The sequence below is a fragment of the Ornithorhynchus anatinus genome, chromosome 5, assembly GCF_004115215.2.
Source record: "Ornithorhynchus anatinus isolate Pmale09 chromosome 5, mOrnAna1.pri.v4, whole genome shotgun sequence".
NCBI classification, from domain to species: Eukaryota; Metazoa; Chordata; class Mammalia; order Monotremata; family Ornithorhynchidae; genus Ornithorhynchus; species Ornithorhynchus anatinus.
The window spans coordinates 102466650-102536188 of NC_041732.1; the positions used below are offsets into that span (position 1 = coordinate 102466650).

The following is a 69539-nucleotide window of genomic DNA, read 5'->3' on the forward strand; positions in this document are numbered from 1 at the left end:
CCCTGTGTGTGGCCGGGGAGAAGCCACAGAGTTGGGTGGAGGGTGAGTGGCTGCTCCTCTCCAAACTCCCAAGCCAAATCCAGAGTCTCCCGGCCGCTCGGAACCGGGGAACGAATAGAGTGGATAGAGCCCGGGCCTGGGAGTCAGAAGGACCTGGGTTCTAATCCTGACTCCGTCGCTTCATTCGTTCGTTCAAGTATATTTATCGAGCGCTTACCGTGTGCAGAGCACTGGACGAAGGGCTTGGGAAAGGACAATACAACAATAAACAGATACATTCCCTGCCCACAACGAGCTGACAGTCTAGGAGGGGACAGAGATATCAATAGGAAAAAATAAATGACAGAGGTGGACATAAGTGGTGTGGGGCTGCGAGGGGGGAAGAACAGAGGGAATAAATCGGGGCGCCGCAGAAGGGAGGGGGAGAAGAGGGAAAGGGGGGCTTAATCTGGGAAGGCCTCTTGGAGGAGATGGGCCTTCAGTAAGGCTTCGAAGGCGGGGAGAGTCGTAGTCTGTGGGATTTGAGGAGGGAGGGCGTTCCGGGCCAGAGGCCGGAATGCCACGGGTCGGCGGCGGGATGGCGAGCTGGAGGCCCGGGGAGAAAGTTAGCGGCGGCAGAGGAGCGGAGCGTGCGGGCTGGGCTGGAGAAGGAGGTAAGGGAGGGGAGGTAGGAGGGGACCAGGGGATGGACAGCTCTGAAGCCAAGAGTGAGGAGTTTTTGTTTGATGCGGAGGTAGATGGGCAACCCCTGGAGTTTCTTGAGGAGTGGGATAACGTGTCCCGAACGTTTTTGTAGACGGATGATCCAGACGGAAGAGTGAAGTGTGGACTGGAGTGAGGAGAGACCGGAGGCTGGGAGGTCAGCGAGGAGGTTGAGTCAGTAATGGAGGTGGGACAGGATGAGTATTAATGTGGTTGCGGTCGGGATGGAGGGAAAGGGCCGATTTTAGCGATGTTGCGAAGGGGGTCCGGCAGGATTTAGTGATGGTCACTTGTTTGCTGTGTGGCTTTGGGCAAGTCACTCAAGTCCTCTGGGTCTCGATTCCCTCATCTGTAAAACGGGGATTAAGACCGGGAGCCCTATGTGGGACGGGGACAGTGTCCAACCTGATTAGCCCGTATCTATCCCAGGGCTTAGGACAGTGCTTGGCACTTAGTAAGCACTTAACCGATACCATCCTCATCATCAGTCAAGCGCTCAGTACAGTGCTCTAGCACCCGGTGCAGCGCTCTGCCCACAAGAAGCAGCGCGGCGTAGCGGATAGAGCCCGGGCCCGGGAGTCGGAAGATCGTGGTTTCTGATCACGGCCTCACCACTTGTCTGCTGTGTGACCTTGGGCGAGTCACATCACTTCTCTGGGCCTCAGTTCCCTCATCTGTAAAAAGGGGATGAAGACTGTGAGTCCCAGGCGGGACAGGATCTGCGTCCAACCTGATTTTCTCCTCTCCACCCCCAGCGCTTAGTACAGGGCCTGGCATACACTAAGCGCCTAACAAATACCACAATTATCATCAATTCCCGCTAGGTGTTCAATAAATACGTCGGGATCGATCGACTGATTGCTCGGGCCTTCCCCACCTCCCGTGCCGCCCTCCCTGCCGCCCCGACCCCACCGTCCCCGGTTTCTGTGCGGTCCGAGGTGGGGATACGGGGGCTCCTCTCCCCCCGCGTGAGCTGGAGAGGTGGGGGCCCGGAGGCAGGGGAGCCCCCCACTGCCATTCTTGGTATCCTTCTGTCCCGGGACTCGTCGACGGTTCTTCCGCCCCGTCCCCGAGGCAGCTTATAAGGACTTGTGCGGGCCGTGTTTATCCAAGTAAAGCAGAAAAGGAAGAGTCCCGCCGGCGGCGGGGTGTTAAGTCATGATCCGCATCCATTTTTCCAGGGATAAATCGCTCCGCTCCCGGCCCCGGGATATCGGGACAGAAGGCCTTATATGGCCATACGGTCAGCAGGCCGGCGGTTAGCCTTTTTAGGGGCTGGCCTGGGGCGGAGGGCCGCCCTGAGCTTTTAAATTCTCTCTGGTATTTCTCCCCCAGAAGCAGCAGATCCCGGTCCCAGAGGGAAGGAAGTCTCGTCCGTCGATCGGTGAGTGGCCCCCTCCCCCCTCCGGCCTCTTCCCCGCCCCCGGTGGCCCCGGTGACTGGACCTTGCGGGGCGATGACCCGTCCCTCCCCTGAGGCCGCCGGGACCGAGGCAGGGCATTCCGGCCTCGACCCCCCCGCGACCTCCCCGACCGGCGGCGAAACTGGAAGGGCTGCCGGTGACCCCTCGGGACGGGGCGGGGGCCGGGGAAGAGGACGACTGTTCTGTGCCACCTGGGTGTCCTGGCGCTGCCCACCATCCCCAGGGAGGGTGGCTCCTTACTGGACTTTGGATCTTGGCTGGCAAGGGTTCGGGGGGCATGGTGGGAGGGCTCCGGGCACTCTGGGGGGGGGGGATGAGCCACCCTGCCTGTGATGCCGACGGGCCTGCCTCGATCCAGAACTTTCCGTTCCCGGGAAAGACCCCCCAGGAGAGGCTGTGGAGGACTCTTATCGTCTCCACGGACGGCCGGGCCCCTTGCCCGCTGCTCATCCACGCTGGGCAGGGTGGGTACGCGGGCCATCGGACAGCCCCGGGACACTCAGGGCTGGGGGATTAATGATAATTACGATCCTCGTTAAACGCTTACTAAACGTCAACCACTGTTCTGAACGCTGGAGTCGGTTCAAGGGAAGCAGCTTGGCATAGGGCCTGGGAGTCAGAAGGTCATTGGTTCCAATCCCGGCTCCGCCACTTGTCTGCTGTGTGACCTTGGGACACTTCACTTCACTTCTCTGTGCCTCAGTTACCTCATCTGGAAAATGGGGATTGGGACTGTGAGCCCTAGGTGGGACAGGGACTGAGTCCAACCCAACTTGCTTGTTTCTACCTCAGCACTTAGTATAGTGCCTGGCACATAGAAAGCGCTTAACAAATACCATAGTTATTTTATAATTATTATTATCGTTACAAGTTAATCAGGTTGGACACAGTCCCCCTCCCAAATGGGGCTCACAGTCGAAACAGGAGGGAGTAGGATTGAAAATCCCTTTTACCGATGAGGAAACAGGCACCGAGAAGTGACTGGTCCAGGGTCACACAGCGGACCAGTGGCGGAGCCGGGATGTCAACCCGGGTCCTCTGATCTGGGTTCTTTCCACTAGGCCATGCCTTTTCCCAGAGGAAGTGGATTCAAAAAACGAGTTGCTCCGAGAACAATGGGAGCAAGGTGGTCCCCTGCCTTTCTGCCTGGGCAGCAGAGACGGGACTGGGCCGGGGAACGGGGAGGGGCCGACGTCAAGAGAAATTCTTTGCCCGGACAGGCGGAGCTGGAGCTGACACTTGGGTGAGGAGTGTCCGCGCTGAAGATCTCCGTGCTTGGGCCTCCAAACTGGAGGCTCCGTGCTTGGACCTCCAAACTGGGGGCCGCCATGCTGGGAGCCTCCATCAGGGCATGGTGTAGTGGATCGAGCCCGGGTCTGGGAGTTCTCATCTTGGCTCCGCCACTTGTCTGCTCTATGACCTTGGGCAAGTCACTTCACTTCTCTGGGCCTCAGTGGTCTCATCTGTAAAATGGGGATTGAGACCGGGAGCCCCACTTGGGACGGGGACTGTGTCCAACCCGATTTGCTTGTATCCACCCCAGTGCTTAGTACAGTGCCTGGTACATAGTAAGCGCTTAACAAATACCATGATGATGATGATGATGATGATGATTGTTATTATTCTGGGAGCCTCCATGCTGGGGGCCTCTGTGCTGGAGCTCTCCCTGCTGGGCTTCCATTAGACTGTAAGCCTGTCGATGGGCAGGGATTGTCTCTATCTGTTGCCGAACTGTACATTCCAAGCGCTTAGTACAGTGCTCGGCACATAGTAAGCGCTCAATAAATACTATTGAATGAATGAATGCTGGGGGCCTCCATAGTGCGAGGGAGATTTGGCCACTGACCTCCAGGCAACCACCTACAGTGAAGTGAGTGGATGCAGCATAAACATCGAGGCAAGATGATACAGATCTCTGTGGGATCTGTTCATTCATTCATTCATTCATTCATTCATTCATTCAATCGTATTTAGGGAGCGCTTACTGTGTGCAGAGCACTGTACTAATTGCTTGTAAGTACAACTTGACAACAGATAGAGACAATCCCTACCCAACAACGGGCTCACAGTCTAGAAGCGGGGAGGTAGACAACAAAACAGGTACAAGTAGACAGGCATCAATACCATCAAAATAGATAAACAGAATTATAGATTTATACATATCATTAATAAAATAAATCGAGTAATAAATGTGTTCAAATATACACAAGTATATTCAGGGAGGGAAAGGGGGTAGAGCAGGGGGAGGGAGTCGGGGCGACGGGGAGGGGAGGAGCAGAGGAAAAGGGAGGGCTCAGGGAAGGCCTCCTGGAGGAGGTGAGCTCTCAGTAGAGCTTTGAAGAGGGGAAGAGAGCTAGTTTGGCTGATGTGAGGACGGAGGTTGAGTCGTTCCTCTGTGCCAAGCACTGTGCTGAGCTCTGGGGACAATACAATCGGAACAGACACAGTCCCCATCCCACCCGGGGCCCGTGGTCAAAGCAGGAGTGAGAATGGGGATTGAATCCCCATTTTACAGGTTTTTCAGATTTTCATTTGTCCACCCTTATAGTGCTCTAGACTGTAAGCCTCCTGTGGGCGGGGAGTGCGTCCACCAACCCCATTATATTGGACTCTCCCAGTGCTTGGCTCATAGTGAGTGCTCAATAAATGCCACTGTTGATTACGATTGATTGATTGATTCTCTGAGAGGTTAGATTTGAGTCACATGGAGGTGTTAAGTTACTAACATTTTTAATAGTCATTACGGCAATATGTGTTAAGCACTTACTATGTAGCCCAGCACTGCACTGGCTGCTGGGCAGATACAGGATCATCAGGTTGGGTCGCAGTCCCTGTCCCTCATGGGGCTCACGGTCTAAGGAGGAGCGCGTAGGATTGAATCCCCATTTTGAGATGAGGAAACCGAGGCCCGGAGATGGGAAGTGTCTTGCCCGAGGCCACACGGCAGGCGAGGGCAGCGGGTCGGGATTAGAACCCGTGACCTTCTGACTCCCAGGCCCGGGCTTTCCGCACTAAGCCGCGCTCCTTCTTGAGGTTGTCTCCCGGTGCAATCACTCAATCAATCCATCAGTCGAATTTATCGAGCGCTTACTCTGTGCAGAGCTCTGCATTAAGCGCTTGGGAGAGTACAATATAACAGTATAATAGAGTCGGTAGACAAATTCCCTGCCCGTAGTGAGCTTACGGTCTAGAGGGGGAGACAGACCTTGATAGGAATGAATAAGTCATGCTTAATGTCTAATTTCAGGATCTGTGCTTCGCCGCCGACCCCTGGCCCACATTCCGCCTCCCTCCTCAAATCCCAAAGAGAGTGAATCTCCCCCTTCTAAGCCTCCCTGAAGGCCCATCTCCTCCAAGAGGCCTTCCCTGACCGAGCCTCACTTTTCCTCCTCTCCCACTCCTTCTCCGCATCACCCTGACTCGCTCCCTCTGTTCCCTCCCCGCCCACCCGCCCCACTGCACTTACGTATATATCTGACATTTTCTTTATTTGTGTTGAAGTCTGTCTCCCCCGCTCTAGACCGTGAGCTTGTCGTGGGCAGGGAATGTCACTGTCTATTGTTGTATCGTACTTTCCCAAGCATTTAGTATAGTGTTCTGCACATAGTGAGTGCTCAATAAATAAGATTGATTGAACGAGTGAATGACCCGTGGATGGCAAACGCCTTCTCTGACGGCCACCCCTGGGCCGGGATCACACTGCCCCTCCCCCAAAGCCACAGGACTTTCATTCATTCATTCCTTAAATCAATCTAATTTATTAAGCACTCACTGTGTGCAGAACACTATACTAAGAGTTTGGGAAAGTACGATAAGTGCTGTGGCGTCGGGGGTGGGGCAGTGTGATCCCGGCCCAGGGGTGGCCGTTACAGAAGGCGTTTTGACATCCAGGGCTCATTCATTCATTCATTCATTCATTCATTCATTCATTCATTCATTCAATCCTATTTATTGAGCACTTAGCATGCGCAGAGCACTGTACTGAGCACTTGGGAGAGTACAATATAACAATAAACTGACACATTTCTTGCCCACAATTATCTTACAGTCAGTAAGTCAGCCAGTCATTCGTATTTATTGAGTACTTACCGCGCACAGTGTCCTAAGCGCTCGGGAGAGGTCAATAGAACAATAAACGGACACGTTCCCTGCCCACGACAAGCCGACGGTCTAGTCTAGGGAAGCGGCGTGGCTCACTGGAGAAGAGCCCCGGCTTGGGAGTCATAGGTCATGGGTTCAAATTCCGGCTCTGCCACTTGTCAGCTGTGTGACTGTGGGCAAGTCACTTCACTTCCCTGGGCCTCAGTTCCCTCATCTGTCAAATGGGGATGAAGATTGTGAGCCTCAGGTGGGACGACCTGATGACCTTGTATCTACCCCAGCGCTGAGAACAGTGCTCTGCACATAGTAAGCGCTTAACAAATACCAACTTTATTATTATTATTAGAAGATCATGTCCCCACATGAAGGGGAGAGAGCAGGGTCCGGTTTCTCAGTGCCGGTCTCTGGGTCTGACCTCTGGCCTCCCGAGGCCAGGGACGCAGGCCGGACACACCCCGGGGGCCGCCGTCCTGCCACAGCTTGGGCAAGGTGTGACCTCTAGCTTGTGAACTCTTGGTAGGCAGGGAATGCGTCTGTCATATTGTCCTCCCCCAAGTGCTTGGTGGTACAGTGCTCTGCACATAGTAAGCGCTCAATAATAATAATTGTAATGATAATAATAATGATGGTATTCGTTAGACGCTTACGATGTGCCGGGCACTGTTCTAAGTTCAGGGTAGATACAAGATAATCGGGTTAGAAGCAGTCCCTGTCTCACATAGTCTTAATCCCCATTTTATAGATGAGGGAACTGAGGCTCAGAGAAGTGAAGTGTCTCGCCTAAGGTAGCACAGCAGACAATAACTGTGGTATTTGTTACACGCTTACTATGTGCGGGCACTGTATTAAGTGCTGAGGGGAGGCAAGCAAATTGGGAGGGACACCATCCCTGTCCCACGTGGGGATGACCGGTTCAATCCCCATTTTACAGATGAGGTAAAAGAGGCAAAGAGAAGTGAAATCACTTGTCCAAGATCACACAGTAGACAAATGGCGGAGCCCAAGGTTAGAGCCCAGGACCTTCTGATGCCCAGGCCGGGCTCTAGCCACTAGGCCAGCAAGTGGCGGAGTCGGGATTAGAACCCACGACCTTCTGACTCCCAAACCTGGGGTCTATCCAGTAGGCCGTGCTGCTCGATAAGTCTGACTGACTGATTGTCAAGTGGCCGAGCTGGGATTAGCAGCCAGGTCCCCCGTGCCAGCCCTGGGCTCTTTCCAGTAGGCCCCGCTGCTCCAGGGGAAGTCATTTCTCTGTGCCTCAGTTCCCTCATCTGTAAAATGGGGATTAAGACTGTGACCCCCCACGTGGGACAGGGACTGTCTCCAACCTGATTACCTCATATCTATCCCAGTGCTTACAACAGTACTTGTGACATAGTAAAGCGCTTAACAAATATTGCAGTTATCGTTCCTTTGAGCGACCGGAGGCCCCGAAGAGCCTCGGCAATTACGGTGATAATCATGATAATAATAACAGTTGTGGGGTTATTGTGCTTCTGGGGGATTGTTCCTTTCTGGGATCGGTCTGGACAATGGAGAAAAGAGGGAAAAGTATAAATTTGACTCCCACTTGCAAAAGGTCATCTCCCGAGGCTGGGGGCGGTGGGCGGCGGAGAGGGCTTTTCCCTTCTTTCCTTGACCTTTGTGTCCTAGATTCTTCCTCTCAGTAGCTGCCACGAAAGGGAGAGACGGGTTGGCGGGATCCCACAGGATTGTAAAGTTGTCCCGTCAGTAATTCGATCCTATTTATTGAGCGCTTACAATCCCGGGTCCGCCACCTCTCAGCTATGTTACTTTGGGCAAGTCACTTAACTTCTCGGTACCTCAGTTACCTCATCTGTAAAATGGCGATTGAGACTGTGAGCCTCACCCGATCTGATTACCCTCTATCTACCCCAGCACTTAGAACAGTGCTAGGCACATGGTAAGCACTTAACAAATACCAACATTTTTATATTATGTGCATTCTCGGTCTCCTTCGTAGGCTCCTCCCCCTCCCATCCACTCACTGTAGTGGTTCCTCAAGGGTCAGTTCTTGGCCCTCTTCTGTTCTCCATCTATATTCACTCCCTTGGTGAACTCTTTCTCTCCCACGGCTTCAACTATCAACTGTCTATGTAGAAGACACACAAATCTACATCTCCTCCCCCGTTCTCTCCCCCTCCCTCCAGGCTCGTATCTCCTCCTGCCTTCGGGACGTCTCCACCTGCATGTCCGCCCGCCACCTAAAGCTCAACATGTCCAAGCCCGAGCACCTTATCCTCCCTCCCAAACCCTGTCCTCTCCACGGTCACTGTGGACGGCACGATCATCCTGCCCGACTCACAGGCCCGCAACCTGGGTGTCATCCTTGACTCAGCTCTCTCATTCACCCCACCCATCCAATCCATCACCAACACCTGCCGCTCTCACCTTCACAATATCATCAAGATCCCCCCTTTCCTCTCCGTCCAAACGGCTATCGTGCTGGTCCAGGCTCTCATAGTATCCCGGCTGGATTACCGTGTCAGCCTTCTCTCTCATCTCCCTTCCTCCCGTCTCTCCCCGCTCCAGTCTATTCTTCATTCCGCTGCCCAGATCATCTTCCTGCAGAAACGCTCTGGGCATGCACTCCCCTCCTTAAAAATCTCCAGTGGTTGCCTATCAACTTTGCAAGAAACAAAAACTTCTCTCTCTGGGCTTCAAGGGTCTCCATTCTATTTATTTGCCATTGTTTTTATGAGATGTTCTTCCCCTCGACTCTATTTATTGCCATCGTTCTCGTCCGCCCGTCTCCCCCGATTAGACCGTGAGCCCGTCAAAGGGCAGGGACTGTCTCCATCTGTTGCCGACTTGTACATTCCAAACGCTTAGTACAGTGCTCTGCACATAGTAAGCGCTCAATAAATACTATTGAATGAATGAATGAATCCCCTTGCCCCCTCCTACCTCTCCTCCCTTCTCTCTTTCTCCCGCCCACCCGGCACGCTCCGCTCCTCCGCCGCCCACCTCCTCACCGTCCCCCGTTCTCGCCTATCCCGCCGTCGACCCCCGGCCCACGTCCTCCCGCTGTCCCGGGACGCCCTCCCTCCTCACCTCCGTCAAACTCACCCTCTTCCCCTCTTCAAAGCCCTACTGAGCGCTCACCTCCTCCAGGAGGCCTTCCCAGACTGAGCCCCCCCTTTCCCTCTGCTCCTCCTCCCCTCCCCATCTCCCCTTCTCCCGCCCTCTGCTCTTCCTCCTTCCCCTCCCCACTGCACTGTGCCTATTTGTATGTATTATATATTACTCTATTTATTTTGTTAATGATGTGTATATATCTGTGATCCTATTTATCTTGATGATATTTATGCCAGACCAATTGTTTTGTTTTGTTCCGTTTTGTTTTGTTGTCTGTCTCCCTCGTTTAGACTGTGAGCCGTTGTTGGGTGGCGATTGTCTCTATCTGTTGCCGAACTGTACATTCCAACTGCTTAGTACAGTGTTCTGCACATAGTAAGCGCTCAATAAATACATTCGAATGAATGAATGAATGTGCAGAGCACAGTACTAAGGCTTGGGAGAGGACAGTACAACAATATAACAGAAACATTCCCTGCAGGGACTGTTATATGTTAGAGCAAGCGCAGAGCCCTAGAGGAGCAACGTGGCCTCATGGTAGAGCCCCAGCCTGGGAGTCGGATGACCTGGGTTCTAATCCCGGCTCGGCCGCTTGTCTGCTGGGTGATGTTGGGCAAGTCGCTTCACTGCTCTGGGCCTCTGTTTCCTCCTCTGCAAAATAGGGATTCAATACCTGTTCTCCTTCCTCCTTGGACTGTGAGCCCCGTTTAGGACAGGGATTTTGCCTGGACTTGATTAATGAAGTAGCGAGGCCTAGTGGAAAGATCCCGGGCCTGGGAGTCAGAGGACCTGGGTTCTACTCCCAGCTCCTCCACATGTATGCTGAGTGACCTTGGGCAAGTCACTTCACTTCTCGGGGCCTCAGTTACCTCATCTGTCAAATGGGGATGAAGGCTGTGAGATCGATGTGGGACAGGGACTGTGTCCAACCTGATTTAACTTGTAGATACCCCAGGACTTAGTAGAGTGCCTGCCACATAGTAAGCACTTAAAAAATACCACAATTATTATTATTATTATTCCTCACAAGTCCAACTTCCCCTCCATCTGCGTCCCTCACCTGCCATCCCCACCTCCGCCCCGGTCCCCCGACTCCCAGGTCCAATGTGACTTTTATCCTGCTGTTCCCCACTGCCCCTGGATTTGGGAAAGGGTCTCCGGGCCAGGGCCGGTGGAAATGTCTACAGGGTAAAGATCCTGACCCCCCTCCTTGGGGTGTCCCCCCCTCCCTCTCTGCTTGTCCACCTCACACCCCGGTGGTTGCCCCTCCACCTCTGCATCAAACAAAAACACTTTGTTCCTCTATTGTTAACCTTCTCACCGTGCCTCAATCTCTCCTATCTTGCCACCGAACCCTAACCCCCATCCTGGCTCTGGCCCTCCCTCCTCATATCCCACAGACGGTGATTCTCCCCCCACTTCAGAGCCTTACTGAAAGCCCATCTCCTCCCAGAGGCCTTCCCTGACTAAGCATCCCTTTCCTCTTCTCCCACTCCCTTCTGCATCCCCCTGATTTGCTCCCTTTATTCTTCCCTCCTCCCATCCCCACACCGCTTATGTCCATAGCTGTCATTTATTTACATTAATGTCTGTCTCTCCTCTAGACTGAAAGCCCATTGTGGGCAGAAAACGTGTCTGTTAATTGTTATATTGTACTCTCATTCATTCAATAGTATTTACTGAGCACTTACTATGTGCAGAGCACTGTACTAAGCGCTTGGAATGTACAAGTCAGCAACAGATACAGACAGTCCCTGCCCTCTGACGGGCTTACGGTCTAATCGGGGGAGACGGGCAGACGAGAACGATGGCAATAAATAGAGTCGAGGGGAAGAACATCTCATAAAGACAATGGCAACTAAATAGAATCGGGGTGATGTACAGCTCATTAAACAAAATAAGCAAAATAAATAGGGTGATAAAGATATATACAGTAGAGCGGACGAGTACGGTGCTGAGGGGGTGGGACGGGAGAGGGGGAGGAGGAGAGGGAAAAAAGGGGAGAAGAGGGTTTAGCTGCGGAGAGGTGAAGGGGGGGTAGAGGGAGCAGAGGGGAAAAGGGGGGAGCTCAGTGTGGGAAGGCCTCTCGGAGGAGGTGAGCTTTAAGTAGGGATTTGAAGAGGGGAAAAGAATTAGATTGTCTGAGGTGAGGAGGGAGGGCGTTCCGGCACCGCGGGAGGACGTGGCCCGGCGGTCGACGGCGGGATGGGCGAGACCGAGGGACGGTGAGGAGGTGGGCGGAGGAGGAGCGGAGCGTGCGGGGTGGGCAAGTGCTTAGTACAGTGCTCTGCACATTGTAAGCGCTCAATAAATACAACTGAATGAATGAATGAACCTCTGTTTCCCCAGGATCAGGGAGCCAGGGAGGTCTGGAAAGAAGTTCCAGGAGCACTAGGTGGATGCAAGGGGGAGTCAGGGGGCTGGGGAGGGGAGGTGTTAGTGGGAGGTGGCCTGGTGGCCACAGCAGGGGGACGGGGGTCCCTTTCTGGGCACGGCCTGGGTTCGGGCTGGAGGCCGCAGCTGACCTCGGCTTCTCTCCCCCAGGCTCCGCCCCTTCGATCTAGCCCAGCTCCGCCATGTGTGATGAGGAGACCACCGCGCTGGTGTGTGACAACGGGTCCGGCCTGTGCAAGGCCGGCTTCGCCGGCGACGACGCTCCCCGGGCCGTCTTCCCCTCCATCGTGGGCCGCCCCCGCCATCAGGTCTGTGTCTGGAAGCCTGGGCCTGGGCCTGGGCCCCGGCGTGGTCCAGAGGGACAACGGGTGACGGGAGAGAGGCAGGGGAGAGAGGGGGACAGAGACATGGGCTAGCAAGGCGGGACAGGGACGTCGGAGAGCGAGATGGGAGAGGGGGGCGAGAGAGCAAGGTGGGAGAGGGAGAAGTCTGTGAGGTAGAAGAGAGAAGCGGGAGAGAGAGGCAGGACAGTGAGATGGGAGAGCCAGGAGAGACAAGGAGGCAGGAGAGCGAGGACAGACAGGGAGGCGGGAGGGCGAGGAGAGACGGTGAGACAGGAGAGTGAAGAGAGATGGAGAGGCAGGAGAATGAGGAAGGATGGTGAGACAGAGAGTGAGGAGAGACAGGGAGATAGGAGAGTGAGGAGAGACGGTGAGACAGGAGTGAGGAGAGACAGGGAGGCAGGAGAGCGAGGAGAGACGGTGAGACAGGAGAGTGAGGACAGTGAGACGGGAGAGCGAGGAGAGATGGTGAGTCAAGAGCTAGGAGGGCAGGGAGGCAGGAGAGCGAAGAGAGATGGAGAGGTAGGAGAATGAGGAGGGACGGTGAGACAGGAGAGCGAGGAGAGACAGTGAGAGAGAAGAGTGAGGAGAGACAGGGAGACAGGAGAGTGAGGAGAGACAGGGAGACAGGAGAGTGAGGAGAGATGGTGAAGCTGGAGAGAGGAGAGGCTGGGAGGCAGAAGAGTTAGGACAAGTGGGGAAGCAGGACTGTGAGGAGAATGGTGAGGCAGGAGAATGAGGACAGTCTGAAGCAGAAGAGTTAGAACAAGTGGGGAAAGCGGATTGTGAGGAGAAACGGTGAGGCAGGAGAGTGAGGAGAGACAGGAGACAGGAGAGTGAGGAGAGAGAGTGAGACAGGAGTGAGGAGAGACAGGGAGGCAGGAGAGCGAGGAGAGATGGTGAGACAGGAGAGCAAGGACAGGGAGGCAGGAGGGAGAAGAGAGATGGTGAGGCAGGTGAGAGGAGACGCTGTGAGGCAGAAGAGTGAGGACAGATGGCGAGGCAGGAGAGTGAGGACAGTCGGAGGCAGAAGAGTGAGGACAAGTGGGGAAGCGGGACCGTGAGGAGAAATGGTGAGACCGGAGAGTGAGGAGAGACTCTCTTAGAGGGTGTAGGGGACCTCTTTCTGGGATCCAGTGTAGATGACCTCCTTCCAGCATCCGGTATAGAGGTCTTCTCTCTGGCATCCAGTGTGGATGTCCACTCTCCAGTGTCCGGCGTAGATGTCCGCTCTCCAGCATCCAGCTGAGAGGACCTCTTTCTGGGGACCAGCGTAGATGACCTCTTTCCAGCGACCAGCGTAGATGACCACTCTCCAACACCTAGTATAGCTGTCCACTCTCCAGCATTCAGGATGGGTGACCTCTTTCCCTCGTCCAGTGGAGACGACCTCTCTCCGGCCTCCGGTCCTCTCCCTGGCGACCGGGGCAGATATTTCCATCGCAGGACGCTCAGCTCACCGTCTTTCTCTCCGCCTGTCTCTCTGTCTCTCTTCGTCTCTCCCCGCGGGCGGCCTCCAGGGCGTGATGGTGGGGATGGGGCAGAAGGACAGCTACGTGGGAGACGAGGCCCAGAGCAAGAGAGGAATCCTCACCCTCAAATACCCCATCGAACACGGCATCATCACCAACTGGGACGACATGGAGAAGGTGAGGCAGGGCCATCCGTCCCGCTCCCCCGCTCCTCCCGCCGCCCGCCCCTCCCCCGGCCCTCCCCCCCACCCCCGGATTAAGGTGGCACTTATCGCTTTACCAATTATCAGAATAAACCCTCTAGAGACAAGAGGATCAGATCAGACCCAGTCCTGTCCTACACGGGATTCACCGGCTAAATGGCCGCAGCACGTGGCGGATCGAGCCCCGGCCCTGGGAGTCAGAAGGTCATGGGTTCTAATCCCGGCTCCGCCACCTGTCTGCTGGGTGACCTTGGACAAGTCACTTCACTTCTCTGGGCCTCAGTGACCTCATCTGGAAATGGGGATTAAGAGTGTCAGCCCTATGTGGGACAGGGACTGTGTCCAGCCCGATTTGGTTGTATCTACCCAAACGCTTAGGCCAGTGCCTGGCACATAGTAAATGCTTAACCAATACCGTAATTACTGGGAAGCAGAATGGCCTCAAAAACACAAGTTTGGGAGTCAGGGGACAAGGGTTGTAATCCCGGCTCTGCCGCTTAACTGCTGTGTGACCTTGGGCAGTCACTTCACTTCTCTGTGCCTCGGTTACCTCACCTGTAAAATGTGAGCTTAATGTGAGCTCCAGGTGAGACAGGGACCTTGTCCAGCCTGATGACCCTGTATCTACCCCATGGCTTAGAACAGTGGTTGGCATATAGTAAGCTTGTAACACATACCATAATTATCATTACTATTATTATTATTTTCCCCAGAAACGGAGAGTAATATTAATCGTGGTTTTTGTTAAACACTTACTACGTGCCAGTGCTGGGGGGCAGGTACAATACAGTCAGATCAGAGAAGCGGCGTGGCCTGATGGGCAGAGCCTGGGCCTGAGAGTCAGAGGGCCTGGGTTCTAATCCCAGGCCTGCCACTTGTCGGCTGTGTGACCTTGGACAAGTCGCTTCACTTCTCTGGGCCTCAATTGTCTCATCTACAGAATGGGGGTTCAATTCCCCGTTCACTCTCCTGTTCAGACGCTGCTTACGAGAAGCAGCTTGGCTCAGTGGAAAGAGCCCGGGCTTCGGAGTCAGAGGTCATGGGTTTGAATCCCGGATCTGCCACTTGTCAGCTGTGTGACTGTGGGCAAGTCACTTAAATTCTCTGCGCCTCAGTTCCCTCAACTGTAAAATGGGGATTAACTGTGAGCCTCACGTGGGACGACCTGATTACCCTGTATCTACCCCAGCACTTAGAACAGTGCTCTGCATATAATAAGCGCTTAACAAATACCAACATTATTATTATTGTCTGACCTGACTCCCTTGCATCAACCTCAGCGCTTAGTGCAGTAATTGCCACATAAGAGATACTCAACAAATACCGAGATTATTATTACATCAGTCACAGTCCCTGTCCCACATGGGACTCACGGTCTAAGCGGGCGGAAGGACAGGGGTTGAATCTCCATTTGAAGATGGGCAAACTGAGTCCCAGAGAGGTTAGGTGACTGGTCCAAGGTCAGACAGCAGAGCGGTGACAGAGCCGGGATGACAACCCAGGTCCTCTGAGTCCCAGCCCTCTGCTTCTTCTTCTGGACCCCGCTGCCTCTTTAGCCCTCCAACCTTGGAAGCCGCTCTGGGTGGGGCTGGGGCTCTCCGGGAATCCGAGTCTGACCGGTGTCCCCCCGGCTTCCGTCCGGGGGTGGGCGCGGGCCAGGCCCCGGGGGGCAGCCGGTCTGCTCAGAGGATCAGCTCCTTGTGGAGCCCGCAGCTGACCGGTGTCTCCCCAGCTTCTGTCCGGGGCTGGGCCGGACCGCGGCCGGCAGCCAGGCTCCTGAGAGGATCAGCTCCTCGTGGAGCCCGAGTCTAACCAGTGTCCCCCCGGTTTCCGTCCGAGGCTGGGCCGGGCCGGACCGTGGGGGGCAGCCGCTCAGCTCAGAGGATGATGATGATGATTGGGGTATTTATTAAGCACTGACTATGTGCCAGGCACCGTATTAAGCTCTGGGGTGGAGACGAGCAAATCGGGTTGGACACAGCACTCCCTGTCTCGCATGGGGCTCGCATCCAAAGTCTCATTTCACTGATGAGTTAACTGAGGGCCAGAGAAGTGAAGTGACTTGCCCCAGGTCACGCGGGAGATGCGTAGCGGAGCCGGGGTGAGAACCCACGTCCTCTGACTCCCAAGCCCGTGCTCTTGCCACTAGGCCGTGCCGCTTCTCTAACCAGCTCCCCGTGGAGCCCGAGTCTGACCAACGTCCCCCAGCTGCCGTCCGGGGCGGGCCAGGCCGGGATGCCGGGGGCGGCCGGTCCGCTCGGGGGATCGGCTCCGCGCGGAGCCCGAGTCTGAGCGGTGTCCCCCCGGCTTCCGTCCGGTGCAGATCTGGCACCACTCCTTCTACAACGAGCTGCGAGTGGCCCCGGAGGAGCACCCCACCCTGCTCACGGAGGCCCCGCTCAACCCCAAAGCCAACCGCGAGAAGATGACCCAGGTGAGGCCACCTGCTGACCTCTCACCCCGCGGGGGAGCTTCCCTCTCCGGGACCTTTCGCCTGCCGTCCACCCTCACCCCGCGGGGACCCCTCACGTCCTGCCGACCTCTCCCCCGGCTTGCCCTTCCCCCTCCTTGATGACCTTCGACCCCCCCCCCGGTGACCTTTCCATCGCCGTCGACCTTTCAGATCATGTTTGAAACCTTCAACGTCCCCGCCATGTACGTGGCCATCCAAGCCGTGCTGTCCCTCTACGCCTCCGGCCGAACCACCGGTGAGATGCCGGGCTCCTCCCCCTCTCCCGGGACGGATTCTGGGGGTTCGATCAATCAATCAGTGGTATTTGTTGAGCGCTCCCGGCCTCCGACTGCCCCTCAGTCGGACAGTCGTATTCAGTGAGCGCTTACTGTGTGCAGAGCACTGTACTAGGCGCTTGGAAAGCACAGTTCAGCAAACAGAGACAATCCCTACCCAACAACCGGGCTCACAGTCTAGAAGCGGGGAGACAGACGCCAAAACAAGTAGTAGACGGGCATCAACGGCGTCAACAGAAATGTTTAGAATTATAGAGATATGTACCAAACAGGTAAGCGGGCATTAATATAAATAAATAGAATTATAGATATGTACATATATACACAAGTGCTGTGGGGAGGGGAGGGGGGTAGAGCAAAGGGAGCGAGTCACGGTGACGCAGAGGGGAGGGGAGCTGAAGAAAAGGGGAGCTTAGTCTGGGAAGGCCTCCTGGAGGAGGTGAGCCTTCAGTTGGGCTTTGATGGGGGGAAGTGTGATTGTTTGGTGGATTTGAGGAGGGAAGGCGATCCAGGCCAGAGGCGGCACGTGGGCCGGGGTGGACGGCGAGACAGGCGAGAACGAGGCGCCAGAGGAGCGGAGTGTGTGGGCTGGGCTGGAGAAGGAGAGAAGGGAGGTGAGGTAGGAGGGGACCAGGTGATGGAGAGCTGGGAAGCCCAGAGTGAGGAGCTTTTGCTTGATGCAAAGGTTGATGGGCAACCGCTGGAGATTTTTAAGGAGGGGGCTCACATGCCCAGAAAGTTTCTGTAGAAAGATAATCCGGGCAGCAGAGTGCTTTGCTATGTACCGAGCGCCGTAGTCGGCTCTGAGGAGAGCCCAGTGCAACAGAACTGAGAGAGGAAGGGACTGAGAGAGGAAGCGGCGAGGTGGGGTGGGGAGGCGAAGGGCGGTAGAGACTGTTTCTCGGCCGGCAGGCATCGTCCTGGACTCGGGGGACGGGGTGACCCACAACGTGCCCATCTACGAGGGCTACGCCCTCCCCCACGCCATCATGCGCCTGGACCTGGCGGGCCGAGATCTCACCGACTACCTCATGAAGATCCTCACCGAGAGAGGCTACTCCTTTGTGACCACAGGTACCGTTACCCCCCCGGGGTCCCGGCCCGACCCCGGCCTGGCCCTGGACAACCCCCCCGACCGCATCCCCAGGTCGATAAGGGAAGAAGCCTCGTGTGGCTGGAGCCCGGGCCTGGGTTCTAATCCTGGCTCTGCCACTCCTCTGCTGGGTGACCTCGGGCAAGTCACTTTGTGTCTCCGGGCTTCAGTTTGCTCATCTGGAAGATGGGGATTGGAAGTGTGACCCCCGTGTGGGACCGGGTCTGTGTCCGACCCAGCTGTCTCGTATTCGTTCATTAAATTGTATTTATCGAGTGCTTACCGCGCAGAGCACGGTACTGAGCGCTGAGGAAAGTACAGGACGACGATAAACAGTGACATTCCCTGCCCACATTGTGCTTACGGTCCAGAGCAAGGAGACAGACATCAATGCAAATAAGTAAAATTACAGATATGCATGTAAGTGCGTACTCCAGCGCTTAGAACGGTACCTGGCACGTAGTAAGCGCTTGATGAATACGATTATTGTTGTTATTATTATGGTTATTACAATCCTGGGTATCCTGGCTCCCATGCCCGGGTCGATCAATCAATCGATGGTATTTACTGAGCGCTTATTGTGTGCGGAGGATCGAACCCGGGGCCTGGGAATCGGAAGGTCATGGGTTCTAATCCCGGCTCTTCCACCTGTCTGCCGTGTGACCTTGGGCAAGTCTCTTCACTTCTCTGGGCCTCAGTTATCTCATCTGGAAAATGGGGATTTAAAAAAATGACGACATGGGTTAAGCGCTTACTATGTGCCAAGCACTGTTCTAAGCTCTGGGGTAAATACAAGGTAATCAGGTTGCCCCACGTGGGGCTCACAGTCTTCATCCCCATTTGATACATGAGAGGACTGAGGCGCAGAGAATAATAATGTTGGTATTTATTAAGCGCTTACTAGGTGCTGAGAACTGTTCTAAGCGTTGGGGTAGATATAGGGTAATCAGGTTGCCCCATGTGAGGCTCACAATGAATCCCCATTTTACAGATGAGGTAACTGAGGCACAGAGAAGTGAAGTGACTTGCGCAAGGTGAAACAGCAGACAAGTGGTGGAGTCGGAATTAGAACCCATGACCTTCTGACCCCCAGGCCCGGGCTCTAGCCACTGTGCCGTGCTGCTTCTCAGCATGAGACCGAGAGTGTGAGCCCCATGTGGGACAGTGTCCAACCGGACTAACTTGAATCTACCCCAGCACTTAGGACAGGGCTTGGCACATAGTAAGAGCTTCACAAGTACCCTAATAATGTGGCTCAGTGGAAAGAGCACGGGCTTTGGAATCAGGGCTCATGAGTTCGAATCCCAGCTCTGCCACTTGTCGGCTGTGTGACTGTGGGCGAGTCACTTCACTTCTCTGCGCCTCAGTTCCCTCATCTGTAAAATGGGGATTAAGACTGTGAGCCCCACGTGGGACGACCCGATTCCCCTCTGTCTACCCCAGCGCTTAGAACAGTGCTCGGCACATAGTGAGCGCTTAACAAATACCAACATTATTATTATTATTATTATTACTTAAGCGCTTGGGAGAATACAGTGTAACAGAATTGGTAGACACAGTCCCTGCCCAAAATGAGCATAGAGTCTAGAGCGGAGGCTCATCGTGGGTCGGGGATACGACGGTCTGTCGTTCTCCTGTCCTCTCCCAAGCGCTTCGCGCCATCCTCTGCACCCGGTAAGCGCTCAATAAATACGATTAACCGACTGACCGACCTCTGGCTCGACCCTCCCTCGCCCGCAGCCGAGAGGGAGATCGTGCGTGACATCAAGGAGAAGCTGTGCTACGTGGCCTTGGACTTCGAGAACGAGATGGCCACGGCCGCCTCCTCTTCCTCCCTGGAGAAGAGCTACGAGCTGCCCGACGGGCAAGTCATCACCATCGGCAACGAGCGCTTCCGCTGCCCCGAGACCCTCTTCCAACCGTCCTTCATCGGTGAGCCCCCCTCACCCGGCCCCCCGTCACCTCCTCCCGGCCCTCGACCGGCCCCAGGGAAGCGCGTGCGGGCAGTGGGGGGCAGAGTCCGAGCCCCGCTCCTCTGCCTGAGGAGGAAGAAGAGGCAGCAGCCCGGCCTAGCCGAAAGATCCCGCGGAGGACCTGCCCTCTAATCCCGGCTCCGCCGCTTGTCTGCTGGGTGACCTTGGGCAAGTCACTCCTCTTCTCTGGGCCTCATCTGGAATAATGATAATTCTAATAACGATGGCGTTTGTTCATTCATTTAGTCGTATTTATTGAGCGCTTATTGTGTGCAGAGCCCTGGACTGAGCGCTTGGAAAGTACGATTCAGCAATAAAGAGAGACAATCCCCGTCCAAAACGGGTTTACAGTCATGAAGCGGGGAGACAGGCATCAAAACAAGTAAACAGGCATCAATAGCATCAATATAAATAAATAGAATTAGAGATATAAACACATCAAAACAAGTAAACGGTGCTTAGGACAGTGCTTGGCACATAGCGCTTAACAACTACCATTATTATCATCAAACAGGCATTAATATAAATAGAATTATAGTTTTATACATATATACACAAGTGCTGTGGGGCGGGGAAGGGGGTAGAGCAGAGGGAGGGAGTCGGGGCGATGGGGAGGGGAGGGGGAGCTGAGGAAAAGGGGGGGCTTAGTCTGGGAAGGCCTCCTGGAGGAGGTGAGCCTTCAGGAGGGCTTTGAAAGGGGGACGGGTGATTGTTTGGAGGACTTGAGGAGGGAGGGCCTTCCAGGCCAGAGGTAGGACGTGGGCCAGGGGTTGAGAGCGGAACGGGCGGGAAGGAGGCCCAGGGATGGAGGTGAGCGGCGGCAGAGGAGCGGAGTGTGCGGCCCAGGATGGAGGAGGAGGGGACGTAGGAAGCAGCCGGGGGATGAACAGGCTTTAAATCCAACGATGAGGAGTTTCTGTTCGATGAGGAGTTGGAAAGGCAACCACTGGAGATTTTTGAGGAGGGGGGGTGACAGGCCCAGAGCCTTTCGGAAGAAAGATAATCCGGGCAGCAGAGTGAAATATGGACTGAAGCGGGGAGAGCCGGGAGATTGGGAGAGCAGAAAGGAGGCTGATGCAGTCATCCAGGCAGGATAGGATGAGTGACTAGGCGGTAGCCATTGCGATGGAGAGGAAAGGGCGGATCTTGGCGACGTTGTGAAGGTGAGCTTACTGGCCCTGTTCTAGGCCCTGGGGTTGATGCGAGATAATCAGGTTGTCCCACATGGGGCTCACAGTCTTCATCCCCATTTGACAGATGAGAGAACTGAGGCCCAGAGAAGCCAAGTGGCTTGCCCAAGGCCACATGGCAGACAAATGGCGGTGCTGGGATTAGAATCCACAACCTTCTGACTCCTAAATCCGGGCTCTAAACCACTAAACCACCCCGGTAGCCAAATGGGGATTAAATCCTACTCCTCCTTACTTCGACTGTGAGCCCCAGGTGGGACAGGGACTGGGTCCAACCTGATTAACTTGAATGCATCCCAGCGCTTAGAACAGAGCTTGACGCATAGTAAGCGCTTAACAGATACCATATACAATTTATACTTAGATATTAAAAAAAAGGGCGAGGGCAGGGAGTCTAGGGAGGAGTCCGGGGAGGTCCGGGGGAGGCGTGACCTCGGACGTGCTCCCCGCCAGGCATGGAGTCTGCGGGGATCCACGAGACGACCTACAACTCCATCATGAAGTGCGACATCGACATCCGCAAGGATCTGTACGCCAACAACGTCCTCTCGGGCGGGACCACCATGTACCCGGGCATCGCCGACCGCATGCAGAAGGAGATCACCGCCCTGGCCCCCAGCACCATGAAGATCAAGGTCAGACCCTCCGGCCGCCCGGCCGGGCCACGGACCACCGGAGGTGGGGAGGCCGCGAGGGAGGGAGGGAGGCTGGGGGAGGACGGTAGACGCGGACAGGACGCCTCCAGCCTGAGCCTAGTGCTGGACCGGACCCGTCAGAGCCGACCCCCCGGGGCCGGCGCCTCTCGCCTCCGGTGGCAGACGGGACCCGTAGAGGTCGGTCATCCCTTCACTGGATTCGTTCAGTCGTATTTAGTAGTAGTAATAATAATGTTGGTATTTGTTAAGCGCTGACTATGGGCAGAACACTTTTCTAAGCGCTGGGGTAGATACAGGGTCATCAGGTTGTCCCTCGTGGGGCTCACAGTCTTACATTTTACAGAGGAGGTCACTGAGGCCCAGAGAAGTGAAGTGACTTGCCCAAAGTCACGCAGCTGACAAGTGGCAGAGCCGGGATTCGAACCCATGACCTCTGACTCCCAAGCCCGTGCTCTTTCCACCGAGCCACGCTGCTTCTCTAATAATAATGTTGGTATTTGTTAAGCACTTACTATGTGCAGAGCACTGTTCTAAGCGCTGGGGGAGATACAGGGGAATCAGGTTGTCCCACGTGAGGCTCAGAGTCTTCATCCCCATTTTACAGATGAGGGAACTGAGGCCCAGAGAAGTGAAGTGACTTGCCCCCAGTCACACAGCTGACAAGTGGCAGAGCCGGGATTCGAACCCATGACCTCTGACTCCCAAGCCCGGGCTCTTTCCACTGAGGCACGCTGATTTAGTGAGCGCTTACTGTGTGCAGAGCACTCGGTACTGTTCTTACAGCACTGTCAGATAATAATAATAATAATAATAATAATAATAATAATAATGTTGGTATTTGTTAAGCGCTTACTATGTGCAGAGCACTGTTCTAAGCGCTGGGGTAGGTACAGGGGAATCAGGTTGTCCCACGTGGGGCTCACCGTCTTCATCCCCACTTTACAGATGAGGTAACTGAGGCACAGAGAAGTTAAGTGACTCGCCCACAGTCACACAGCTGACAAGTGGCCGAGCTGGGATTCGAATCCTGACCTCTGGCTCCAAAGCCCGGGCTCTTTCCACTGAGCCACGCTGCTTCTCGTAATTACTGGGGTATTAAGAAGCAGCAGGGGCTAGTGGGTAGAGCCCGGGCCTGGGAGTCAAAAGGTCACGGGTTCTCAACCCGGCTCCGCCGCTTGTCTGCTGTGTGACCTTGGGCAAGTCATTTCACTTCTCTGGGCCTCAGTGACCTCATCTGGGAAATGGGGATGGAGACTGGGAGCCCCACGTGGGACAGGGACTGTGTTCAACCCGATTTGCTTGTATCCACCTCAGTGCTTAATACACATAGTGAGCGCCTAACAAATGCTATAATTGGTATTACTATCATTTATTAAGCGCTTACCATGTGACAAGCACCATTCTAAGCCCTGGGGTAGATACAAGTTGATCGGGTCGGTCCCGGACCCCCGTCCCACGAGGAGCTCACAGATTGAGTTGAAGCTCCGTTTCACAAAACTGAGAAGTGTAATGACTTGCCCAAGGCCACCCAGCAGGCAACCGGTACAACCGGGATTAGAACCCAGGTCCTCCGACTCCCAAGCCCACGGTCTTTCCGCGAGGCCAGGCTGCTCCTTTAGAGAGCACTTGGGTCTTTCCCCAAAGCACTGGCCCAAAGGTTTCATCTTCACATCATCTCTGAGAGAATGGGATGGGCGGGTACTCCTATTCCCATTATACAGGTGGAGAAATGGAGGCACAGAGAGATTAATCGAGTCTCCTGAGGTCACGCAGCAGGCCAGCGTGGGGACCTGGGATTGGATCCCAGCCCTCCTGACTCCCGATCCCATCCTCCTGTACTCTCCCAAGCGCTTAGGTAGAATGTTCTAATAATAATAATAATAATGTCGGTATTTGTTAAGCACTTACTAGGTGCAGAGCACTGTTCTAAGCGCTGGGATAGACACAGGGGAATCAGGTTGTCCCACGTGGGGCTCACAGTCTTCATCCCCATTTTACAGATGAGGTCACTGAGGCCCAGAGAAGTGAAGTGACTCGCCCACAGTCACCCAGCTGACAAGTGGCCGAGCTGGGATTCGAACTCATGACCTCTGACTCCCAAGCCCGGGCTCTTTCCACTGAGCCACGCTACACATAGTAAGCGCTTAAAAAAATACCGTTGCTTGACGAGGCTATGCCGCTCTCAGAAGCCCAAAGGGCAACGGACTTGGTTTAACCCGCAGAATAGATTTCACGTTTGCATCAACCCGAAGCTCAATAGATCAGTGGAATTTACTGGGCGCTCACTCTACGCAGAGCACTGGACTAAGCGCTTAGGATAACCAGCTTATGATTTTTCTGGAAAGGCCCCTGGTTTTGCTCCCCGTCCTTATTATGCCTTCCCCCACGAGGGTGTCGATTATAAAGTTGTCCCGCCGGTCAGAGTCCTGCCAGGGTGACAGCATCGTGGGGCTGCCAGGAGGATGGGAAGTCAGAAGGACCTGGGTTCTAATCCAAGGTCTGCTGTGTGACCCTGGGCGACTCATTTCACTTCTCTGGGCCTCAATTACCTCATCAGTGAAAGGGGGCTTAATAATAATAATGTTGGTATTCGTTAAGTGCTTACTCTGTGCCGAGCACCGTTCTAAGCGCTGGGGTAGGTAGAGGGTAATCAGGTTGCCCCACGTGAGGCTCACAGTCTCCATTTTCCAGATGAGGTCCCTGAGGCACCGAAAAGTGAAGTGGCTTGCCCAAAGTCACACAGCTGACAGGTGGCGGAGCCAGGATTAGAACCCATGACCCCTGATTCCTAAGCCCGGGCTCTTTCCACTGAGCCACGGATTAAGAGTATGAGAGCCATGTGGGACAGGGATGGGGTCCAACCTGATCGAGAAGCAGCGTGGCTTAGCGGCAAGGGCCCGGGTTTGGGGGTCAGAGGGTCATGGGTTCGAATCCCGGCTCTGCCGCCTGTCGGCAGTGTGACTTTGGGCAAGTCACTTCGTTTCTCCAGGCCTCAGTTCCCTCATCTGGAAAATGGGGGTGAGGACTGTGAGCCCTACGTGGGACAACCTGATGACCTCGTATCTACCCCAGTGCTTAGAACAGTGTTTGGCCCATAGTAAGCGCTTAACAAATACCAACGTTATTATTATTATTAATTTGCATCTACCCCAGGGTTTAGAACAGTGCTCAGCACATAGTAAATATGAGAAGCGGCGTGGCTCAGTGGCAAGAGCACGGGCTTTGGAGTCAGAGGTCATGGGTTCGAATCCCGGCTCTGCCACTTGTCAGCTTGTGTGACTGTGGGCAAGTCACTTCACTTCTCTGGGCCTCAGTTCCCTCATCTGTAAAACGGGGATGAAGACTGGGAGCCCCACGTGGGGCAACCTGATTCCCCTGTGTCTACCCCAGCGCTTAGAACAGTGCTCGGCACATAGTAAGCGCTTAACAAATACCAACATTATTATTATCAAACGCTTAACAAGTACCATCATAATAATAAGTATTATTATGAAGATGGGAGGGAGGGCCCAATGGCAGGTGGGCGGGGCTAAATCAGGCTCCCAGGTGTAGGGGCGGGGCCACGGAAGTGGGCGGGCTGACGGATAATAATAATAATGTCGGTATTTGTTTAGCGCTTACTATGTGCCGAGCACTGTTCTAAGCGCTGGGATAGACACAGGGGAATCAGGTTGTCTCACGTGGGGCTCCCAGTCTTCATCCCCGTTTTACAGATGAGGGAACTGAGGCCCAGAGCAGTGAAGTGACATGCCCCCAGTCACCCAGCTGCCAAGGGGCAGAGTCGGGATTCGAACCCAGGACCTCTGACTCCCCAGCCCGGGCTCTTGCCACTGAGCCTCGCTGCCTCTCTGGGATTGGGGGATGGGATCGTGGGCCGTGATTGGATGACGGGTTTGGGCGGGTCACGATGGGGGCTGAGCAGGCGGGGTGGGCGGGGCCGAAGGCCAGGATTGGCCGAGACGGAGTGGGCGGGGCCTGGGGGACAGGGGCAGGCCAGGATTGGGCGAGAACGCCGGGTGGGCGGGACTGGGGGAGAGGGGCGGGGCCGAACGAGGGGACGGGACCGGAAGTCACGGTGGGCGGGGCCGGGGGAGGAAGGCGCTCTGCGATTGGCCGGAGGCGGCCGGTGGGCGTGGCCCGGGCCGGTGGGCGTGGCCCGGGCGGCCCCAACGTTGTCCTCTCCCCCCCCCCCCTCCCGCCGCCCGCGCACGCGCAGATCATCGCGCCCCCGGAGCGGAAGTACTCGGTGTGGATCGGCGGCTCCATCCTGGCGTCGCTGTCCACCTTCCAGCAGATGTGGATCAGCAAGCCCGAGTACGACGAGGCGGGGCCGTCCATCGTCCACAGGAAATGCTTCTAGGATCGGACGCCCCGGACCCTCCTCCTCGCCCCCTCCCGCCCACCCCCGCCCACCCCCGCCCACCCCCAACCCCCACCCGCGCCCGCCCGGGAACATTAAAACTTTGCAAGCCTGCTCTCCGCCTCGCTCTCTGGGGAGGGGGGGGAAGGGGCGTGTGCCCGTGTCTGGGCCTTTGGGGGCGACGGAGAGCGGAGGGGTGTGGTGTGTGTGGCTAATAATAATAATAATGGCATTTGTTAAGCGCTTCCTCTGTGCCAAGCGCTGTTCTAAGCGCTGGGGGAGATCCAGGGTCATCGGGTTGTCCCACGGGGGGCTCCCAGTCTTCTTCCCCATTTTGCAGATGAGGTCACTGAGGCCCAGAGAAGGTAAATAATAATAAAGGCATTTGTTAAGCGCTTCCTATGTGCCAAGCACTGTTCTAAGCGCTGAGGGGGTTCCAAGGTCATCAAGTTGTCCCACGGGGGGCTCCCAGTCTTCTTCCCTATTTTGCAGATGAGGTCACTGAGGCCCAGAGAAGGTAAATAATAATAATGGCATTTGTTAAGCGCTTCCTATGTGCCAAGCACTGGGGGGTGGGGATGGGGCATAGAAGGTGATCAGGTTGTCCTCCCCATTTGTCAGATGAAGTCACTGAGGCTCAGAGAAGTGAAGCGACTTGCCCGAGGTCACACAGCTGACGAGTGACAGGGGTGGGATTGGAACCCACGACAGATTTGTACATTCCAAGCGCTTAGTACGGTGCTCTGCACATAGTAAGCGTTCAATAAATACTATTGAATGAATAAATGATCTCTGACTTCCAAGCCCGGGCTCTTTCCACTGAGCCTCGCTGCTTCTCTAATTGATTCATTCATTGCTTGGAGTGTACAGATCGGTTACAGATAGAGACAGTCCCTGCCCTTTGACAGGCTTATGGTCTCATCGGGGGAGACGGACAGACTTAATAATAATGTTGGTATTTGTGAAGCGCTTACTATGTGCAGAGCACTGTTCTAAGCGCTGGGGTAAACACAGGGGAATCAGGTTGTCCCACATGGGGCACACAGTCTTAATCCCCATTTTACAGATGAGGGAACTGAGGCACAGAGAAGTGAAGTGACTTGCCCACGGTCACACAGCCGACAAGTGGCAGAGCTGGGATTCGAACTCATGAGCCCTGACTCCAAAGCCCGTGCTCTTTCCACTGCCCCACCCTGCTTCTCTAATTGAGACTGTGAGCCCCAAGTGGGGCAGGGACTGTGTCCAACTCGATTTGCTTGTATCCACCCCAGCGCTTAATCCAGTGCCTAGCATGTAAGTGCCTAACAAATTATGATGATGATGTTGATGATGATTCGGCCTCCCAGGCTCGGGTTATCCACACCAGGCCCCGCTGCTTCTCACGAGGGAAGGCAGGGCGCATGCGCGCGTCCCCAAATCTGGACGCCTCCGGGCAGGGAGGGGGAGGGGATGGCGCTGAGGGCGGTGGTGCGCACGCGCAGTCGTGCCCGGGCGGGGGGGGGGGGGGTGAGGCAGGCGCGCACGCGCACTCCGCCCCCGCAAGCGCTGAGGCCGAGCGCGCGCGGGAGGGCGCTGAGGGCGCTGGCGCGCACGCGCAGTCTGCCCCAGAAAGGAAAATAATGATATTTTAAGGCCTTACTACGTACCAAGCACCGTTCTAAGCGCTGGGGTGGATACAAGGGAGATTGCCAAGCATAATGTTAATAATGTTGGTATTTGTTCAGCGCTTACTATGTGCAGAGCACTGTTCTAAGCGCTGGGGCAGATACAGGGTCATCAGGTTGTCCCACGTGAGGCTCACGGTCTTTATCCCCATTTTACAGATGAGGTACCTGAGGCACAGAGAAGTGAAGTGACTTGCCCACAGTCACACAGCTGACACGTGGCAGAGCCGGGAGTCGAACCCATGACCCCTGACTCCAAAGCCCAGGCTCTTTCCACTGAGCCACGCGGGAGATTGCCAAGCACTGTTCTAAGCGCTGGGGCGGATAGAAGAGGGATGAGGCAGTGTAGTTCAAGGATTAGAGCGCTGGTATTGTAAACTGGGGGTTGTGAGTTCGAAACTCACCAGGGCCTGCATCGACCTTGATGCTTTAGACTGTAAGCCCGTCAAAGGGCAGGGACTGTCTCTATCTGTTACCAATTTGTACATTCCAAGCGCTTAGTACAGTGCTCTGCACATAGTAAGCGCTCAATAAATACTATTGAATGAATGCTTTATGAGAAGGACCGTGGCTCAGTGGAAAGAGCCCGGGCTTGGGAGTCAGAGGTCATGGGTTCATATCCTGACTCTGCCACTTGTCAGCTGTGTGACTGTGGGCAAGTCACTCCACTTATCTGTGCCTCAGTGACCTCATCTGTAAAATGGGGATGAAGACGGGGAGCCCCACGTGGGACAACCTGATTACCCTGTGTCTACCCTAGCGCTTAGAACAGTGCTCTGCACAGTGGAAAGAGCATGGGTTTTGGAGTCAGGGCTCATGAGTTTGAATCCCAGCTCTGCCACTTGTCGGCTGTGTGACCGTGGGCAATTCACCTAACTTCTCTGGGCCTCAGTTCCCTCATCTGTAAAATGGGGATTAAGATTGTGAGCCCCACGTGGGACAACCTGATTCCCCTATGTCTACCCCAGCGCTTAGAACAGTGCTCGGCACATAGTAAGCGCTTAACAAATACCAACATTATTATTATTATTATTCCAAGTGGTAGAGGAAGAATTAGAACCCAGGTCCTTCTGACTCCCAGGCCCGGGCTCTAGTGACTAAGGTGAGGCGGGCAGCGTGCGCGTGCCCATTCTGAATGAGCAAGGAACGCGTCCGGGCGCGGGGGCGCGCACGCACCGTCGGACCGAGGCCGCGCTGAGGCGGGGCGCGCATGCGCAGAGAGGCACAGGCCGCGCTGAGGCCGCGCGCGGGAGGGAGCTGCAGTGGTGCGCACGCCCGGGGCGCGCTGAGGCGGGCGCGCGCCCGCATCCTCCATTCATTCATTCATTCATTCGTATTTATTGAGCACTTGCTCTGTGCAGAACGCTGTACTAAGCGGTTAGAATGTACACTTGGGCAACAGATAGAGATAATCCCTGCCCAACAACGGGCTCACAGTCTAAACGGGGTAGACGGACAACATTCATTCATTCATTCAGTAGTATTTATTGAGCGCTTACTATGTGCAGAACGCTGTACTAAGCGCTTGAAATGGACAATTGGCCAATTTCAATTCAATTCAATTCAATAGTATTTATTGAGCGCTTACTATGTGCAGAGCACTGTACTAAGCGCTTGGGATGAACAAGTCGGCAACAGATAGAGACGGTCCCTGCCGTTTGACGGGCTTACAGTCTAATCGGGGGAGACGGACAGACAAGAACGATGGCACTAAACAGCGTCAAGGGGAAGAACATCTCGTAAAAACCGATGGCAACTAAATAGAATCGAGGCGATGTACAATTCATTGACAAAATAAATAGGGTAACGAAAATATATACAGTCGAGCGGACGAGTACGGTGCTGTGGGGATGGGAAGGGAGAGGTGGAGGAGCGGAGGGAAAAGGGGAAAATGAGGCTTTAGCTGCGGAGAGGTAAAGGGGGGATGGCAGAGGGAGTAGAGGGGGAAGAGGAGCTCAGTCTGGGAAGGCCTCTCGGAGGAGGTGAGTTTTAAGTAAGGTTTTGAAGAGGGAAAGAGAATCGGTTTGGCGGAGGTGAGGAGGGAGGGCGTTCCGGGACCGCGGGAGGACGTGACCCGGGGGTCGACGGCGGGATAGGCGAGACCGAGGGACGGCGAGGAGGTGGGCGGCGGAGGAGCGGAGCGTGTGGGGTGGGCGGTAGAAAGAGAGAAGGGAGGAGAGGTAGGAAGGGGCGAGGTGATGGAGAGCCTTGAAGCCTAGAGTGAGGAGTTTTTGTTTGGAGCGGAGGTCGATAGGCAACCACTGGAGTTGTTTAAGAAGGGGAGTGACGGGCCCAGATCGTTTCTGCGGGAAGATGAGCCGGGCGGCGGAGTGAAGAATAGACCGGAGCGGGGCGAGAGAGGAGGAAGGGAGGTCGGAGAGAAGGCCGATACGGTAGTCTAGCCGGGATATAACGAGAGCCCGTAACAGTAAGGTAGCCGTTTGGGTGGAGAGGAAAGGGCGGATCTTGGCGATATTGTAGAGGTGAAACCGGCAGGTCTTGGTAACGGATAGGCAACAGATAGAGACCATCCCTGCCCAACAACGGGCTCACAGTCCAAATGGGGGAGACAGACACCAAAACAAGTAGTCAGGCGTCAATATCATCAAGATGAATAAAATCATAGATATGCATGCACATCAAATATATACACAAATAATATATACAAATACACACATGCTGTGGGGAGGGGAAGGGGGAAAAGCAGAAGGAAGAAGAGGGGATGGAGAGGGGAGGAGGAGCAGAGGGAAAGGGAGGGATTTGCTTAGTGTGGGAAGGCCTCCTGGAGGAGGTGAGCTCTCAGTAGGGCTTCGAAGAGGGAAAGAGAGTTAATTTGGGGGAGGTGAGGAGGGAGGGCGTTCCGGGTCAGAGGCAGGACGTGGGCCGGGGGTGGACGGCGGGGCAGGCGAGAAGGAGGCTCAGAGAGAAGGTGAGCTGCAGCAGAGGAGCGGAGCGTGCGGGCTGGGCCGGAGCAGGAGAGAAGGGAGGAGAGACAGGCGGGATCCAGGGGATGGACGGGCTTCGAGGCCAAGGGTGGGGAGCTTTGGTCGGACCAGGAAGCGCCGAGAGAGGGCGCTGTGGGGGGGGGGGGGCGCATGCGCGGTGGAACCCAGGCCGCGCCCGGCGGGAGCCGCGGTGGCGCGCACGCCGGGGGGAGGGCGGGGCCGGCGCAGGCGCGGTGAGGCCGGGGGGGGGGCGGCGCAGGCGCAGTGGCGGGATGGCGCCGAGGCGGCTGGCGGCGGGGCTGCGCGCCATCGCGAACGCGCCCGCGGGCACGAGCCCCGGCCCCCTTAGGCTGGCCCTCGAGGGGAACATCGGTAACGCGGTGGGGGGGGGGGCCCTCCCTCCCTCCCTCTCTCTCTCTCCCCCCCTCTCTCTCCCCCACCCTCCCCGCCCTCCTCAGCAGCCGCATCATCATCATCGTCACGGTATTTCCTCAGCGCTTACTGCGTCAGGCCCCCTTATTCATCTTCCTAATAATAGTAACGAGGAGGATGAGAACGGTCTTGCCTCAGCGCTTCCTAGGTGTCAGGTCCTGTTATTCATAATAACAATGATAATGGTATTGGTTAAGCTCTACTATGTGCCAGGCCCTGTTAGCGATAATAATAACAATAATGATGGTTAAGCATTTTCTCTGTGAATAATAATAACAATAATAATAATGCCCTTTGTTAAGCGTTTACTATGTATCAGGCCCTGTTATTAATAATAACAATGATAATGGTATTGGTTAAGCTTTACGATGTGCCAGGCCCTGTTATCGATAATAATAACAATGATAATGGTATTGGTTAAGCTTTACGATGTGCCAGGCCCTGTTATCGATAATAATAACAATGATAATGGTATTAGTTAAGCATTTACTATGTGAAGAATAATAATAATAATAATGGTGTTTGTTAAGCATTTACTATGTGTTAGGCCCTGTTATTAATAATAATACTAATAATAATGGTTTTTGTTAAGCATTTACTATGTATCAGGCCCTGTTATTATTAATAATATAATAATGATGATGGTATTTGTTAAGCATTTACTATGCGCCAGGACCTATTATTAATAATCATCATAATAATGGTATTTGTTAAGCATTTACTATGTGTCAGGCCCTGACATTAATAATAATAATAATGGTATTTGTTAAGCATTTACTATGTGCCAGGCCCTGTTATTAATAATCATAATAATAATGGTATTTGTTAAGCATTTACTGTGTGTCAGGACCTGTTATTGAGAATAATAATGATAATGGTATTTTTGTTAAGCATTTACCATGTGCCAGGCCCTGTTAATAATAATAACGATAATAATAATAATAATGGTATTTGTTAAGCACTTACTGTGTGTCAGACACTGTTATTAGGAATAATAATAACGGTATTTTTTAAGCACTTAATATGTGTCATGCCATTGTTATTAATTATAATGGTATTTGTTAAGTGCTTACTATGTGTCCGGCCACTGTTATTATTAATAATAATAATGGTATTTGTTAAGTGCTTACTAGGCGTCAGGCCACTGTTATTAGCCCATCACTGGGCAGGAATGGTCTCTATCTGTTGCTGAATTGTACATTCCAAGTGCTTAGTACAGTGCTCTGCACATAGTAAGTGCTCAATAAGTATTTGTTAAGCACTTACTATATGTCAGGCCACTTATTATTATTATTATTAATAATAATGGTATTTTTCAGTGCTTTGTGTCAGGCCCTGTTATTCATTATAATAATGATAACAGTATTTCTTAGGCACTTACTATGTGTTAGGCCCTGTTAATAATAATAATGGTATTTGTTAAGCATTTACTATGTTTCAGGCCCTGTTATTAGTAATGTTAATAATAACGGTATTTGGTAAGCACTTACTATGTGTCAGGCCCTGTTATTAATAATAATAATGATGGTGTTTGTTAAGCACTTACTAGGTGCCAGGCACTGTAATAATAATAACAATGTTGGTATTTGTTAAGCGCTTACTATGTGCCGAGCACTGTCCTAAGCTCTGGGGGAGATACAGAGCAATCAGGTCCCACGTGGGGCTCACGGTCTTCATCCCCATTTTCCAGATGACAGAACTGAGGCCCAGAGAAGTGAAATGACTTGCCCAAAGGCACACAGCGGGCAAGTGGCAGAGCCGGGATTAGAACCCAGGACCTCTGACTCCCCAGCCCGGGTTCTTTCCACCGAGCCACGCTGCTTCTACTGTACTGAGCGCTGAGGTAGAAACAAGCAAATGGGGTTGGACACGGTCCCTGTCCCACCTGGGGCTCACAGTCTCCATCCCCATTCGACAGCTGAGGTCACTGAGGCCCAGAGAGGTGAAGTGACTTGCCCAAAGTCACCCAGCTGACAAGTGGAGGAGCCAGGATTAGAACCCACGACCTTCCGACTCCCAGAAGTGAAGTGTCTTGCCCCCGGTCACCCAGCAGACCAGGGGAGGAGCCGGGAGCTTATTTAAGGAGAAAAGTGGGCCTATAAATAGTTACATAACGAGCCAGTCGAATGTATCGAGCGGTTAGTGGGTGCAGAGCACTGTGCTGAGCGCTTGGGAGCAGACACTAGAAGAGACGGATTCCCCGCCCGCAACCAGCTTTGTGTCTGCCAACTCTGTTCATTCATTCATCCTTTCACTCATTCGGTCATCTTTATTGAGCGCTTACTGCGTGCCGAGCCCTGTGCTAAGCGCTGGAGAGAACACAGTAGAACAATAGGTAGACGCATTCCCCGCCCACAGCGAGCTCACAGACTAGAGGGGGAGACAGACGGGGATAAAAATAAATAAATACCGTGGCTCAGTTCAAAAGAGCCGGGGCCTGGGTTCGAATCCCGGCTCTGTCACTTATCGGCTGTGTGACTTTGGGTAAGTCACTTCACTTCTCAGGGCCTCAGTTCCCCCATCTGTAAAACGGGGATGAAAAGCGTCAGCCCCACGTGGGACAACCTGATCACCTTGTATCCTCCCCAGCGCTTAGAACAGTGCTTTGCGCATAGTAAGCGCCCAACAGATGCCATCATTATTATTATTATTCTTTTTAGCTAATGAAGGATTTGGTAGAGGGTACATTCTTAGAACAGTGCTTGGCACATAGTAAGCACCTCACAAATACCATTACTATTAATATTATTGCATTCATTCATATTTATTGAGCACTTACTGTGTTCAGAGCACTGTACTAAGCGCTTGGAAGAGGACAATAGCTGAGATTACACTGTGGATTCAGACTGTCAGCTCGTTGTGGGCAGGGAAAGTCGCCATTTATTGTATCGGTACTTCCCCTAGGGCTTAGTACAGCGCTCTGCACACGGTAAGTGCTCAGTAAATGAGAAGCAGCGTGGCTCAGTGGAAAGAGCACGGGCTTTGGAGTCAGAGGTCATGGGTTCGAATCCCAGCTCTGCCACTTGTCGGCTGTGTGACTTTGGGCAAGTCACTTCACTTCTCGGTGCCTCAGTTACCTCATCTGTAAAATGGGGATTAAGACTGAGAGCCCCACGTGGGACAACCTGATTCCCCTGTGTCTACCCCAGCGCTTAAAACAGTGCTCGGCACATAGCAGGTGCTTAATAAATACCAACATTATTAGTAATAGTAAATACAACTGAGTGAATGAATATTGAGGGACTACTCAGTCCCAAGTCACATCACTTCTCGGTGCCTCAGTTACCTCATCTGTAAAATGGGGATTAAGACTGTGAGCCCCACGTGGGACAACCTGATCCCCTGTGTCTACCCCGGCGCTTAGTACAGTGCTCGGCACATAGTAAGCGCTTAACAAATACCAATATTATTATTATTATTATTATTACTCTGTGCTTAGTCTGGCCTATCAATCTATCGGTGGTATTTATTGAGTGCTTACTATGTGCAGAGCCCTGGGTGTTTGAAAACACTTGTTTGGTTGACGGGGCGGCGTGGATTCATTGTGTGCCTGATTTTAATTTGTTCCAAGGGGAGTGGACTTGGGCCATAATGTTATTATTTGGAATTTATTTAAGAGAAGGAGCGTGGCCTAGCAGAAAGAACCCGGACCTGGGTTCTAATCCCGGCTCCACCGCTTGTCTGCTTGGTGACCGTGGGCACGTCTCTTCGCTTTTCTGGGCCTCGGTTCCCTCATCTGTAAAGTGGGGATGAGATTGTGAGTCCCATGTGGGATTGGACTGTGTCCAACCTGATTAGTTGGGCCGCGGCTCGGTGGAAAGAGCCCAGGCTTGGGAGTCAGGGGTGGTGGGTTCTAATTCCGGCTCCGCCACTTGTCAGCTGTGTGACTGTGGGCAAATCACTTAACTTCTCCGGGCCTCAGTTACCTCATCTGTAAAATGGGGATGAAGACTGTGAGCCTCACGTGGGACAACCTGATGACCCTGTATCTACCCCAGCGCTTAGAACAGTGCTCTGCACATAGTAAGCGCTTAACAAATACCAACATCATTATTATTATTACCCCAGCGCTTAGAACGGTGCTTGGCACATAGGAAGCACTTAACAAATACCATCATTATCAGCGCTTAGAACAGTGCTTTGCACATAGCGCTAAAATGCCATCATTATTATTATCTACTCTGGTGTTTATTACAGTGCTCAACACAGTAAGCGCTTAACAAATGCCATTAATAAAAACCCATAATGCAGATCGGAAGCTCTTTGAGGGCAGGGATTGTGTCTGCCGTCTGTATTTCACTCTTCCAGGCACTTAGGACAGTGACTCTGTTGTACTCTGTGTCTCCATGGCATTTACTGAGTTTAATCCAGTGCTCTGCACACAGTAAGTGCTCAATAAATACTATTGAATGAATTTACTGAGCTCCTACTCTGTGCAGAGCCCTGTACTAAGCGCTTGGGAGAGTACAGTGATTAAGAAGCAGCTTGGCATAGTGAGAAGGAGCGTGGCGGAGAGGATGGAGCCCGGGCCTGAGAGTCAGAAGGTCCTGGGTTCTAATCCCGGCTCTCCCACTTGTCTGCTGTGTGACCTTGAGTAAGTCACTTCACTTCTCTGGACCTCAGTCACCTCATTTGTAAAAGGGGGATGGAGATTATGAGCCCCCGTGTGGGACGGGGACCGTCTCCAGCCCGATTTGCTTGTATCCACCCCAGCGCTTAGTGCGGTGCCTGGCACTTAGTAAGTGCTTAACAAATACCATAATTATTATTATTATTGCGGTACAACAGAGTCTGTAGATTCGATCTCTGCATTCGGGGAGCTCACAGACTAGAAGGAAGAGCCACAGGCTTAGTGATGCATCATTCTTTAATTTCATTTATGTATATTGATGCTATTATTGCCCGTTTACTTGTTTTGATGTCTCCCCCCTTCTGGATCGTGAGCCCGTCGTGGGCAGGGATTGTCTCTCCTTGTTGCCGAATTGTCCTCTCCCATGCGCTTACTACAGAGCTCTGCACCCAGTAAGCGCTCCGTAAAGACGAATGAATGAACAGTCCAGTGCTCTGCGCACAGTAGACTGTAAACTTCTTGAGGGAAGGGATAGTCTCTGCTAACTCTTCTGTCCTCTCCCAAGTGTTCAGGCCAATGCCCTGCACACGGCAGACTGTAATAATCTTAAAAATAATAATGATAGTATTTGTTAAGCCCTTACTATGTTCCAACCACTGTTCTAAGCGCTGGGGTAGATACAAGTTAATCAGGTTGGCCCCCGTGGGGCTCAGAGTCTTCATCCCCATTTTCCAGATGGGGGAACCGAGGCACAGAGAAGTTAAGCGACTTGCCCGGGATCACCCAGCAGACAAGGGGAGGACTGTAAGCTCCTCGAGGGCGGGAACTGTAGCGTCGAGTCTTCCAAACGCTCAGAACAATGCTCTGTGCCTATTAATAATAATAATAATGTTGGTATTTGTTAAGCGTTTACTATGTGCCGAGCACTGTTCTAAGCGCTGGGGTAGACATAGGGGAATCAGGTTGTCCCACGTGGGGCTCACAGTCTTGATCCCCATTTTACAGATGAGGGAACTGAGGCATAGAGAAGTTAAGTGACTTGCCCACAGACACACAGCCGACAAGTGGCAGAGCTGGGATTCGAACTCATGAGCCCTGACTCCAAAGCCCGTGCTCTTTCCACTGAGCCACGCTGCTTCTCTGTATTAGGTACTCGGTGAATACGATTGATCGATCGATCCGGTAAGACAGCCCGGATAAAGTTTTTTATCCCAAACAGTTGATTGACCGATCGATCCAGTGAAGCAGCCTGCTCGAAGTTTTTCTCCTAACTGGTTACCGGTGACGGAATTTAGTGCATAAAGATACTTTAGTAAATCAATAACTATTTACTGATATTAATGCCGGTCTCCCCTTCTTGACCGTAAGCTCTACTGTATTTGTACTCTCCTTAGCAAAGGGCTCTGCATAGAGTAAGCGCCCAATAGATGACGACGATGGGATTTGGTAAGCGCTTACTCTGTGCCGGGCACTGTACTGAATACCATTGACTGAATGTGAGCCCGCGGTGGGCAGGGAACGGGTGTACCAACTCTGTTATACAGTACTCTCCCAACCGCTCAGTACAGGGCTCTGCAAGCAGTAAGCGCTCAAGAAAGACCGTCGATGATGATGATGGTGGTGTTACCCAAACAGATTTATTGATTGATTAGCATTGTCTCATGGAGCTAGGACACAGTTTAGTCCCGGCAAAATGATTTCTCCCTCCTTATTGTCACCCTGCCCAACGCCCTCTCCAGTTGTTCCAGGTCTCTCGTTCCCTCCTCGAATCCCCTGTCCGCTGGCCTCCCCCATATCTCACTCGTAATGACCTGGCTACCTACTATATTGAGAAAATTGAAACCGTGAGGCGCGATCTCCCGGTAATCCCCCCTGCCCCTCTCCATTCCCTCCTTCCTCCTGCCCCTTCTTCAACTCTCCCATCCTTCCCAGCAGTGTCTCAAGAGATCTTCGGCCCTCTCTCAAATTCCACCCCCTCCACCCGGTCATCCGGTCCCATTCCTTCACACGTATTAAAACACTGGCCCCTTCTCTTCTTCCCTCCCTGACCACCATCTTCAACTGTTCTCTCTCCAATGGCTCCTTCCCCGCCGCTTTCAAACATGCCCACGTCTCCCCGTCCTAAAAAAAGCCCTCCGTTGACCCCACGGCTCCCTCCAGTTGTCGCCCCATCTCCCGCCTTCACTTCCACTCCAATCGCCCTGAGCCAGTTGTCTACACCCGCTGCCTCGACTTCCTCTCCTCCAGTTCTCTCCTTGACCGTCTCCAGTCCGTTTTCCCTCCCCTTCGCTCCACAGAAACCGCTCAGAGGTCCCAAATGATCTCTTTCTTGCTAAACGCAATGGCCTCTACTCCCTCCTAATCTTCTTCATTCATTCATTCAGTAGTATTTATTGAGCGCTTACTATGTGCAGAGCACTGGAATAAGCGCTTGGACTGACAATTCGGCAACAGATAGAGGCAGTCCCTGCCCCTTGACGGGCTTACAGTCTAATCGGGGGAGATGGACAGACAAGAACAATAGCAATAAATAGAATCAAGGGGATGGACACCTCATTAACAAAATAAATAGGGTAATCAAGATCTATACAAATGAGCACAGTGCTGAGGGGAAGGGAGAGGGGGAGGAGCAGAGGGAAAGGGGGGGAAAAGAGGGCTTAGCTGAGGGGAGGTGAAGGGGGGGCAGAGAGGGAGCAGAGGGAAAAGGGGAGCTCAGTGTGGGAAGGCCTCTTGGAGGAGGTGAGCTCTCAGTAGGGCTTTGAAGAGGGGAAGACAGTTAGTTTGGCGGAGGTGAGGAGGGAGGGCGTTCCGGGACAGCGGGAGGACGTGGCCCGGGGGTCGACGGCGGGAGAGGCGAAAACGGGGGACGGTGAGGAGGTTGGCGGCGGAGGAGCGGAGCGTGCCGGGTGGGCAGTAAAAAGAGAGAAGGGAGGAGAGGTAGGAGGGGGCAAGGGGATGGACAGCCTCGAAGCCCAAAGTGAGAAGTGTTTGTTTCGTGCGGAGGTTGATAGGCAACCACTGGAGGTTTTTAAGCAAGGTAGTGACAGGCCCAGAGCGTTTCCTCTCAGCTGCCTTTTAATAATAATGTTGGTATTTGTTAAGCGCTTACTATGTGCAGAGCACTGTTCTAAGCACTGGGGGAGATACAGGGTCATCAGGTTGTCCCACGTGGGGCTCACAGCCTTCATCCCCATTTTACAAATGAGGTCACTGAGGCACGGAGAAGTTAAATGTCGGCTTCACTGCTACTGTCCTCTCCTGCTTCTCTTCCCATCTCTCTGGCCGCTCGTCTCAGTCTCTTTTGTCTCTTTTGCTGGCTCCTCCCCTGCCTCCCACCCCCTCATTGTGGGGGTCCCTCAAGGCTCAGTTCTGGGTCCCCTTCTCTTCTCCATCTGCACCCACTCCCTCGGAGAACTCATTCGCTCCCACGTCTTCAACTCCCACCTCGATGCAGATGATTCCCAGATCTCCATCTCTCTCCTCTCCGCTGTCTCGCATTTCCTCCCGCCTTCAAAACATCCCTACTCGGATGTCCTCCCGTCACCTCAAACAGAATGTGTCTGAAGTAGAGCTCCTTATCTTCCCACCCAAACTCCATCCTCCCCCTGACTTTCCCGTCACTGTAGACGGCGCCACCATCCTTCCCGTCTCACAGGTCCGTAACCTTGGCGTCAGCCGTGACTCCTCTCTCTCATTCAACCCACATATTCAATCCGTCACTAAATCCTGTCGGTCCCACCTTCAAAACATTGCTAAAATCTGCCCTTTCCTCTTCATCCAAACTGCTACGATGTTAATCCAAGCCCGCCCTTCTCCTCTCCCACCTTGATGACCGTATCAGCCTCCTCGCTGACCTCCCTGCCTCCCGTCTCTCCCCACTCCAGCCCGTACTTCACTCTGCTGCCCGCATCATTTTTCTACAAAAACGTTCAGGCCACGTTTCCCCCTCTCCTCAAGATCATCCAGGGGTTGCCCACCCACCTCCGCATCAAATGGAAACTCCTCACCATCGGCTTTAAAGCCGTCATCCCCTCGCCCCCTTACCTCACCTCACTGCTTTCCTACTGCAACCCAGCCCGCACACTTCGCTCCTCTAATGCCAGCCTCTCTCCATTCATTCATTCAGTCGTATTTATTTCATTCAGTCGTATTTATTGAGCGCTTACTGTGTGCAGAGCACTGTACTAAGCCCTTGGAAAGTACGATTCAGCAATAGAGAGAGTCCAATCCCTGCCCACACTGGACTCGCGGTGTAGAAGCGGGGAGACAGACATCAAAACAAGTAAACAGACATCAGTAGAAATAAGCAGAATTATAGATGTATACGCATCCAAACACGTAAACGGGCGTCAATATAAATAAATAGAATTATATATATGTACATATATACCCAAGTGGTGTGGGGCGGTGAGAGGAGGGTAGAGCAAAGGGAGAGAGTCGGGGTGACGCGGAGGGGAGGGGGAGCCTAGGAAAAGGGAGGCGTAGTCCATCTCATCTGTCTCGCCACCAACCTCTTGCCCACGTCCCTCCTCTGGCCTGGAAGGTTCTCCCTCCTCAAACCCAGCAGACAATGACTCTCCCACCCCCTTCGAAGCCTTCCTGAAGGCCCGTCTCCTCTAAGAGGCCTTCCCGGATGAAGCCCTCCCCCAGCCCCACATCCCTCACCTCCACATCCCTCATTTCTTTCTTTCTGTTAATGTCCGTCTCCCTCTCTTGACCGTCAGCTCGTGGCGGGCAGGGTGTGTGTCCACCAACTCTGTTTCACTGTCCTCTCCCAAGCGCTCAGTCCAGTGTCGTGCACACAATAAGTGCCCAATGGCTACGACTGCCCGATCGATTGATTAATCGGTGACGTGTCCCGATTCCCTCCTCTGGGACTGCAGCTGTGGGGAAATCCACCTTCGTGAAACTGCTCACCGAAACCTTCCCGGACTGGCACGTGGCAGCGGAGCCCGTGGAAACCTGGCAGAAGGTCCAGGCCGAGGGCACCCGAGAGGTAGGTTTTCGGGGGGCGAGGGGGAGGGGCAGCCCTAATTGCCCCCCCGATTGGGAGGCGGGGGCTTCGGGGTTCCCGCCATCCCACTGCCTGGGGGCCTCTCCCTTTTACCAACTTCCTAGTGATGGTGGTATTTGTTCAGCGCTTACTATCTGCCAAGCACTGTTATAAGCACTGGGAGAGATACAAGGTTATCAATCAGTCTGGCCACAGTCATTTCACACCCTTACTGGGTGCCAAGCACTGTTCTAAGCATTGGCGGAGATACAGGGTTATCTGTCAGTCTGGCCACAGTCAGCCGGATTTATTGAGCACATACTGTGTGCCAAGCACTGTTCTGAGTGCAGAGGGCGAGACAAGTTCCAATCCCGGCTCTGCCACTTGTCAGCTGTGTGACTGTGGGCAAGTCACTTTACTTCTCTGTGCCTCGATTACCTCAGCTGTAAAATGGGGATTAACTGTGAGCCTCCCGTGGGACAACCTGATTACCCTGTATCTACCCCAGCGCTTAGAACAGAGCTCGGCACATAGTAAGCGCTTAACAAATACCAACATTATTACAAGGCTATTCACTTGGCCACAGTCATTCAGTCAGATTTATCGAGCAGTTACTGTGTGCCAAGCACTGTTCTAAATGCTGGGGAAGATACAGTGATACAGTCTATCAGTTTGGCCATAGTCAATATTAATGAGGTATTTGTTAAACGCTTACTATATTGCCAAGCACTGTTCTAAGTGCTGAGGTAGATACAAGGTAAACAGGCCGTCCTATGTGGGGCTCCCGGTCTTCATCCCCATTTTCCAGATGAGGTAACTGAGACACAGCTGACAGGAGGTGGAGCCGGGATTAGAACCCACGACCTCTGACTCCCAAGCCCGGGCTCTTTCTACTGAGCCATGCTGCTTCTCTCAACTCACAGTCAATCCAGTGGATTTATTGAGCACTTGCTTACTGTGTGCCAAGCATTGTTCTAAGCCCTGGAGGAGATTCAAGGTTATCTGTCCGTTTGATGTCAGTCAGTCAGTCAATTGTAATTATTGAGCACCTCCTGGGTACAGAGCACTTTACTGATGGCTTGGGTGAGGACAGTAGAACCATACAACAGACACATTCCGTGGCTCAGTGGAAAGAGACCGGGCTCGGGAGTCAGAGTTCATGGGTTCGAATCCCGACTCTGCCTCTTGTCAGCTGTGTGACTGTGGGCAAGTCACTTCACTTCTCTGGGCCTCAGTTCCTTCATCTGTAAAATGGGGATTAACTGTGAGCCTCATGTGGGACAACCTGATTACCCTGTATCTACCCCAGCGCTTAGAACAGTGCTCTGCACAGAGTAAGCGCTTAACAAATACCAAATACATTCCCTGCCCACCGTGATCTTACAGTCTAGAGGGGGAGACCGACATTAGTATCAATAAATAAATGACAGATACGGACATGCGTGCTGTGGAGCTGGGAGTGGGGATGAATAAAGGGAGCAAGTCAGGGCGACACAGAAGGGAGTGGGAGAAGAGGAAAGGAAGGCGTAGTCAGGGAAGGCCTCCTGGAGGAGATGGGCCTTCAATAAGGCTTTGAAAGAGCATTTTCAGTAATTAACAGTAATTGGCAGTAGACTGTCAGCTTCTCAAGGGCAGGGATTGTGTCTACCAACTCCTAAGGGCTTAGGGTTCTGCACTGATAGATTAATTGTATTATTCATTCATTCGATCATATTTATTGAGCGTTTACTATGTGCAGAGCACTGTATTGAGCGCCTGGGAGAGTACAGTACAACAATAAACGGGTACATTCCCTGCCCTCAACGACTAACTGAATCCAGGGCCCAGGCAGAATTGTAGTTCGAGAGCTTCCGTTGGTTGGAAGGGTATTTTAGTAACAGCTGCTAATGGCTCACCCCCTCCCCCGGTAGAAAAAATTCATCTCGAGGGAATCGATAGGATTTCTAGAACATAACGATAATAATAATAGTACTTGTTAAGCGCTTCCTATGTGTCGGCTCCGTTCTAAGCGTTGGTATGATTTCACGTTATCGAGGTTAGAAATTGTCCCTGTCCCAAATGAGGCTCACGGTCTAAGTAGGAGGGAGAACGGGTATTGAAGCCCATTTTCTCATGAGGAAACTGAGGCACCGAGAGGTGAAGTGACTTGGCCAAAGTCCTCCCCCAGCCCCAGCAGAGGCGAATGGCAGAGTCAGGAATAGATGCCGGGTCCTCTGGCTCCCCGGCCCGGGCTGGGTGCGCAAGGCCACGCTGCTTCTCGCGTGGCGGTGGTCATCCCCCTCTGTGTGTGTGTTTGTGTATGTGTGTGAGCGAGAGAGAGAAAGAGAGAGGAGAGAAAGAGAGAAAGAAAAGACAGAAAGAGAAAGAGGGAAAGAAAAGAGAGAGAAAGACAGAGAAAGCAAAGAGAGACAGAAAGAGAAAAAGAGGGAAAGGAAGAAAGAAAGAGAAAAAGAGAGAAAGAAAGAGGATGAAAGAAAAAGAAAGGAAGAGAAAGAAGGAGAGAGAAATTCTTCCCCGCAGCAGCGGCCGGTGGTGAACCTGCTGGATCTGATGTACCGGGAGCCGACCCGCTGGTCCTTCACTTTCCAAACCTTCTCCTGCCTGAGCCGTTTCAAATCCCAGCTGGCCCCCTTCCCGGAGGGGCTGGCCCGGACCCCCGGGGCCGTGCAGATCTTCGAGAGGTCCGTGTACAGCGACAGGTAAGGGGTTCAACGCCCCCGCCCCCCACCCGCCTCCCCATCCCCGTCCGGCAGAGCAGACCGGGTAAAGGGGTCCGGCGGCCCGGGGCCCACCGCCTCCGGCCTACTGCTGCCTCCTGCCTTCAAGCGTTGGGGTGCGGGTTCGGGGCCCCTTCCTCTCCCCCCGCGTCCCCGGGGGGTACGGAGAGCCCGGGCCCAGCTGCACGCCTGCAGGCCCGGCCCGGGACCCTCCCGGGCCGCCCCCCGGGAGGGGAGGGGTCCGGGCGGGACTCCCCGGGCGGTGCCCGTGCCCGGGAGGGGTCCAGGCCGGGGAATGGGCCGGCTGCTTCTGAGAGGGGAGTAAGTTCGCTCCGGCCAGAGAATGTGTCCCTCTATTGCTGTATCGTACTCTCCTAAGCGCTTAGTACAGTGCTCTGCACACAGGAAGCGCTCAATAAATACAATTGAATGAATTAATGAATGAACGGTCACTTCCCAGGACTTCCACCCCTTCCACGGGTGTGAGCCCGTCTTTGGGCAGGGAGGGTCTCTATCTGTTGCCAAATTGTCCGATCCAAGCACTTAGTACAGTGCTCTGCACATAGTAAGCGCTTAATAAATACGAATGAATGAATGAATGAATGAATGAATGAATGAATGACCGGTCTCTTCCTAAAACACGCCAGCTTTCCAGGCTGCTCACCTCATGTTTTTTTTAATGGGATCCGTTAAGTGTTTACTATGTGCCAGACACTGTACTGAGCACTGAGGTAGATCAGGTCGTCAGGTTGGACACAGTGTCTGTCCCACATGAGGCTCGTAGTCTATGTAGGAGTGAGAAGAGGGATTGAAGCTCCTTAGGAACTTCCAGAATCTTTTGGATCTCCTACACTAATAATAATTATAATTATGATATTAAGTGCTTACCACGTGCCAGGCACTGTTCTGAGCGCTGGGATGGATACACGCAAATCGTTTTGGACACAGTCCCTGTCCCGCGTGGGGCTCATGTCTCCATCCCCATTTTCCATGTGAGGTAACTGAGGCCCAGAGAAGTGAAGTGACTTGCCAAGGTCACACGGCGGACAAGTGGCGGTGTCGGAATTAGAACCCAAGTCCTCTTCACTCCCGGACCCGCGCTCTATCCACTAGACCGGGCTGCTTCTCTATAGAGCCCGGGCCTGGGGATCAAAAGGACCCGGGTTCCCATCCCGTCTCCGCCCATTGGCTGCCGTGTGACCTTGGGCAAGTCACTTCACTTCTCCGGGCCTCAGTTCCCTCATCTGGAAAGCGAGGATGGAGACTGTGAGCCCCACGGGGGACAAGCACTGGGTCCCACCTGATTCATTTGGATCTGCCCAGTCTTTAGCGCAGTGCCCGGCACATAGTGAACACTGAACCGTGAAAAAGCCGAAAACCCCAAAGCATTCACCGTTGCCCCGGGCACGTCCTTGTCGTCCCGCCAACCAGGTACGTGTTCGCCAAGACGCTGTTTGAGAGCGGTTCCCTGAACGCGCTGGAGTGGGCCGTCTACCAGGACTGGCATTCCTTCTTCCTGCGCCAGCTGACCCCCCGCGCCCGCCTGCACGCCTTCCTCTACCTCCGCGCCGCCCCCCAGGTAACCCCGGGACCGGGACCGGCCCCGGACGGACGCACGACCCCGTCCCCCGCCGGCGGGCGAGGCCCCGGACCCCTTCCCCTCCCCGGCCTCGGCGCCCCCGGCCGACGCAGAACCCCCTCTCCCCAGCGTCGGGGCCCGGGGTGGACGTAGAACCGGACCTTTCGTCCAGTCAGTCGGTCGTTCAGTCGTATCTATCGAGAGCTCACTGGGTGCTGAGCGCTGGACTAAACGCTTGGGAGAGGACGATATAATAATAAGCAGACACGTTCCCTGCTCAGAACGAGCTGACGGTCGAGAGGGGGAGACCGACATGAATAAAAGTAAATCAGTGATGGAGGTGGACGTAAGTGGTCGATTCGACCATGAGCCCGTCACTGGGCGGGGATGGTCTCTATCTGTTGCCCCATTCCAAGCGCTTAGTACGGTGCTCTGCACATAGTAAGCGCTCAATAAATACGATTGAATGAATGAAAGGTGCGGGGCTGGGAAGGGGGATGAAGAAAGGGAGCAAGTCAGGGCGACGCGGAAGGGAGTGGGGGAAGAGGAGAGGAGGGCTTAGGGAAGGCCGCAGAACCCGCTCCCCCCCCCCCCCGATTCATTCATTCAATGGTATTTATTGAGCGCTGACTATGTGCGGAGCACTGTACTAAGCGCTTGGAATGGACAATTGGGCAACAGATAGAGATGATTCCTGCCCAGTGACGGGGTCACGGTCTAATCGGTGCCCCGAGGACCTTACGGATCTCCATGAATGTCCGTCTCCCCCTCTAGACTGGAAGCTCACTGTGGGCGGGTGGGATGTTTTGTTTTGTTGTCTGTCTCCTCCCCCCCGCTTCTAGACCGTGAGCCCGTTGCTGGGCAGGGATTGTCCCTATTTGTTCCGAATTATACTTTCCAAGCGCTTAGCACAGTGCTCTCTACACAGTAAGCGCTCACTAAATACGGTTGAATGAATGAATGAACGTTCTAGAGGGTAGAGCCCAGGCCTGGAAGTCAGAAGGACGTGGGTTCTAATCCCGGCTCGTCCACTCGGCTGTCGGACCTCGGGAAAGTCACTTCCCTGGGCCTCAGTGACCTCGTCTGTGAAACGGGGTTTGATATTAGGAGCCTTTCGGGGGACGAGGACCGGGTCCAACCCGACGATCTTGTATCTGCTCAGTGCTCGATACGGTGGTGAGTGCTTAATGAATACCACGGTTATTATTATTGTTGTTATTATTATTCACACCCAAGCTGGTGGCAACGGGTGGGTGGGGAGAGGATGACAGAGCCCTTCTTCCCACTGCCTTGTGATTCACTCGCTACAGTTGGGACCCCAGCAGAGAGAGGCCTAGAGGTGAGCCCCTAGGAATGAGCTGGGGGGGCCGGGGAGGAATGAATCAATCCATGGTATTTATTGAGCGCTTACTGTGTGCAGAACACCGTACTGAGCGCTTGGGAGAGGAGAGTACAACGGAATAGTTGGACACAAGGAGAGAACAGTCTAGAGGGAATCGGCGTGGCCCAGCGGGGAAAGCCCAGGCCTAGGGAGTCAGAGGACCTGAGTTCTAATCCCGGCTCTGCCCCTTGCCTGCTGCGGGACCTTGGGTAGGTCGCTTGGCTTCTCTGGACCCCAGTTTCCTCAGTGGCAAAATGGGGATTCGATACCTGTTCTTCTCCCTCCTACTTTAGACTGTGAGCCCTGGGTGGGACAGGGACCGTGTCCAACCTGATCGCAGCGTGGCTCAGTGGCAAGAGCCCGGGCTTGGGAGTCAGAGGTCGTGGGTTCTAATCCCGGCTCCTCTGCTTGTCAGCTGTGTGACTTTGGGCAAGTCACTTCACTTCTCTGGGCCTCAGTTACCTCATCTGGAAAATGGGGATTAAGACTGGGAGCCCCACCTGGGACCACCTGCTTACCTTGTATCCACCTCAGTGCTTAGCAGTGCTTGGCACATAGTAAGCGCATAACAAATACCATCATTATTATTATTGCCCCAGCACTTAGAACAGTGCCTGGTACATAGCAAGCACTTAACCAATACCACAATTATTATTATTATTAATATGAATAAAGCTTACTGTGGGCAGGGAATGTGTCTGATCATTATGTTGTACTCTCCCAAGCACTTAGTACAGTGCTTTGCATACAGTAAACTCTCAGTTCATATGAATGCATGAATCCAGTCCTTGGCACGTAGTAAGAGCCTCACAAATACCACTTAAAAAAGTGCAAACGACAAGCGAGCGAACCCTTGCCTTAGGCGGGGAAATGGGGCCGGTCCCGTAGGTCTGTTTGGAGCGGCTTCGGCGGCGGGCGCGGCCGGAGGAGAAAGACGTCGGGCTGGATTATCTGGAGAAACTTCACGCTCAGCACGAGGACTGGTTCGTGCACAAGACCACGGAGTAAGTAGAGAGTCCGTCGTCCCGGCTCCCGAGGCGGGGGCGGGCGGCGGGGGACGGGCCCGGGGCACTTTCAGCGTGACCGGCAGCATGGCCTAGTGGTTAGAAACCAGGCCTGGGAGTCAAAAGGCCTTGGCTTCTAATCCCGGCTCCACCACTTTGCTGTGGTGGGTCCTTGAGCCAGTCACTTCACTTCTCCGGGCCTCAGTTCCCTCCTCTGTAAAATGGGGATGAAGACGGCGGACGCCACCTGGGACAGGGATGGGGTCCAACCTGATGACCTCGTATCTACCCCGGCGCTTAGTACGATGCTTGGTCCGTAGTAAGCTCTTAACAGATAACACAGTTGCTGTTATTGTTGTTAATTACTTCACACGTGGTAAGTGCTTATCAAATATTATTGTTATTAATATTAATAACGAGAATGCTCCAGGCCCAGTCCATTGCTTCAGGGGGTCAGTCAGTCAATCGTATTTAGTGAGCACTTGCTCTTGCAGAGCACTGTGCGAAGCAGTTGGGAGAGTATTCATTTATTCAATTGTATTTAATAGAATAACCCTATTTTATTATTTAATTATTAAGTAATTAAATAACATTTAAATTATAGATATTCATTCTATATTATTTATTGAGTGCTTACTATGTGCAGAGCACTGTACTAAGCGCTTGAATAATTATGGTATTTGTTAAGTGCTAACTATGTGCAGAACACTATACTGAGCGCTTGAATAATTATGGTATTTAAGCGCTTACTATGTGCAGAGCACTGTTCTAAGCATTGGGGTAGATACAGGGTAATCAGATTGTCCCATGTGGGGCTCACATTTTTTAATCCCCATTTTTACAGAAGAGGTAACTGAGGCACAGAGAAGTGAGGTGACATGCCCGAGGTCACACAGCAGACGAGTGGCAGAGCCGGGATTAGAACCCACGACCTCTGACTCCCAAGCCCAGGCTCTTGCCGCTAAGCCACGTTGCTCATTTATAAATATTAAATTATTGTTAATTTTATTTATTTTATTGTTTTTTAATAAAATAACTGTAATTTATCACTTGCTGCGTGTGAAACATTGTACTAAGCAGTCGGGAGAGTACAATAGACCAATAGAACATATTCCCTGCCCACAACGAGCTTACAGTCTAGAAGGGGAGAAAAAGGGGTCAGAGGTGATCTTCTCCAACTCCGGCCAGCTCCCGGGCTCTTCCAACTCCGCGTGCTCGGTCTCACAGACTCTTCCCAGGACTCTTCCGGGAACCTGGTTTTCGCTCCAGGTGGCACACCTGCTGGGGATCATCGGAAAAAACGGAGGGGGGTAGGCGGGGAGGGGGCTTTCCCCATCCCCTTTTGGCCTTTTATGGCTGTGGTCTTTCCCTTGTCAGTTGGCGTTTTTTATGGTATCTGTTAAGTCAAGAAAACAGAGATCATGACAACTGGAAGTTTTAACACATTTGTGGTGGACGGAGAGAAGACTGAAGTAATTGACCATTTTTCCGTCGTGGGATCGATGGTCAATAATAAGGGAACTAGTAGCCAAGAAATACGCCGAAGATTAACGTTAGGAAGGCTTGCGATGAAGAGCCCGGAAAAGGTCATGAAACGTGCTGATGTAACCGTTGCCTCACAAATACAAATTGTGGACTCGGTGGTGTTGCCAGTGACCACGTGTGGATCCGAAAGCCGGACAGCGAAGAAAGAGGATTGAAAGAACATCGATTCTTTTGAAATGCGGTGCCGGAGAAGGCTTTGGCGAATACCATGGACGGCCCAAGAGACAAGCGAATGGATCTCGGAGCAAATGAAACCAAAGTGGTCTTTGGAAGGTCACACGACTCGACTTAGATGAGCAGATTTTGGACACGTGATGAGGAGGACGGCTTCTCTGGAGAAGACGCTAATGCTAGGAAAAGTCCAGGGAGAAGGTGGGAGAGGCAGCCCGGCAGCTGGACGGAGAGAGACCATCACATCCATAACGGAAGAACCGTTAGGTTGCGGATGATGGCAGAGGACGGGACGTTCTGGAGAAAGTCTATCCGTGGAGTCGCAAGGATTCGGAAACGACTCGACGGCACTTAGTACTAATAATTTGTTAAGTGCTTATTATGTGCTAGGACTGTTCTAAGAGCTGGGGTAGATACAAGATCATCGGCCAGATAATTCCTCTCACCCACTTATTGAAGGCCAGTCTCCTCCAGGAAGCCTTCCCAGATTGAGCCCTCCTCTCCTCTTCTCCCACTCCCTTCTGCGTCGTCCTGACTCGCTCCCTTCCTTCATCCTCCCTCTCAGCCCCACAGCACAAATGTATAGATCTGTATAAATCTGTAATTTATTTACTTGTTTAGGTATATTAATGTCTCCCTCCCTAGACTGTGAGCAGGGAATATATCTGTTATATTTTACTCTCCCAAGCACTTAATGCAGTCCTTCGCACACAGTAAGCACTCAGTAAATACAACTGAATGAAGGTTGGACACAGTCCACGTCCCACGTGGGGCTCACAGTCTCAATCCCCATTTTACCGATGAAGGAACTGAAGCCCAGAGAAGCAGAATGACGTGCCCAAGGTCACCCAGCAGGCAGATGGTGGAGTTGGATGCGTCTTTCCCTTTGCCGGTAGAAATCCCGTCCTCCTCTGAGAGAATCCTTCATTTTTATCCTCTTTTTTTGGTCCCTACCTTCAGGGTTCAAGAGGGAGAGGCCTCAGCCCGGCGGAATCCTCCCGGGCTCCGCTCGGCTTCCTTACCTTCCTCAGTCCTGGTTGATCTCGGGCCGTTCCCCGACCTTCTCTGGGCCTCGGTTTCCTCGTCGGTACAGCGGGGACGAGGCCAAGGCTTGTGAGCTCCGGGGCCGGACCCGGGGACTGGGGCCGTGATGGGTTCACCCTGGTCTCCCCCAGCGCTCGGTGCAGCTCTGGCCACGGTGTGAGCACTTCACAGATGTCGCGGAGATTTTGGTGACCGTTCTGTGCCCGCAGACTCCACTTTGCGGATCTGAAGAAGGCCCCGGTGCTGCTGCTTGACGTCGACAGAGATTTTGCCGATGACCCAGCGGAACAGAAGGCGCTTGTGAACAAGGTCCAAACCCTATTCTCATTGGCGGGTGGGTCCTTAACGCCCCGGCCTTTCCTCTTCTTGCCGGGCCTTGGCTCCGTTTCTCCAGGAAATGGTTTGCTCTGGTCCTCTCTTCCACCTCCTCCTACTCCTTCTTTTCCCCTCCTCCTCATCTTCCCTTCCTCCTCCTCCTTTTGCACTCCTCCTCCTCCTCCTTCTCCTTCTTTCCCCTGCTCCTTCTTTTTCCATCCTCCTCATCTTCCTCTGATCCTCATCCTCCTCTTTTCCTCCTCCTCCTTCTCTACCTTTTTTCTCATTCCCCTCATCTTCCCCTCCTCTTGATCCTCCTCTTCCTTCTCCTCCTCCACCTTTTTCTCCTCATCCTCTTCATCTTCCCCTCCTCCTGATCCTCCTCCTCCTCCTCCTCCTGACCCTCCTCCTCCTCCACATTTTTCTTCTCATCCTCTTCATCTTCCCCTCCTCCTGATCCTCCTCTTCCTCCTCCTCCTCCTCCACCTTTTTCTCCTCATCCTCTTCATCTTCCCCTCCTCCTGATCTTCCTCCTTCACCTTTCGTCCTCATCCTCCTCGTCTTCCCCTTCTCCTGATGCTCCTCTTTTTCCTCCTCCTCATCTTGCCCTCCCCCAATCCTCCTTTTTTTCCTCATCTTCCCCTCCTCCTGATCCTCCTCCTCATTCTCTTCGTCTTCCACTCCTCTTTCTTTCCCACTCCTCCTTGTTCTCCTCCTTTTCCTCCTCCTGCTCCTCCTCCTGCTCCTCCTCCCATCCTCTTCCTCATCCTCATCCTTATCCTCATCCTTCTCTTCTTCCTCCTTGTCCTCATCCTACTCCTTTTCCCTCCTCCTCCTTGTCCTCCTCCTCGTCCTCTATGTCACCCAGGGCCCTGGCGGCCCTGGGTTTTAGTCCCAGCCCGCTGCAGGATCTTGGGCAAGCCACTTAACCCCTCTGGGCCTCAGTTTCCTCCTCTGTAAAATGGGGCCGGGAATGCCTCTTTCTCCGGCTTCCTGGTGGGGATGTTGTGATGAAATGAGCCGAGTGGGAAACCCCAGAATTCAAGGGATCGCGAGACCCCGTCGTCATTCGCCTTCGCACAATCCGCGCCCCCATTCGAAGCGAGGGGAAGTTTGTTTCTACGGGAGGGTGGCAGATCGCCGTCTAGTTTCTTCCGTCACCGTGAAGCTGGCAACTGCTTGCCCCTGACCCGGCCCTTCCGGAAAAAGGGGAGTCAAACTCTGCCGTCCCGGCCCGTGCCCCGACGCAGAGTAAGTCTGGCAGAAAGGTCCCGATTAATTAATTCATTGATTATATATGGTAATCGCCAAGCGCTGTACTAAGCACAGGGGTAGATGGAAGATTATCTCTTCGGTAACTGAACAGGCTCTCCCGCTGACACACCGTAAGCTGTTCTGCACACAGTAAGCGCTCAATCGATACGATTGAACGAATCATATCATTCTGCAGGGTGGCCCGGAATTGGAGATTTGGGCCTCCCGGCCTCTTGGCTCACCCCGAGGCGAGACGTCCCCTCTTTGTGCCTCAGCTTCCCCCGGCCTCCAGAAAACCCTCCGGGTTTGGTTGTTTCCACTTTGGGGGGCGTCCGGTTTGGGCTCCCTAACTTTGTCTCTCTTCCTACAGGTGAAGACCTTTGTGCAGAATCTGTGAAATCGGGGTTTTCGAAGTGAAATCCGTCCGCCATCGGTCGGTGGGGCGGTCGTCCCCCTCCTCCTGCTGCTGCTGCCTGTCTGTCTGTCTGTCTGTCTGGTCGGCCAAGCCGGGGGCGTGAAGGAAGAGCGGCCGGTTCTCCATCCCGAGCGGTCAGGAGAGGCCTCGGGGAGCGGCTCGTATCCTGCTGCTCATCTGCTGTTTCTCTTCGGCTGGTTTGGGCTCAGATGGATTTTTTGTTGTTGTTTTTTTTTAGAAAGTGAAAGAGCTGGCTCCCTCCAGTGACTGTACAGTCACGGCCAAACACACCGTGTTAGACACACACACCCGGAGACACGTACCCAGCGACACACACACACCCAGAGACATACACACTCACAGACACAACACACACATACAAAAACACACACAGCCACATACACCCCCCCCCCAGAGACAAGCGCACACACCCTCAGGGACGAAAGGACCCAGACCCAGAGACACACACACACATACACCACCCCTGTCTCCCCACAAAAACACACACAGGGCCAAAGACTCCCAGGGAAGGAAGGGCCTCCAGCCAGAAAATGTCCTGGATATTCTCTTCCTCCCTCCGGGACCTCCGCCACCCAACGCCCTCCGCGGTCTCCTCGAACACTGGACGTTTGAGGGGACGGGAGATGGGGCCCAGAGAGCTCGGCTGAACCCGGCGTCCGGGTGGGGGCCGGAGGAAGGGAGCAGCCCGGCCCCACGGGACCCCCGAGGGTCTTCAGCTGCCCCCCGGTTGGGAGCCACGGGAGGACGCGAAGGACGCCTCCTCCCTCCCCTCCGGCCCTCCGACGAGATCACCCTCCGGGCTCGGACCTCCAGACGGCTCAGGCCGCGGCCGGCTCTCCCCTGGTTGGTGTTCATTCGTTTGTTCATTCAGTCGTCTTAATTGAGTATTTACTGTGTGCAGAGCGCTGTACTAAGCGCTTTGGAGAGGACAGCAGAAGAATAAACAGGCACATTCTCGCCCACGACAGGCTCACGGTCAGTATAGAGGCTGTATCGTGAAGGGAACATCCAGTCCCGATTCCGTGTGGAAGCCCGGGACCAGTGGGCCCGTTATTGAGACCCAGGAAGTGGGCGGGATCCTGCCGGAGGGAGACCCCCCCCCGCCCCCAACCCTCCTACCCCCAAGGCTTTGGGACTCGGAGCGGGAGGCGAGAGGCCGCTGTCATTTTCTGTCGTTCTTCCCGAGAATCAGGCCGGAGATGGACGTTGGCCCCAAATGCCGCGGTTGAAGAATCCCGTACGATGGTTCGCGGGCGTTGGATTCCACATTAGCGTCATGCATCTGTTCAGTCGTATTTATTGAGCACTTAATCTGCTGCCGAATTGTACATTCCAAGCGCTTGGTACAGTGCTCTGCACATAGTAAGGGCTCAATAAATATGATTGCAGAGCACTGTACAGAGCACTTGGGAGAGCACAATAGAACAATAAGCAGACACATTCCCTGCCCACAACGAACTTACAGTGTAGAGGGGGAGACAGACATGAATAGAAATAAAGAAATGAGAGATATGGGCGTAAGCGGTGTGGGGCCGGGAGGGGGGATGAACAGGGGGAGCGAGTCAGGGCGACGCGGAAGGGAGTGAGAGCTGAGGAAAAGTGGGGCTTAGGGAAGGCCTCTCGGAGGAGATGGGCCTTCAGGCTTCGAAGGCGGGGGGATGGTCATTGTCAGATTTGAGGAGGGAGGGCGTTCCAGGCCAGAGGCAGGACGTGGGCGAGAGGTCGGCGGAGAGATAGATGAGACGGAGGGGCGGTGAGAAGGTTAGCATTAGAGGAGCGAAGCGTGAGGGCTGGGTTTGTGAGTAAGAGAGCGGCGAGGTGAGGTAGGAGGGGGCGAGGGGATTGAGGGCTTTGAAGCCGAGGGTGAGGAGGTGGGTGGGCATCCTGGGAGCCCAATGGGCGGGCAGCGCGATCCCGGGGGGTGGTTTGGGATACCGCGACCTCCTCCGCTCGCTCCTCCGGCCCCGAACGCGGCGGCCGGCCCGCAGTCGGGCCTCCGTCTCGCCCCCTGGGGAGGCCCGCGACGGAAGACCTCTCGGCCGGCCGACGCTCTGTCCCGGCCCGCCGGCCCGTCGGCGATCTGTCGATAACTCGCGGGGCCGAGGGGGAGGTGAGGCTCCGACCCCGCCGAAATCCGGCTCCGGCTCTCCCTCCCGCCGTCTGTCGCCGCCGGGCCGGGAGCGAAGAGGAAGACCTCCTAGTTCTCCATCCGGAGCCGTCGGGGGAGGCCTCGGAGGAGTTCGTCTCCACATCCCCGGGGTCTGGACCGGGCGGCCTTTCACTCATTCAGTCGTATTTAATGAGCGCTTACTGTGTGCAGAGCACTGTACTAAACGCTTGGGAGAGTACAATAGAGTAATAAGGAGACACAATCCCTGCCCACAAAGAGCTCACAGTGTGGGGGGGGAGGCAGATAGTATAAACAGACAGACATCTATATAACTAAAATGACAAAGACATAAGTGGTGTGGGACAGAAAGAGCAAAAGGAGCGAGGCGGGGTGACGCAGAAGGGAATGGGAGATGAAGAAAAGCGGGGCTTAGTCTGGGAAGGCCTCTTGGAGGAGGTGAGCCTTCAGTAGGGCTTTGAAGGGGAGGGAGAGGCGTCGTGTGTGGGATTTGAGGAGGGAGGGCCTTCCAGGCCAGAGGCGGGATGTGGGCCGGGGGTCGGCGGGACGGCCGAGCTGGACGCCCAGGGAGAAGGGTTAGCAGCGGCAGAGGAGCGGAGTGTGCCGGCTGGGTTGGGGAAGGAGAGAAGGGAGGGGGACGTAGGAGGGGGTCCAGAGGATGGACGGCTTTAAAGCCAAGAGTGAGGAGTTTTTGTTCGATACGGAGGTTGGATGGGCAATGCCCAGCCCCTAACCCAGAGGGTGAAGTCAGCTAAGCCAATTCTACCAACTGCACCCTGCCAAAAAGTGGCTACCTGTCCCTGGAGAGTAGCCTCCCTCTTTTCCAAGGGAAGGATGTCAGAGGTTTTTAATCCGAGGGCCTAAGTTCTTCCTGGGCTAGACGTCGTGGTTAACGGAGGGAAGGGAGGCAGAGGTTCAGCGTGGCCTAATGGCTAGAGCCCGGGCCTGGAAGTCGGAAAGACCTGCGTTCTAATAATAGCGGTGGTATTTGTTAAGCGCTTACTATGCGAAGCACTGTTCTAAGCGCTGGGGGGATACAAGGTGATCAGGTTGTCCCAAGTGGGGCTCACGGTTTTTAATCCCCATTTGACAGATGAGGTCACTGAGGCACAGAGAAGTTAAGTGACTCGCCCAAAGTCACACAGCTGGCAAGCGGCGGGGCCGGGATTCAAACCCATGACCTCTGACCCCCAAGCCCGGGCTCTTCTCTAATCTCCGCTCCCCCACTTGTCTGCCACATAACCTCGAAGAAGTCGCTTCTTCTGTGCCTCAGTTCCCTCATCTGGGAAAGGGGGATGAAGACTGTGAGCCCCGTGTGGGACGGGGACCGTGTCCACCCCGATCATCAGCTACGTACCGCAGCGCGCAGAACGGTGCCTGCCACGTAGTAAGCGCTTATCAAATACCACAATTATCATCATCCCCATTTTCCAGAAGAGGGAACTGAGGCCCAGAGAAGTGAAGCGACGTACCCGAGGTCACCCAGCAGACAAGGGGCGGTCGCCGGGGTGAGAACCCAGGTCCTTCTGACTCGCGGATCTGGGTTCTAGCCACTAAGTCATGCTGCTTCTCGAAAAAGGAAAGGAAGCGAAGCGCCGCCATGATCGGTCCTGGGGTTCTCTCCATCTGACCGAGGTCTGGGTGAGAGTGGCCTCTGCCCCTCCCCTTCTCCCTTCCCCTCCCCTCAGCACTGTGCTCATTTGTATAGATTTTTATTAACCTATTTATTTTGCTAAGGAGGTGTCCATCCCCTTGATTCTATTTATCGTGATTATGTTGTCTTGTTTTTGTCCGTCTTTCTCCCCGGATTAGACTGCGAGCTCGTCATTGAGCAGGGATCGTCTCTATTACCGAATTGTCCATTCCAAGCGCTTAGTACAGTGCTCCGCACATAGTAAGGTCATGAGTTCGACTCCCGGCTCTGCCACTTGTCAGCTGTGTGACTGTGGGCAAGTCAATTCACTTCTCTGGGCCTCAGTTACCTCATCTGTAAAATGGGGATCAACTGTGAGCCTCACGTGGGACAACCTGATGACCCTGTATCTACCCCAGTGCTTAGGACAGCGCTCGGCACGTAGTAAGCGCTTAACAAATACCAACATTATTATTAGTAAGCGCTCAATAAATACTACTGAATGAAAAGAAGAGCTGGAAATGGGGGCGGCTGATGCCGGTGATCTGGAGAAATGGCACCAGCCTAAATTTACGGGGTTTGGATTCCTGCGCCCTGGGGGTCGGATTCTCCCTCGATTGTCCCCGCACACCGGTGACCAGATGGACGATCCTCGGAATGGGGGAGGGGGGCAAGATCTAGTCATTCGGTCGTACTTACGGAACGCTTACCGCGTATTAAGCGCTTGGGAGAGTACAACGTAACGAGACCTGGTCCACAGCTAGCGCAAAGGAGTCGGGGGGCCCGGGTTCTGATCCCGGCTCTACCGCTTGCCTGCCCGGTGATCTCGGACAAGTCACTCGACTCCTCTGAGCCTTTCTCCCCGCCCGTAAAATGGGGATCCCATCCTAGTTCTCCCTCGGAGCCCCCGGTGGAACGAGGACCGTGTCCGATCTGGCTCGCGGCTACCCCCGCGTTCGAGGCGGCGGCGCTTGGTACGTGGTAAGCGCTTAAAAAGATACCACCGTCATTATTACGACGATTCGGCTCAACGAGGCCAGATCTCGGCGTGGCTGTGGAGGTGGCCCGAGCCCCGGGGAATCGAGGGTCTCCGAAGGACAGAGATGCCGTGGCTTGATTGGAGTGAGAACTGCCGGTGGTTTGTTGAAGACGTGTGGGAGAAGAGACTCTTTTATTCCTATTCCGCCTCTCACTCGGTGACAAGAGCAAGTCTGTTCCCACTCCCTCCGGGTGGATCGGGCGGCTGATGACAAGGGGAGACTTCTTCGGAGTTGCCCTTCTCCTCCGGGGTTGGAATCTCCGTGGGCTCCGTTTTCCCCCCACGGACTCCATTCTCCCCCTACGGTGCCTGAACTCGGCCCCCGCTCGATCCACCAGGCCGCACCGCTTCTCTTGCCGTCGGAATAGTAACGGCGGTATCTGTTAGGCGCTTTCTACGGGCCGAGCACCGTTCTAAGCTCTGGGGGAGATACAGGGTCATCGGGTTGTCCCACGTGAGGCTGTCAGTCTTCATCCCCATTTTACAGATGAGGGAACTGAGGCACAGAGAAGGGAAGTGGCTTGCCCAGAGTCACCCGCAGGTAAGGGGCAGAGCCGGGATTAGAACCCGCGACCTCTGACTCCCCGGCCCGGGCTTTCCCCACTAAGGCCGCTGCAGGTTCTGGGGCACCTGATGAACAGGGAAGGTGTCTAATTCCAACCTGGCTGTTCTCTCATTCCTGTAGTCCTTCGATCGTATTTATTAAGCAGCGCGGCATAGTGGCAAGAGCCCGGGCTTGGGAGTCAGAGGTCATGGGTTCTAATCCCGGCTCCTCCACTTGTCTGCTGTGTGACTTTGGGCAAGTAACTTGACTTCTCTGGGCCTCAGTTCCCTCATCTGTAAAATGGGGCTGAAGACCGTGAGCCCCCACGTGGGACAACCTGATTACCTGATGAGAACAGTGCTCGGCACATAGAAAGCGCTTAACCAATGCCATCGTTATTAGTAAGGGCTTACTGTGTGCAGAACACTGGACTAAGCACTTGGGAGAGGACAACGCAACAATAAAGTGACATTCCCTGTCCACAGTGAGCTGACAGTGTACAGTGGGGGAGACAGACAGCCGAATTGTACTTTCCAAGCGCTTAGTACAGTGCTCTGCACAGAGTAAGCGGCGTGGCTCAGTGGAAAGAGCCCGGGTTTGTGACAAAGAGGTCGTGAGTTCTAATCCCGGCTCCGCCGCTTGCCAGCTGTGGGACTTTGGGCAAGTCACTAAACTTCTCTGTGCCTCAGTTACCCCATCTGTAAAATGGGGATTAAAACTGTGAGCCCCACGTGGGACAACCTGATCACCTTGTATCCCCCGGCGCTTAGAACAGTGCTTTGCACATAGTAAGCGCTTAACAAATGCCATCATTCATTCATTCATTCATTCAGAAAGCGCTCACTAAATGTGAATGAATGAATCCCTCCATCCATCCATCATCCATCCATCCATCCATCCATCCATCCATCCATCCAGGGATGATCTCTATCTGTTGCTGAATTGTACTTTCCAAGCGCTCAGTACAGTGCTCTGCACAGAGTAAGCGTTCAATAAATACCACTGAATGGATGAATAGAAATAAATAAAATGGCAGAGTATGGACATAAGAGGTGTGGGGTGGGGAGAAGGGGAAAGAGCAAAGGGAGGGAGTCGAGGCGACGCAGAAGGGAGTGGGAGATGAGGAAAAGTGGGGCTTAGACTGGGAAGGCCTCTTGGAGGAGATGGGCCTCTCCCAGCGCTTAGTACAGTGCTGCACACGCAGTGAGCGCTTAATGAATGTTCTTACTCCCCAAACAACCACTTCTTTTAGGGTCGCAGGAGGCAGGTGGTTGGCGCCGTCGGAAATCCCCAGTGTCCACTAGGGGGCGCCTGTGCATAGGCCCCCGCTCCTGGGCAGCTGGGGGTTAATCAATAATAAAAATAATAATAATAATGTTGGTATTTGTTAAGCGCTTACCATGTGCAGAGCACTGTTCGAAGCTCTGGGGGAGATACAGGATACTCAGATTGGCCCACGTGGGGCTCACTTTTTTTTTTTATCGCCATTTTTGCCGATGAGGGAACTGAGGCCCAGAGAAGTGAAGTGACTTGCCCAGGGTCACACAGCAGTCAAGTGGCGGAGCCGGGATTAGAACCCACGTCCTCTGACTCCCCAGCCCGGGCTCCGGCCACCGAGCCAGGTTGGGGGCTTCCCTCTGGAGTTGGCCCGGCCCTTAGGTGGGGCGGGGGGCCGAAGGCCGGGAAGGGCAGCTCCCTGCGCTGCTCTCCCGGCTGGGCAGGATCACCCCCGGCCTGCGGGAGCGGGAAGCCCGAATCAAGAGCACGGGCTTGGGAATCAGAGGTCGTGGTTCTAATCCCGGCTCCGCCGCTTAATAATGATAACAATAATAACGATGATGATGGTATTTGTTAAGCGCTTCCTAAGTGTTGAGCACTGTTCTAAGCACTGGGGGGAGATGCAAGGTAAGCAGGTTGTCCCACATGGGGCTCACAGTCTTAATCCCCTTTTGAGGGGTAATAATAATGTTGGTATTTGTTAAGCGCTTACTATGTGCAGAGCACCGTTCTAAGCGCTGGGGGCGATACAGGGTGATCAGGTCGTCCCACGTGAGGCTCACAGTTAATCCCCATTTTACAGATGAGGGAACTGAGGCCCAGAGAAGTGAAGCGACTCGCCCACGGTCACACAGCTGACGAGTGGCAGAGCCGGGAGTCGAACCCATGACCTCTGACTCCGAAGCCCAGGCTCTTTCCACTGAGCCACGCTGCTTCCCCAGATGGGGGAACTGAGGCACAGAGAAGTTAAGTGACTTGCCCGGTCACCCAGCTGATTAAGTGGCGGAGCTGGGATTAGAACCCATGACCTCTGACTCCCAAGATTGGGCTCTTTCCCCTAAGCCATGCTGCTTCTCGTTATTATAATGATACTAGTAGTAATAAGAATTATGATGGTATTTGTCAACCACTTAATATATGCCAGGTACTCTACTAGGCGCTGGGGTGGATACAAGCCAATCGGGTTGGACACAGTCCCTGTCCCCCGTGGGGCTCACAGTCTCAATCCCCATTTCTCAGATGAGGGAACTGAGGCACAGAGAAGTCAAGTGACCGGCCCAAGGTCACCCAGCAGACATGTGGAAGAGTCAGGAATTGGGATTAGAACCCAGGTCCTTCTGACTCCCAAGCCCGTGCTCTATCTACTCGCCGCCTGTCTGCCGCGTGACCCTGGGCAAGTCACTTCACTGTTCTGGGCCTCAGTTACCTCGTCTGTAAAATGGGGATTAAGAGTGTGAGCCTCATGTGGGACAGGGACCGTGTCCAACCTGATCACCTTATATCTGCTCCAGCACTTGGAACAGTACTCGGCACACAGTAAGCACTTGACAGATACCGTCGTTATTATTAATACCCCCGTCCCCGTGGGCGGAATCGGAGTCCGTCCCGGGCACCGGCCGCCTCATCGGCCGTTTGATCCACGGCGGATTCCGGGTCACCAGACCGCAGGGCCGACCCCGACCCCGGCCCCGACCCCGACCCCGGCCCGGGCCCCGGAGGGGGGGAGACTCGGGGATTGTCCCAGGCCGGGCCGCCGGGTCCACCATTTGCTCCGCGGAGGATTCCGGCTCCCCGGGCCCTCGTCCCCGACCCCGTCCCCGAATGACCCCATCTCCATCCCCGGCCCCCGTCTGGTCCCCGTCGGCAGACTCAGGGTCTGTCCCCGGCCGGGCCGCCGGGTCCACGATTTGGACCGCGGAGGATTCCGGCTCTCCAGGCGCGGGGCCCGGCCCCGGTCCCGGCCCCGACCCCGACCCCTGGCTCCGCTCCCGCTCTCCCGGCAGCGGGCAGTCGGGTCACCTGTGCTCTCCCGGTAGGGGAGAAAGCTTCCGTCCCCCAGGGGAGGGGGGATTCCTCCCGCCTCCTGCCCCAGCCTGGCCTCCCCGTCACACCCAACACCACACCCTGGGGAACACTCCAAGATGACCGATCCTCCTCCTCCTCCTCCTCCTCCTCCTTTCTCTTCCTCCTCCTCCTTCTCGTCCCCCTCCTCCTCACCTTCCTCCTCCCCCTCCTCCTCCTCCTTTCCCTCTTCTTCCTCCTCCTCCACCGTTATTGAGCTCTTATCGTGTGCAGGGCACTGTTTTAAGCCCTTGGGAGAGTAAAATACAACAGAGTTGGCAGACACATTCCCTGCCCACAGTGACCTTCTCCTGGGGAGAAGTAGTGTGATCTAGCGGATAGAGCACAGGTATAGGAGTCAGACCACCTGCTTTCTAATCCCGGCTCCGACACTTAATAATAATAATAATAATGATAATGATAACGTTGGTATTTGTTAAGCACTTATTATGTGCCAAGTAGCGTTCTAAGCGCTGGGGTAGATACAAGGTCATCAGTTTGTCCCACGTAGGACTCACAGTCTCCATCTCCATTTTACAGATGAGGGAACTGAGGCACAGAGGAAGTGAAGTGACCTGCCCAAGGTCACACAGCTGACAAGAGGTGGAGGCGGGATCGGAACCCATGACCTCTGACTCCCAAGCCCAGGCTCTTTCCACTGAGCCACGCTGCTCCTCGTCTGCTGCGGGACGTAGGACAAGTCATTTAACTTCTCTGTGCCTCGGTTCCCTCATCAGTAAAAATAGGAACTTTATGCCCATTTTCCCTCCTATTTAGGTTGTGAGCACCATGTGAGACGGGGACTGTGTCCAATCTGTAACAATAATAATAATAATAATAATGATCGTGACATCTGTTAAGCGTTTACTGCGTGCCGCACCCTGTGTTAAGCATTGCGGTGGCTACAAGCAAACGGGTTGGACAGAGTCCCTGTCCCTCATGGGGCTCACAGTCTGAATCCCCGTTTTACAGCCGAGGGACCTGAACACGGAGGGGCCGAGTGACTTGCCCAAGGTCACACATCAGACGCGCGGCAGAGACAGGATCAGAACTCCGGTCCCCGTGGCTCCCAGGCCCCACTAGGCCAAGCAGCGTGGCTCGGTGGAAAGAGCACGGGCTTAGGAGTCGGGGGTCATGAGTTCTAATCCCGGCTCCGCCACCTGTCAGCTGTGTGGCTTTGGGCAAGTCACTTCACTTCTCGGTGCCTCGGTGACCTCATCTGGAAAATGGGGATGAAGACTGTGAGCCTCACACGGGGCAACCTGAGTACCTCGTATCCACCCCAGTGCTTGGCATGTAGTAAGCGCTTAACAAACACCAACGTTATTATTATTAGAACAGCGCTCGGCACATAGAAAGCGCTTAACAGATACCAACGTTATTATTATTAACAGTCTCGATCTGATCACCTAGTGTCTACCCCGGGGCTTAGTGCAGAGAATGGCACAGAGCGAGCGCTCAACCGTAAGCAAGTGCGCCGTGGGCACGGACCGTGTCTAGACACAAGCTAATCGCGTTGGACGTCCACGCGGGGCTCCATCTCCATTTCACAGCCGAGATCACTGAGGCCCAGAGGAGTGAAGAGACTCGCCCGAGGTCACGCAGCAGGCGAGCGGTGGAGCCGGGATGAGAACCCAGGTCCTCCTGACTCCCGGGCCGGGGGAGGGGAGGTGGGACGAAACCCGACTCGCCTCAACCCAACCAGTCCGCCTCGGTCCTGCCCGGACTTGCGTGTGCCCACGTGTGTGTGGGTGGGTGTCTGTGTGACAGTGGGGGGGGCGGGGGGGGAAGCGTGCGTGTGTACGTGTGTGTTTGCATAACGTACGGGTGTCTGAGGGTGTGTACGCGTGGGTACGTGTGTGGCGAGGTGGAGCCGACCACGCCTTCCTGCCCTGGCCCGTAGCTGGTCGGTAGGTGGTCTGCGGACCATTCATCCGTTCATTTATTCATCCATTCAATCGTATCTATTGAACGCACACCGCGTGCGGAGCACCGGACTGAGCACTTGGGAGAGGATAGCGCGGCAAGGCGGAGAGAGGCCGGGCCCGGGAGTCGGGAGGTCCTAACCCCCGGTCCGCCGCTCGTCCGTCTGCTGTGCGACCTGGGGCGGGTCACTTTGCTCCTCGGGGCCTCGGTTCCCTCATCTGGAAGCAGGGAGGGACGGAGGGACGGAGGAGGGACGGAGGGACGGAGGAGGGACGGAGGGACGGAGGCCCGGCCCCGGACCGCCTTTGGGAACGGACAAGAAACGGACGGAGGGCGCGAGGGCGGAGGAGGCCGCCGTGCGGGAGGAGGCCGCCCTGTGGGATGAGCCCGTCCGGCAGAGGAGGCCGTCGCGCAGAGGAGGCCGCCCTGCGGGAGGAAGGGGCCGTGGGGCAGAGACGGCGGCACGGGAGAGGAAGGCCGCCGGGAGGGGAGATGGGTGCCGGGAGGGAGGAAGCGTGATGCGAGGGAGGAAGGGCGCTGGGGCCGAGAGACGGCACCGTGAGGGGAGGCGGGGGGCCGGGAGGGAGGAAGGGGTCCGGGAGGGGAGAGAGGGCACCGTGAGGGGAGACAGGGCGCCGCGAGGGGAGCAAGGGCGCTGTGAGGGAGGAAGGGCGTCGTGACAGGGAAAGGGCGCTGTGGGGGACGAAGGGCGCTTCGGGGAGGAAGTCGCCGTGGGGAGGAAGGGAGTTGTGAGGGAGGAGGAGCGCTGCCGTGGGAGAGGAAGGGCGCGGGGGCGAGGAGATGGGGCGCCGTGAGGGGGAGGAAGGGCGTCGCGAGGGGGAAAGGGCCCGGGGTGGGGGACGAAGGGCGCTTCGGGGAGGAAGGGAGTTGTGAGGGAGGAAGAGCGCTGCCGTGGGAGAGGAAGGGCCTGGGGGCGAGGAGATGGGGCGCCGTGAGGGGGAGATAGGGTGCTCTGACCCCGCTGTGGGGGAGACGGAGCGCCGTGAGGGGAGACAGGGGGCCACGGGGGGAGATAGGGGGACGTGAGGGAGGAAAGGGGGTGTGAGGGAAGGAAGGGACCCCATAGAGGGAAAGGGTGCTGGGCTGGGGGGGAAGGACGTCGTGAGGGGAGAAAGGAGGCTATGGGGGAAGAAGGAGCTGGGGATGGGGGAGGGCGTTGTGCGGGAAGAAGGGGCTGGGGGGGAAGGACGTCGTGAGGGGAGACAGGAAGCTATGGGGGAAGAAGGAGCTGGGCTTGGGGGAGGGCGTTGTGCGAGAAGAAGGGGCTGGGGGGGAAGGACGTCGTGAGGGGAGAAAGGAGGCTATGGGGGAAGAAGGAGCTGGGGATGGGGGAGGGCGTTGTGCGGGAAGAAGGGGCTGGGGGGGGGGGGAAGGACGTTGTGGGAGAAGGTGCTGTGGGGGGAAGGGCGTGGTGAGGGGGGAGGAAGGGCGCTGGGGGAGAAGGAGGTGCTGCGGGGGGGGGGGAAGGGCGTTGTGGCCGGGGTGGGGGTGGGGGTGGGGAGGAGGAGGAAGAAGAAGAAACACGCGGGGGGGGCGGGGGCGGTTGGCGCCCCCAGCGGTGAGGGCGGGAGCGGGCGGGAGCGGGCGGGGCGGGGCGGGGCGGGGGGAAGCCGCACGTGCGCGGCCCGGGGTGGGGGAGGGGACGGGAGGGGGAGGGGCGGGGGGGCAGGGGGGAGTCCCCGGGAGCACGTGCCGCCGCCGCCGCCGCCCCTCCTCCTCCTCCTCCTCCTCCCCCCCCTTCCCCTCCCCCTCCTCCCGCCGCCGCCGCCGCCGCCCCGAGGGGGCCGAGCCCCGAGCCCCGAGCCCCGCGCCGAGCCGAGCCGAGCGGCGGGCCCCAAACTTTCCCCTTTGTGCGGCTCCCCCCCACCGACCCCCCCCCCCCCCAAGGCTCGGGGGCGGCGGCGGCGGCGACTTAGGGACCGGGACCGGGCCGAAGCCAGCCGGGGCCAGGTGGGTCGTCCCTGGGGGCTCCCGGGCGGGGGAGGGGCGGGGGCGGGCGGCCCGGGCTGGGCTGGGGGAGGGGCGGCGGCATTGTTGCCGGGCGGGGGCCGCGTTGGGGGCGGGGGCGGGGTTGGGGGGGGCCGCCGCCCCCGCCGCCGCCTCCGGGAGCCGCCGAGGCCCCAGAACAAAGGAGCCGGAGCCCGAACGGCGACGCTCGGCCCCCGCGCCGCCCCCGCGCCGCCCCGAGCCCCCACCTCCCGAGCGGCCGGCCCGCCGGCGGGCCCTCCGCAAACTTTGGCTCATCCCTTGAATTGACCTCGGCGGGGGGGAGGGTCGGGAAGACCTTCCGGGCCCCCCCCCCGTCGAACCCCGCCCCCGGCCCCCCCCCGCTGCGGCCTTGACCCGACCCCCCCTCCCCCCCCCGGCCGACCCCCGGGGGGTCCGGGGGACCCCGGGGGCCCGTCCCGGTTCCCGTTGGGTCCTTCCGTGCCCGCACCCCCGTGCTGCCCTAAGGGGGACCGAGGGAGAGGTTGGCACCGTCGGGGGGGGGGGGGGGCGCCCCTTTGCCCCCCCCCTTTGGGTGACCCGTCCGTCCCCCCTCGGCGACCCGTCCGTCTCCCCTCGATGACCCGTCCGTTTTCCCCGAGTGACCCGCTGCTCTCCGTCCCCGTCCAGGTACCGGTTCCGGCGGACGCCGCCCGGCCGGCCGAGGAGCCCCCCCCCCCCCCGTCCGGCGCCGGGGAGGCCGGGGGGTCCGGCCCCTCCAGGATGGTCCCTTCCCGGGGGGCGGCCGGAGCGGGGGTCCGGCGGCCGGCCGGCCGGCCCCTGCCCCGCCGCGGCGCCCCGGCTCGGAGGTGAAGACGGCGACGACGGCTTGGGCGGCGGCGGCTCGGCGCCGCCCGGCCGGCCGGACCCCCGGGCGCCCGGCCCGCTCCCCCGGCCCCGAGAGACCCCCCCGCCGCCATGAGCCAGGGCCGGGAGCCGGCGGGGGCGGCCGGCGGCCCCCGGGGGCCCGGGGGTCCCCGGCGGGGGCGACGGGCGCAAGAAGCGGAAGCGGTGCGGGCTGTGCGGGCCCTGCCGCCGGCCCCAGAACTGCGGAGCCTGCACCAGCTGCACCAACCGCCGGACGCATCAGATCTGCAAGCTGCGCAAGTGCCAGCTGCTCAAGAAGAGGGCCGGCGGACCCGCGCAGGTGAGCGTCCCCCGCGCCCGCGCCCCCGACGCCCTCTCCGTGACCCTCCCGCGCCGCCCCGGCGGGGCCCGGGACGGACCGTCCCCCCCCGACCCGCGCCCGGTCCGCCCCCGGCGGGCGGCCCCGTGCCGCCCCGGATCCGGTGCCCGACGGACGGCGGGACCTCGCGCCGGGCGGACGCCCCGGGCGGGGCCGGCCCGGCCCGTCCCGCCGCGGGAACGGGTCCGGGGCCCGAGCCGCTCCGGGGGGATCGAGGCGGCCGGAAGACGGACCGACCGGCCAACGAAGGCCGCGTCGAGGCCCGCGAGGGGCCGGGCGGGGGCCGACGTCCGGTCCTTTCGGCCCCGGCCCGGCGCCCTGCCGCTCTGAGGACGGTGGAGCTTCGCGGTCCCGACGGCTGCACCCGGGGACCGGGGACCGCGTCCCGGGGACCGCGTCCCGGGGACCGCGTCCCGGCGCCGGCGTCCGCGCCCCGGGGCCGCCGACGGTAGGGCCGACGAGCCCCGGTTTCGCCGCGGCCCCGGCAGGGTGGGCCATGTCGGGGGAAGGGAGAGGAGGGGGCGGGGCCGGGCGGCCGGGAGAAGCGGAGGCCGGGCGTGCGGGCGGCGGCGGAGACGGAGGGGGCGGACGGGGCGGCGGCGGAGGCCCGGTTGGAGGGGACGGACCGGGCGGCGGCAGAGACGGAGGGGGCGGGCGGAGCGGCGGTCGAGTCGGGCCCGGCCCGGGGACCGCGGCGGAGACCCGGTGGGCGGACCGGGCGGCCGCGGAGCCGGAGTGGGCGGCGGGCGGATGGGGCGGGGACCGGGCGGCGCGGAAAGCGCGGAGCCCCCCGAGGAGGAGGCGGCGGCGGCCGTCCGGCCGGGGTCCGGAGCGTCCGGCCCGGGGTCCGTGTCCGGGGGCCGCCGGGTCGGGACGGGGGAGGCGGCGTGGCGCGGGGGCGGGAGCCCGGGCCGGGGAGTCGGAGGACGCGGGTTCTCGTCCCGGCTCCGCCGCCCGTCCGCCGGGTGACCTCGGGCGAGCCGCCGGACCTCTCCGGCCCTCGGTCCCCTCGTCCGGCGGATGGGGATGGAGGCCGGGAGCCCCGCGTGGGACCGCCCGGTGACCTCGTGACTATCCCAGCGCCGAGAACGGGGCCCGGCACGGGGCGAGCGCCGAGCGGATGCCGTCGGTGTCGTGTGGGGACGGCCCGGCGGGGGGAGACGGCCCGGCCCCAGACGGAGGAGGGGCGACGGGGCGGTGGAGGGAGGTGGGGAGGGGTCGTCCCCGGCGGCGCCGGCTTCCCCGCCCTCCGGACCGCGAGCCGTCCGGCGGCCAAGCCGCTGCCCACGGGTCCGTCTCCGGTCCGTCAGCTCCTCGTGGGCGGGGAATGCGTCCGTTTATTGTCCCGTCGTCCTCTCCCAAGCGCTCGGCACGGTGCTCCGCTCACAGAAAGGGCTTGAGGACGACGCCGGATGAACGGACGCCAGCGGGGGCGACCGTCCCGCTCCGCCCCCTCGGGGCTTCGCACGCCAGGCGCACGTGAACACGCCCGCCCCTAGAACGTGTCATTAATCGTACCGAGCGCTTGTTGTGTGCGGAGCACCGTGCTGAGCGCTTGGGAGGGCACGGTGCAACTTCAGACGCCTTCCCTGCCCCCGGCGAGCGTGTCCACGGGGACCCGGCCACACGGATGAACACGCAGGCGCGTGCGTGCCCGGAGACGCCTGCCCTGACGGACGCACGGTCGCACGTAGGCACGTGGAGGTCCGAGCGGTCCCGCGCCCGCACGGCGGCGGTCGCCACGCCGACATCTTCCCGGCCCCGCCCCTCCCGCGCCCGGGCCGGGAGCGTTGGGGCGGCCCTCGGGCCCACCCGCCGCTCACTCCGTCTACAGGAGGGACCGAGCCCGGGCCGGGGGCCGGACTCCGTCCGTTTGGCTTCCGGCGGGGGGCTTCTCCCCCCTTCGCCGCCCCCCCCCCCCCCATCCCGGCCTCGCGGCCTGGGTTTTCCCGGGAATCTCACCTGGAAGTCCGCGGCCGGCGGAAGGGCCCGCCGCCGGGCCCCGAGGCGGGCGGCGGGGGGGGGGGGAGAGGGCTGGACGTCTTGGCCGCCCTCTGACCCCCGGCCGCCCTCTGACCCCGGCCGCCTCGTGATCCCCCCCCGGCCGCCCTTCCCGGCCCCGGTTCGTTCCGGTTCGGGTTCGCCGAACGCCTCCGGGGCCGAGCCGGGGCCGTACCGGCCGCCGGAGCCGTCGGGAGCGGAGCCGGTCGGCTCGGGTTTTCCTCCTCGAAGGCTCCCCCGGCCCAGGCTCCCCCCGCTCCTTCCTCCGGCCCCGGGAGGGTGGGGGATGGAGATTGCTTTCTGGCCTCTGGGCCGTCCAGCCCGGGGACGAACCCCCCAACCCACCCGATCGTCCCGTGACGGGCCCCCGGCGCTTAGCACGGGCTCGGCGCCTTCTCGGAACTTCCCCGCGGAGCGGTGGGGAGGGGTGACCCCTCCGCCCGGGCCTTCTCGTCATGGAGGGGCAGAAAGGAGGAAGGGCTGGTGGCTAGAGCCCGGGAGTAGGAGGACTCGGGTTCTAATCCCGGCTCCGCCGTTTGTCCGCTGTGTGACCTCGGCGAGTCACTTCGCTTCCCTGGACCTCGGTTCCCTCCTCGGTAAAAGGGGGACGAAGACGGTGAGCCCCCCGTGGGCCGGGGACCGTGTCCGACCCGATTTGCTCGGATCCATCCCGGCGCCCGGTACGGCGCCTGGCACAGGGTGAGCGCTCAACCAGTGCCACAGTTACTCTTGGGAGGAGGGGAAGGAGGCGTTGGGCGGGATGGCCGGCCCGGGGCCTCCCGGCCCAGCAGCTCGACGGGACGCCCGTCCCTCCGGTTGCCGTCTGGGCTCCACGGGAGGGGCGGCTCGCCCGGCGGTCACTGGTGGATCGGGGGCGGAGGACCACGGTGACCCCCCCCACCGCGGCCCGGCTCGTGCCTGGGGTATTTTGGATTTTTCCTGATCGTATTGGTTACGCGCTCTGGGGGAGGTAATAATAATAACGGTGATGGTATCTGTTAAGCGCTTACTATGTGCCAAGCTCTGTTCTAAGCGCTGGGGTAGGTACGAGGTCATCGGGTTGTTCCTCGTGGGGCCCCCGGTCTTCATCCCCATTTTCCAGATGAGGTCACTGAGGCCCAGAGAAGTGAAGTGGCTCGCCCGAGGTCACTCAGCAGACGAGCGTCAGAGCCAGGATTAGAACGCTTGACCTTCTGACTCCCGGGCCCGGGCTCTGTCGACCGTGCCGTGCCGCTTCTCGTTCTTGGTCGCCTTTCTTGAGCGCTTACTGGGAGCAGAGCACTGTACTGAGCGCTTGGGAAGGACAGTCTAACAATAAACAGACGCCGCCCCTGCCCACGACGAGCTAATAGTCAACCGGGGGACAGTATCTATTGAACGCTCGTGTGCGCAAGGCACTGCATTCGTTCATTCGTTCATTCGGTCGCATTTATCGAGCGTTCTCCGAGCGCACAGCACTGCGCTGAGCACTCAGGCGAGGACACCACCACAGTGAACAGACTCGATCCCTTCCCTCCGAGAGCTCAGTGCCGGAAGACCGACAATAAAATGAATTACAGAGAGGGGGGGATGGCGGAGTTTAAGGATAAGGGGCACAAATGCTGTGGGGGGAAAGTCGAAAGCGCCGGGTTGGTGGTCGGGGGGGTGGCGAGAGGCTAGTCAGGGAAGGCTTCCCGGAGGAGGTGGGATTGTAAAAGTGGCTCGAACGCGCGGGGGGAGGCGGCTTGTTGGATACGAGGCGGGAGGGATTTCCGGGCGAGAGGGAGGACGTGGGCGAGGGGCCGGTGACGAGCCGGAGGGCCAGCGAGTAGGCGGGCGTTGGAGGTGTGAAGCGGGCGGGCTGCGTTGGAGCAGGAGGGCGGCGGGGTGAGGTAGGAGGGGGATAGGGGGCCCAGGGCCGCCGACGAAGAATTTCCGTTGGACGCGGAGGC

At 56.3% G+C, this 69539-nt stretch overlaps 2 protein-coding genes across 5 annotated transcripts; both read left to right on the top strand.

Annotated features, from left to right (window-relative positions):
* Positions 1-1993: 1993 nt before the first annotated feature.
* ACTG2 (actin gamma 2, smooth muscle) lies at positions 1994-25792 on the top strand. The gene is made up of 9 exons (XM_029065841.2): positions 1994-2086; positions 11870-12027; positions 13581-13709; positions 16059-16169; positions 16359-16443; positions 17396-17557; positions 19317-19508; positions 21193-21374; positions 25612-25792. Exons 2-9 carry the CDS (start codon positions 11902-11904, stop codon positions 25753-25755), a joined length of 1131 nt encoding a protein of 376 aa, XP_028921674.1. The 5' UTR covers positions 1994-2086; positions 11870-11901; the 3' UTR covers positions 25756-25792.
* Positions 25793-30636: 4844 nt separating this feature from the next.
* On the top strand, positions 30637-52246 carry DGUOK (deoxyguanosine kinase). Of its 4 annotated transcripts, none has more exons than XM_029066489.2 (7): positions 30637-30736; positions 40250-40362; positions 42880-43058; positions 44508-44655; positions 46925-47040; positions 50010-50109; positions 51740-52246. In XM_029066489.2, the coding sequence occupies exons 1-7, from the start codon at positions 30637-30639 to the stop codon at positions 51764-51766; spliced, it is 783 nt and encodes a 260-aa protein (XP_028922322.2). In that variant the 3' UTR covers positions 51767-52246. The 4 variants fall into 4 exon arrangements, with proteins under 4 accessions (XP_028922322.2, XP_039768089.1, XP_028922319.1 ...); XM_039912155.1 differs by having other exon boundaries at positions 42883-43058; XM_029066486.2 differs by lacking the exon at positions 30637-30736 and adding an exon at positions 30871-30951.
* Positions 52247-69539: the final 17293 nt, after the last annotated feature.

Coding starts and splice junctions, on each gene's coding strand:
- DGUOK (XM_029066489.2), top strand. CDS start 30,637: ATGGCGCCGAGGCGGCTGGCGGCGGGGCTGCGCGCCATCGCGAACGCG. Junction 43,059..44,507: donor AGGTCCGTGTACAGCGACAG/GTAAGGGGTTCA, acceptor CCCGCCAACCAG/GTACGTGTTCGCCAAGACGC. Junction 50,110..51,739: donor AGAAGGCGCTTGTGAACAAG/GTCCAAACCCTA, acceptor CTCTTCCTACAG/GTGAAGACCTTTGTGCAGAA.
- ACTG2 (XM_029065841.2), top strand. CDS start 11,902: ATGTGTGATGAGGAGACCACCGCGCTGGTGTGTGACAACGGGTCCGGC. Junction 13,710..16,058: donor ACTGGGACGACATGGAGAAG/GTGAGGCAGGGC, acceptor CGTCCGGTGCAG/ATCTGGCACCACTCCTTCTA. Junction 16,170..16,358: donor ACCGCGAGAAGATGACCCAG/GTGAGGCCACCT, acceptor TCGACCTTTCAG/ATCATGTTTGAAACCTTCAA.